Raw genomic sequence first — 71476 nt, 5'->3', positions numbered from 1 at the left:
TAAGTAATAATATTTAGTAAAAAAGAAAAGCCTGAATAACAAGGATTTGGTGTGAGTGTGTGCTGCGGCGTTTGCGCTGTTGGAAGGCAAGCTCAAGCTGCTCTTCGGTGCGCGTGCAGGAGAGCCGTAGCCGTCGGTAAACTGGAGAGCCACACGATGCCCCGGGACGACATGAACTCCCTCATACAAAGAATCGCGCGGCAAGCACTCGTCACATTCCGCAATCCGTCGGCCATCGGCGCCAACAGCAAAGCGTTTCAGGAGAACCACAACATACTCACCGGCCTGGTGACCCAAGTGCGCGCGTCCGACCTGAGGATCACGCCGCGGAAGGCGAACGGCTCCCCGGTGTCCGCACCGCACAACCCGCCCGTCACCTACATGCATATCTGTGAGACGGACGCCTTCAGCATGGGCGTGTTCCTGCTCAAGAGCGGCACGTGCATCCCGCTGCACGACCACCCTGGCATGAACGGCATCCTCAAGGTGCTCTACGGCAAGGTGCGCATCAGCTGCTTCGACCAGGTGGAGAAGCCCGGCGACGTGGGCTGCGAGGGCCCGTTCAGCCCGCCGCTGCTGCCGTTCCAGAAGGAGGCGCTGCGGCGCTCCATGGTGCGCTCTGCCGGGGAGTACACGGAGCAGAGCGCTCCGTGCGTGCTCACCCCGCACAAGGACAACCTGCACCAGATTGAAGCAGTGGATGGACCCACCGCCTTCCTGGACATCCTGGCGCCGCCGTACGACCCGGACGATGGCCGGGACTGCCACTATTACCGGGTCCTGCAGCCGCTGTCGGAACCCGGGGCCACGAGGCCCGAGAGCCCCGAGCAGAAGGAACTGCTGTGGCTGCTGGAGATCCCGCAACCCAGCGAGTTCTGGTGCGGGAGCGAACCGTACCCAGGCCCGCAGGTCTCCCTTTGAGCCGCTTTAGGCTGTGTGGGGAACCTGAGCGTCTGCCTGCTGGACTCAATGAGGGATTCTCAGGATAAGTCTTCTCTGGTGACTCATGAGGATACATCATTGCTTCGCTTCTCTTCTCTTGTCAGGCTGTCATCTGTGTTGCTTTCCAATCTTCTAAGGCTGAATTCTGCTTTATGATTTAAAGTGCTTCTGCCTGTCTCATAATACTAGTAATAATCTACTTTTCCCCACAGTCCTATTGAATGTGTAGTGATTTCTGAACTTGTTTGTAAGGCATGTGTTTGTTCTAATGATGCATCTGTGCAGCACAATTTTTTTTCTTCAAAATGCATTTCATCATATCTGGTTTTCTGTAATTTGCCTGTTGAACTTAAAGCACTGTGTGTTACAGTATTCACACTGGCACATTAGATAATTTGGAATGTCCCAAGTAATACAACAATACCAGGTTTTTTGTCCTCTTAGCAAGCAGTCTCAAACTATTTTTGTCCACTGCATCATAATTAATTTTCTGTCCTGTTCAGCTAGTGAATCTGTTATTGAAGTAACCACACACTTCTGTTTTTAATGGCATTTTTTGTATGATAAAGTCATAAAAGGGACAGTAGTCCAAGTAGTTTTGTTGAGTGGGTTTTAAGTTTAGACATTGTTTTATACAGTAAATTTGTGTATAGCTGGAACTTTGATCGCAAAACTGATCGGGATATTAAGCTCAGCAGCTTTTTAAAGTAACCTTTCCTGCAGCATTTGCATGAAAGCATTTTTACTCTGCATTGCATGAAAATTGTAAAAGTCAGCTGTTAATAGAATACAGGTGTGAAATATTTACCAGTACACACACACACACACACACACATTTTGTAAAGATCCGAAAGACTTTTAATTGAGAAGTCGTGCCTTAGGGTGGAAAAAAATACAGGAAAAATTATGAAATGCGCTATATGAATTGGTCTCTGTGAAGCCTGTGAGTGGTTCGAAGGTACCTCTGTTGACATGCATTAGTGTATTTGATGGTTAGCAGCAGAATGTATGCTGGACTAGTGCCAAATAACTAGGCACCCCTTCACTGACTTCCTGTGTGATCACACAGAAACATAACAAAGGTGAACTGTTCTGCTTCACACTGCTGGGGAAAAGGGTGCAAGAGTGGAAGTGGAGCTGTAGGGAAAAACAACACACCCCATACCAGAGGTACTTAGCATAGAAAATTTTATATAAATATTGTGAACGACAGATTGCAGGTGTGGCACATGGTTTTCCCTAGCCTTCCAGAGGCTGTTTGGATCCATCTGTGTGTAAAGGGGCTGATGCTGTGTTAACGGTCTTGAGCTTTGCAAGAAAAAAATCTGGACAGAATGTTCCTGTCCCATTTCGTTTTGTTTGTTGCATGTACCATTGTCTTGATTTTATAATCCTATGGCACATTTCAGAACTGTGATTGAAAAATGAAGCGTTTTGAAAGAATAGGGTACCTATAATGAATCAGTTTATTTAAAAAAATATATTTATATTTACTTGCTTTGTACTTTTTACCAGTTAAATTGGTAGCTTGCGACTTTTCCAGTTCTGTCTTTTCTGTGTCAATTTTCTTTTAGATGGGCCTTATGTACAGTAACCATAAAGTTGCACTTCTCTTTTGGAATTTATTGAAAATGCTTTTGTAATTCTGCATAACTGACCTCCAGAGTGTCACCCACATAACAGAATGGTTGGTTTGTTAGTAAGGCTGTGGGTTAATTTGAGTACACATAGATTTTTCAGAAGACTGCGTTATGAACACATGCTTCGTGTGATTTGATTGCTGTTTCCAGTCTTGTTAAATAAGGACTATATTTAATCTATTGATACATTATATTCTTCATGTCAAAAATCTCTCACACAAAAGTTTTTCTATAACAGGTATGGGTCTGACGTCACTGGTCTTTGGCAGCACATAAGATGTTCAAACTGATACTGAGCTGCTCTAGGAGATGCTATCTTTGTTTTTTGGTTCTTTCTAAAAATGTCACAAGTATTAATCCCAATACAAAGAATTTAAGGAAATATGAAGTATCTAATTGAAGTACAACTACTTGGAAATTTTGATCTGTGTTACAACTGACATTGTGATGTAATCATTTGGTTCTAAGTACTGAATAATAAATCACAACAATGAACTTGTGCAAAGACTATGTATTTTTTCTGTTTACACCAAATATACCAATGAGACTAAAGCTTAAGTTATTTTACATTTTGGTGGTTGCAGTCTAAGGATCAGTTTTTTTGATTATACTGTATTTATTTGTTCCTTAAATTAGCATATTGGAGGTTTGAGAAACCTGTTCTGCTATACCCATTGAACTAGTTTCTCTCTCGTTATTTGGATATGAAACTTGAAAGCTTTTTTAAAAAAAATATTAGGCTCTTTGCATCATTAAATATATATTCACCATCTATTCCTACTATTTGTGCAGATGGAGCATTTTATGCAATTTATTTACTTAACTTGATAAGTGAGAGTAGTGAAGTGAGAGATTTCATTGGCTATAAGGTTTCTTGTGGTCTAGCTGTAAAAGTCATTAATGCATTTCACTCTCTTGAAACATTCAACATACACAGAACACGATGTTATACCCCATCATATATTACAACAGCTATACACAAGGATCCAATCCAACCGACTTCACTGTGCAGCCACAGAGAAAAATCATGGCATTGCCATTATACAATTTCTTGACTCCCCCAACCACCACATCAACCACAGGGTACCAACATGGGTATTTCATTCAGGTTGTCAAGTGGGCACCTCCCTGTAAGAGACGAGGCAGGAGACAGGAGATGCAGTCGCCCGTAGCTGTGGGCTTTTATTTGCCTAGACAGCGGAGAAGGACGGAGATGGGAAAGGGGGAGCAGGGAACAGGTAGGGAAAGGTTTCGTGCTGGCTGGGAGAGTCGGGTCAAGCGGGATGTGGACTTCATGTCAGGGATCAGGTCGGCGGTCATCTCAGTCTGGTTCTCCTCCTCGGTCTCTTCCCTCTACTGCTGGGCACCGGGGAAGAAATAGGGGATGAAATCAGCCCCAGCTGTGGCTGCTTTAACCCCGTCTCCGCCCCCTCCCCGGGCGGCCTCGACATGCTACACTCCCTTTGCTCGTGTTTTGTTGAATTAGGCCCACAACACCTCAGGAAGGCCCAACACTGCAGTCTGGTATCCCAGATCCCCCATGTTAGATGCCGTGTACCTTCAACAAATGTAGCAATTCCACAAGCCCAACCACTCCAATTAAACACACCATCAAATGTTGTGAAACACTCCAACTCCACAAACCATCCCAGATTACACATTTACATTTATTCATTTATCTGATGCTTTTCTCCAAAGTGACTTACGATGTTAATCTGTTTACAGTTATTTACCCATTTATACAACAAGGTAATTCTATTGGAGCAATTTAGGGTAAGTACCATGTGCAAGGGTACTACAGCCAGGAGTCAGATTCAAATCCGTGACCTTTGGGTCCGAAGACAGTGGCTCTAACCACTACACTACCAGCTGTCCAACCTCCACACCTGAAGCTGTTCTGTTTGCTGTGATCACTCTATGATACTATAATATTACATTGGGAATTAAATACTTCAAACTTTAGCAAGCCGCTCACTAAATGTTATTCTGTATGCAAAGACCACATCAGCCACAAAGGGATTTCAATCCTCAATTTTCTGATCATAAGTCAGACACCTTCTTAGCCAATAGGCCACATGGTCTGTCAGTACAGAATACCTCCATACTTGCCAACAAAAGTTGTAAATGCACCATTCCACAAGCTTAAACTAACTCACTTAACAAGGCCACACCTTTTTACATATCAACAGCTGTCTCCCTTTACTAGCCACCTGCCACTGATTTTGACAACCACTACACACCTCCCTCCGACCTGTAACCCAAACTACCCCACTACACACCACCATCTAACCTGTAACCCAACTATCCCACTACACACCTCCCTCCAACCTGCAACCCCATCTACCCTGCTCTCTTCTCAACCATAACCACTGACTCACTTTCTCACCAGCCTCAGACAGGTCCTTCACCACCACCCTTAATTAACGGCCTCTAACACCAAGTTCCCCCAGCAACGATGTAACTCATTTGGCCATAAACCCCCTGACACCTACCTCTACTGGCCTCACATGAGCCCGCCACCCACGGTCTTTTGCCTCTGCCACCAGATCCGTAAATTTTAACATGTAATAGGTGATAGTATAAAGTGGGTAATTCCAAATTTTTAAATTTTGAAATTCACAAAAGCTGGTCATTTTACTTTGTTACTCTTGATTACTATAATCACAAATGTGAGGCACCATACTGAAATAAAGTGTGGGTAAAAAACTAATGCCCTAAGAAGCAATGTTTTCACCAAGGTCTTGACTGCTGAGCAAAAATAGGAACTGAAACGTGCAACAGAACTAGTACGCAGAGGGTCGGGAGAGGGGGCTGACAAAGTAGCTCCAAAAAACCATCTTTATGTAGACACCATTAAGCTTTATACTGTATTTAAAGATGGAATCTGAAGGCTAGAGGGCCAGTTAGTACTAAGGTAGGTATGGTAACTTACTTCAAATGCTTCAGTGAAATATCCAACTGCATAAATATTAAACCTCAAAAGGTCTTTGAATAAAAATGTTGAGTAAGTACAAAGCATAAAATAAAACTAGAATTTAGCAGCAAATTTAAAAATCAGTGATAACTATAATGGCGTTCTGCAATTTACTTAAAAACCAGTGACATTGTCAAGTTGTTTCCCGCCCCATTTGACAGATATCAGTGCCTTCACCTTCACTATTATTAGTTGTTGAAGATACATTTGGCCCAAGGGATTCTGATTTTGGAATTCCCGCTGAAATATTACTAAGTTATGTGTGGGCGCTTGAGCAAAAACCCATATGACTAAACAAAACACTTGGAAAAACCCCAATAATGCTTTTTTTAACTTATTCAGAACTAACTTTTATTTAGCTTACATCTATGACCAGGATGACACAATATTAGATGAGCAGGTTTACCAGTAAGTACATTTCTACTTTACCTGTTCAGGGTAAGAACTTTGATCAAGGTGCAGCAGGAGCTGTGATTGGAATCAGAAACAATTGGATTATTAACCACTGCCTTAACTACTGGGTCACCTACAGGTTCATAAATTCTCACCCAGACAAAGTTGTGTGTGTGAAAAATGTTGGTCTTTCATCATGAAGCTTTAATTCCACATATACAGAACAACAAGTACACAAATATTTTCACAATATGTTTAATACAAAGCATTCAGCTGTCAGGTCACATTAAGTCAACCATTGCCAGATAAAATCAATTTTTCACAGTATGGCACACACTATTCCACTACTTGTTCAACATCAGTGAACAATGGAAGTGCATCCATCTCTTTATTCATCTCTCACACTGATGAAGGGCATTCTAAATTATCAACTGGGATGTTATGTAAATCAGGGTATGCAAAATATTATGACTATATATGACAGCTGGTAGTGTAGCAGTTAGAATTGCTATCTTTAGATCCAAAAGGTTGCAGGTTTAATCCCCACCCCCAGCTATAGTACCCTTGATCAGGGTATTTACTATGAAAGTTTCTCCAGTAAAATTGGCCAGCTGTATAAATGGGTAAATAATTGTAACTCTGGTATTAAGTCCCTGGAGAAAAGTGTCAAGAAAAGAATACATGTATTTGCAGAAAAACAAGATGAAAGATTCTGTCATTTTCTTTGACTTCACAATAAACAGTAGGGGTTTGATTACTCATTCATTTTTTTCTTTTATCAGGAACCGCTTTACAGGGTAACAGTGGTCCAGAGCCTATCTGATACATCACAGACACACACACACACACACACACACACACACACACACACACACACAGAGTCAAACTCATGTCTTTGGACGCACGCAAACACAGTGAGAACATGTGAGCTCCACACAGACTGAGTCTGACTTGAACCCACAGCCCAGAGAGCCTGAACCCGCTGTGTTGCTCCATGGTGTTCAGTTAACAAGTAGTACTTGAAGTACTAATCATTAACAAATCCATACTAGTCCAGACATTTGTTGGTTTAAGAGTCTTGCAGAAGGGCACACCCACACCTCACTGACCTGGAGGAAACCTTGACTGATGCCCTCATGGTTTCAGACCCTGTGGACCCCCCACGTCCAACAAGGGTTCAGTGGAGAACCGGTCCCTCCGTCTGAGATGCACCCTCGTGTGTCTCCTCCGCTCGTCGCTCCTGGCGAACCTCCGGCCGCACTGCTCGCACTCGAAGGGCTTCTCACCTGTGTGCGTGCGCACATGCGTGGCCAGGTGGTCACTGCGGCCAAAGCCCCGCATGCAGATGCGGCACTGGAAGGGCTTGTGGCCCGTGTGGGTTCGGATGTGCCTCGTGAGCTCATCGGAGCGGGAGAAGCGTCTGTCGCAGCTTTCCGCTGGGCACGAGAATGGGCGCTCGTGAACGGGGGTCTTGCTGGGTCTGCTGGGGTACTTCCTCGGACGCAGTATAGGTCTCAGAGGTAGAATCTGTGGACTGCAAACAGTAGAAAGTCTGCGCCCTCCAGCACTCGGCCCTCCCAGTGTGAAGTTCTTTATGGTGTTAAGAGGAGTGAGAGGTGGTGGGACTCGAGCCGACTCCTGTTGGCATTGAGTTTGCTTTGAACCTGAAAGTGTCTGGAATTCCCTTTGGCAAGGGCTTCGAAGGTGAGCAGCACAGTCTGATTTAATAGGAAACTCAAGGGTGTCAGAACTTGGCTTTGATGATGAAGAAGATGGAGCGGGATGGGAAAGAGGACATGTGGCAGATGACAGAAACACAGCCGGTTCCTGGTGGACTTCAGAGTAAGGTGGACGAGCACATGGAAGGTAGACCTGATCCACCTCTGTGGGATTCTGGGTGCTGCTGAAAACGTTGGGTGACAATGAAGATGCTGTGGAAGTGGATACCTTCCCCATAGCCAGGAACCCCACGTTGAATATGTTAATGAGTCCTTCCGGATTCCAGTTCGGTTCTGCACACTGAGAATCGAATGAGAATTTCCCCATGTAGGTGAAGGGCTCGTGGCGAGACGCCGTGGGCTGCGCTAAGGTGTGCGAATAAGAGCCCTGATCATCTGTGGCAGGATTCACAAAATCGTCTGTAAAATGGGACAAAACGCTGAGATTAAAACAACGTTTAAAACATCGATTTGGGATCTTAAGTGGCATATTTTGGAGCAAAACAGGGATAGCAGCAGGGCGCGTAGTGTTTGGAGAGATGTTGCTTTGTAATTTTGCAGGTTGCTGGTTCAGATGCCACTTGCAACTCTAACCCGTGAGCGAGGTTCCTGCTATAATAATGGGTAAATCATATAAGAAGTAAATAACTTTTCAAGTCTCATTGGGAAAAGGTGTTCCACAAAGAAATATTAAAATGAAACTGATTTATTTTGAAGCGAACATTTATCGTGGTAAAATCTTCGCTGTAAAATGCTACTTTGACCATCATCATATGAAATGGGCAGTCCGTACTCACAAAACGTTTTAGTTTTTGTCTCTAAGTAAAACGCGAGATTCACAGTTCTGACATCCGAGAAAAGTGTAGCCAAGTTTCTTGAAACTTACCGATCGAAGCCCCTAAATCGGAATTAGTAGTCGGGGCGCAAAGTGAAGCTGGAGATTTAGTGTCAATCCGATGCATGAAGGCGTTGTCGGCTGGAGTGTTCAAGGAATCACCGACGGGGACTTGGACCCGCGTCTTCTCCCCACGTCTGGCTGACATCACTGAGCCCTGGACAGTTCTTGTAATAAACACACTTTTTATTAATGTTATACAATATAAACCGCCTCCTTTATCATCATGTTGTTCTCAACGGACCATAGAAGCTGTCAATACTATAGCGTCATAAAATGTACGTCTCATTGGCTGTAGTGTAAGAACACCTGTTCAGTAAGATACTGAAGGTAAAGAGTGACTGTATTTATGAGGGGGGGTGTTTCAATGGGCCGTGACGTCATTGACCACATAAGGACTGAATGTTTACCATGTTGGACCGGGGTTGGAAACGCTGGGAAATGACGGACCCGCATGGACATGGTCGGACACATGCATTCTTTATTTACTAATCTTTAATGTCAACGTGGATGTCTTTGTATAACCAAGATATAGATGGAGTAAGTTTTGTTGTGTTCTCACATAACATGTTATTTTTCGGACGCTCCGGCAGTTCCGGCTTGTCTTCCAAAAATGGGTTTTATCCGGTGCAGGAACGAGCAGCCCCATTCTGCGTAAACCGCGCCTGTTGCGGAGCTCTAGCCTAGGAAATCATCGAAAACAGTGCCAAAAAAAGATCTCAAGCCGAATAACGGAATTTTCGACAGCTCTGTCTGAACAACAACGGGACTTGAGTAGGTTTGTGAAAGTACGTCAGCTATGTGCTATTTTAGTGTAGGTGGGAATTTTCCGTAGTGTGACTGTGACCTAAGTCTTAGAAGACACACGCTGTGACTATTCTAATTTATACACATTTATACACATTATTATTAACCTTGTATATGACGTCTTTGCCGGTGCTTCACAATCACAATGCGCGGCATAACCAGTGATTTTTAAAGTGATTTACCTATTAGGTTACTCAAAGAATCAAAAAAGGTTGCATCAGGAGTAAGATCATTGATTGAGACCGGTCACCTCTGTTAACAGCCAGGCAGGTTAGCCTTCCCCCGCCTTATCCACTGCTACTCGCGTCTTACGCTTTGCAATAAATGTTACCATGGACATACATTCAAAATGTTTGCTTTTGCTTTTCTTTTTCAGTATTAATACATGTCTCTGCTTGTCTCAGCAGCAAGTACGTGCTGTGTTTCCATTCTTCTCCAACAGTAACCTGTAACTTACTGAGTGATAAACTGGATTTTTTTAAAAGAAAAAAAAAACGTATCGATTAGTATTGGCGTCGGAAACAACTTCTGCTAAGAAGTGAATTAATATATGCCTTTTTACAGATGAATGCATTCAGTGTACAATTTCCCATGTGGGGGTAGGAAAAGCTTTTCGCTATTACTAAGATGAGAGGGAGTGGTGCGTGCTTTCTGGGCTGTCGTGAGGTACTTTTCTGAGTTCTACAATTTCCATTGCTGTGTATATATTTTTTTTTACAAATTCTGTCCCATCTGAAAAACAATAAAGCGGATTGATTCCCTTGAGGAAGGACTGCAATTTTCTGGTTTTTTTTTTTTTTTTTGTGTGTTACCTGTTGCAAGTACGGTAGTCACTCCTTTGGCGCGAGCCTCGTCACACCTATTAGCCCTTCTTCTTAATGAATACAAAAATGGAACTGAAATGGACGGATGGATGGATATTTATGTCAATATGTCAAAAATGTATGAAAGGCTGCGCTAGTCTTGGTAATTATTAGTCTTTTACAAAACTAGGATTTTCATTTTGTTGAGGATTGGTGGATGTTCAGTTTGTGACCTCACATTCAATTTTCAGATGAAACCAAAGTACCTTCCAATCCGACACATCCCTGGTCCAAAGTTCCAGTGTAGTGTATAAATATATTGTACATATAAATGTATTGGAATCTTACACTCATAGACTCTGAGTTGCTGAACTACAGATGATGATGGACATTCAAAACCAGTCTTGTCAACTGGTAAACTTTGACCTTTTCTTTAATTGTTAGCTACCATTTAAAATAACTCTACCATGGAAGGTCCCAAGCCCAGCTGAGAAAGGAGGAGGGTTGGGCATGGGGCTAGCTACCCCTTACCATAAAGACCTTACCAGCTACAGAAATGCCAACAAGGAAACTTTATAACATCTCAGCTCTTAGGGATGCCTGGAGAACCCTTGTTGGCAGCCTATGTCCCAGGAGGGGTGGAAGGCAGAAGAAGAAGGAGACCATTTAAAATAAAACGGCAAAGCAAATTTAAAAAATGTGCAAAACTTGATAAGTTTCTCCACTAATATATGAGCATCTGAGGTATGTGTTGTTCACTGGGACATTTTCAGACATGTGGGAGTTCAACCATGTCACTGGTTCATAGTGCACTCTGGACAGGAGTGTGTGGGATCCATTCCAGTTCCACTTTTGTATTCCATTACATTACGTCTTAACCAGAACAGTGGAACAATTCTGAATAATAGGCAACATATAGCAATGCTACTTAAAATTACACATTCAAAAGTAAGTCTTAGGAAAGGCCAGAAAAACACAGTGGAGAGAAAACAAAATTTCTTAAGGATCTTACAGGAGAAAACACCTTTTGACAGTCCAAAGGGAACTGGATAACTGCAAAATCTGACTTTCTCAGAGTTTTCAGGTGGGTAGTCAGGTTAAAAAATGATTTTGAGAAGAACAGACACTGAAAACAGTGAGAGAATTCCTGTAAGTACTGGCTACACATAGTAGAAGACAGCAGCAAACATCCAAAGAAATAATGTAAAGGGAAAACATTTTTATTAAGATAGGCTTCAAGTAATACAGATACTGTATTTTGATCAGTTCTAGGATGTATATAGGTTGGGCAGTTCTTGAGAAAGCAGACAGCATCTTTGTGAAAAATCAAGCCTCTTCTTGCACTTCTTCAAATCAAGGGAAGGCAGGATGATTCTGAACTGAATAAAAGTGAAAATCTGGAAACACTTAATCTTTAACCATTCATCATCCATCCATTTTCAGCAACATATAACCAATGTGAGGCTAACAGCCTTCACTCAAAATATGCCATGAAATTGTATATGAAAAAGAGCTGTTCCAACGACCTGATGCACTGTATTTGTATTGTCAAACTGATCATTCCAAATCCACCAAATCACACTTTTGCCATCATGATGAAATTGTTCATTCATAGTTCACATGTCTTAAATTTAAATCCAACAGTTGTGAAGCAACAGTCCTGGTCAACATGCCTTCATACCCCCCATTATCATCGTATCGATATTCATATGTGACAACATGTTAATACTGTTTTTCCATAGTGTCTCTAAAGACAACTTTTACGCAAAACCTTCAGTTTCTGAGCTCAGTACTGGAACATGCACCAGTTATGACGTCCGGGGGAAAAAAACGAAACATGCTGAATCCTGCCCTGAGAACAGGATGCCTGTCTTTGTGCCATGCGTGGGTGAGAGGTGCTGTGTCACGCAGTGTAGTGAGACTTAGTCACCAGAAGCATCCATATCAAGTCTCCAAGAGGCTATGGATATAGATGAGCAAAAGCCCATGGCTGTCTTCTATCTGTACATGTTCTGCGCAATAGCCTAATGACTCTTCACTTTCATGGCATTTGAATTTTCCATTTGTAGTATTTCTTCAATGTTAACTTTCCCAAAAATCATGGCTTGAAGAAAATCAATATACAAAAAAAGAAAACCCAAACCAAAGATATTCACAACATGTGTATTCAGATCAAATACAGCACATTTTTGTTGTGATGATTAAGCAAAGGTTCATTTTATGGTGTAGTAATTGAACTAGTTTAAGGACATGGTAAAATCAGTGTTGCTTTGTATGTCTTAACAATGTAAAATGTAAAATTAAAGATAACAGAAAATTCCATAAGCTTCAGAGTTTACTACTCTGACTTTTTCATGGGTCCTGTCTATTATCCTGGACAGTGGAGCAGTCCGGAGGACAGTTTCATATGATTAATTTTCCTTAACAGCACACTTTTTGGATGTGTAAGGAAATCAGCGCTAATGTGATAAGAACATAGAAACACCAAAGAGAAGGTGCTGCGACTAGGCTAATACACCCAGTTCTGGAACTACGCTGCAGAAACACCTCCTGCTGCCCCACCATACTGCTCCTGACAGAAGTGAATCTGAGTCATGCTCTTCTTTTTCTACAAATATCTTCCTTGATTTCTTCCCTGCTATAAATCTTTGCTGCAACACTGTATTAGCTTAACGGATGCTTCAATGTGAATATGAAATAAATAATCAGTACTGAGGCAAATTTTGTAAAAGTACTGAAAATGTACCATATTCAAGATGTCACAAAGAAGTTGTTGATACAAATAATATGCAGATGTTACCAGTCATCAATGAATGTAATAGGATGCACACAGTAAGGGCATAAATGTCTCTTGACACAATCACACCAATCTTTAACACAAATGGTATAACCTTCAAGAGTGCAGATTATGTTAAGGATTTGGGTGTCTTATTGGATGGAAAACTATCATTTGTGTCTCATGTAAATGCTTTGACTAAGTCATTCTTCCTTCAGTTGAGAAACAGCTAAATTAAGGTGATTGCTATGTAGGCAGGATGCTGAGAAATTAGTTCACGCTCTTGTTTCAAGTAGGCTGGACTACTGTAATGCTTTATTATTGGGTTATCCATACCAGACTGCATCCTAGTTACATTTAGAGTTGATTATAAATTCCTACTTCTGATGTATATAGCAATACATGGCATTGCTCCAGTTTATCTTTCTGAGATTACTGATTCTTGTACCCCAGGACGATATCTTTGTTCACTGGATGTGGGTTACCTTAAACTACCTGTGATCAATAAAACCTCAGTAGGAGGTTATGCCTTTAGTTATAGAGCACCTAAACTGTGGAATAGTCTACCAGTTACTGTCAGAAATGCCCCTACTTTCAGAAGCACCCCATGCTGACTGAAGATGATGACCAACCGCCATGATTGACGAGGTGTACCTTGCTGAGCTGGGAAATCAAGTTACGATACAGCAACAATGTTATTATTACCTGTAAGCTGACTTAGAAGTCCTCTTTACATTTAAATTTATTCATTTAGCAGGTGCTTTTTTCCAAAACGACATACATCTCAGAGAATACAATTTGTGCATTACATTAGGAGAAAGAGAGACAGAGTTGCAGATGTCACTCTTAAGTAAAGTTAGTTTGTTTCTTTCCACTATATGCACCCATGTTCACCACACAAGTAGATGCATAAAACTCAGAATAGACAATTCCTGACCACCTTTCCTGCATTTTTTTTTTTTTTTGTAAGGTACACAAACATTTACGTACAACATAGGAGTAGCAGCTGTGTAAAGGCTTATCTGGGCATGATCATAAAGTTATGGTGAATGAACATTTTCAACTTACATGAGCTTGACAGATCATGGGCAAAGTGAGTTCAGAAGAGGTGAATTTTCAGACCCTTCTTAAATGTGGACAGATTCAGCAGTTCTGAGTGAGGGGGGGAGGTCATTTTACCACAATGGAGTCAGAACTATGAACCTCCGTGCTGTAATTTTTGCACACGGGACCACCAAGCAGGCGGAAGTAGATGAGCAAAGGAGCCTGGTTGGGGGGTAGCAGTTGATCAAGTCTTATAAATAGCTAGGAGCAGTTCTACTGATGTATTTGTAGGCAATAGCTAGAGTCTTTAATCTCTGTTTATTTAATCTAGAATTCCCAGGAGGGTTGGGCAGCCAGTGGCACTGTCATGTTTTCAACCGGGAAGTGAGTCGTCAGACCCAAGTGCAGAGCCGAGGCGTCCTTGATCGGGAGTAATCCAAAAGTCGTGGTCGCGGTGGGTCACCGAGGAGCGATCATCATTAATAGGAGAATCCAAAACTGTAAGTCAAAGCACGAACCGAAAGGTTGGGGACATGAGGAAGGAACTAGGGTTCAGGAGAAAGGGCAAGGAGTGGGAACAAGGACAGGAAGGTCAGGAGAAGAACACAAGTCGTAGAGAGACGCTAGCGAGTAGTAAGGCTGAACGTGGTTCCGTGTGTGACTTCGCTTTGCGCCTCCCTTTTGTGCTCTGGTCCCCTGATCCGCGGCAGGTGTTTCTCATTGCACCGAGGTGGAGGGCATGACAGTAACCCCCCTCCACGAGCAGCCCTCGCCACTCTGCGATGACCCAGCGGACACCCCCGGGTCCTGGGCCTGGGACGATCAGGATGGTCACTGTGGAAAGCTGCGATTCAGTCAGGGTCTAGAATGTTACGTGCTGCCACCCAACATTGTTCCTCTGGGCCATAACCTTCCCAGTCCATCAGGTACTGTACGATGCCACCCCTCTGATGGGACTCTAGGAGCGCCCGCACCACGTCGGTGGGGGTGCCTCCCTCCTGCAACGGGAGTGGAGGTGGTGAGTCCATTGGTGGTTGATGCACTGACGTGGCGCAGGGCTTGATGAATGACGTGTGGAAGGTCGGGTGCATCTTCGGGTGCAGTGGCAGCTGGAGGTGGTAGGAGACCGGAGTGATGCGGCAGAGGACCTTAAATGGCCCGATGTACCGGGGGCTGAGTTTTTTGGATAAGTAAGCCTCCCGGAGTCCCCTGGTGGACAGCCAGACTCTCTGCCCGGGCAAGAATGTGAGCTTTTGTGGTCGGCCTGCCGTTTTACCTGGGCCTGGCCGTGGAAGAGGTGCCGCCAAACCGTCTGCCAGACCTCAGCACTGGCCTGATACCATGTGTCAATGGCCGGTACGTCGCTGGAGCCGGGTTGTCATGGAAACAATGGGGGCTGGTACCCTAACATGCACTGAAATGGGGAACAGCCAGTGAACACATGAGGCATGGCGTTATGTGCATATTTGGCCCACGGTAAATATCTCACCCACTGCCGTGGCTGCTCCGTGCAGTAGCTGAGCAAGAATCTGCTGATATCCTGTTGGAGCCGTTCCACTTGCCCATTCGCCTGCGGATGGTACCCCAACATCAGGCTCACGGATACGCCCAGCTTCTGCCAGAATACTTTCCCTAGCCAGGAGGTGAACTGTGGCCCTCGGTCAGACACTATGTCTTCAGGTAACCCAAAGAGGCGAAACACATGAAGGAATAAGAGCGCCGCAGTTTCTAGTGCTGTCGGGAGCTTGGGGAGGGGTACCAGATGACAAGCCTTGGAAAACCTATCCACAGCAGTCATTACAGTGGTCTTACCATCTGAGGCAGGAAGGTCCACTAGGAAGTCCAAAGTGATGTGGGATGAGGGACGATTGGGCACCCGCAGGGGTTCCAGGAGCCCGGCCGGCTTCTGGGTCGACGGCTAAGCTTGGGTGCATACCCGGCACACCCGGACATAGTCCAGGGTGTCTTTGGGCAGAGATCACCACCAAAAGTGCTTCTGGAGGAAGGCTTGGCTCTTGCTATAACCAGGGTGCCACGCTGTGGGATGGTCATGAGCCCACTACAAGATAGTCATTTGCATACTTGGGGATACATACTGTTTCCTGCAGGCTTACCTGGGGATTCTGGTTCTGTAGCGTGGGCCTGAGCGAGCTCTCGGCAGAACTCCCACTGAACCGGAGCCACGAAGTAGGTCTGAGGAAGGATGAAGTCCGGGTCCTGTTCGATCGGCTCCTGTTCGTGCATGCTTGAGAGGGCATCGGCCGTGGTATTTTTACTGCCGGGTCGATACATGACGGTGAAATTGAAATGGGTAAAAAAAAAAAAAAAAAGAGAGCCCACCTAGCTTCTCAAGGGTTGAGGCGTCTCGCCGTCTGCAGGGATTCAAGGTTTTTGTGGTTGGTGAGAACGGCAAAAGGATGTCACGCACCCTTGAGCCAGTGCTTCCACTCCTTGAGGGCCAGTTTTATGGCCAGGAGTTCTCTATTCCCAATGTCGTAATTTCTCTCAGCCGTGGACATTTTTTTCAAAACAAAGGCGCAAGGGTGCAACTTAGGTGGATCCCCCTGGCGTTGCGACAGTATGGCCCCGACCCCAGTTTCTGAGGCACCTACTTCCACCACGAACGGCAGTTCCAGATCTAGATGGCGCAGGATCGGAGCTGTCATGAACCGGGTCTTGAGGGTCTCGAAGGCATGTTACGCCTCCTCTGTCCAGGGGAGCCTGGTTTTCTTGGTAGAGATTAGCAAAGTCAAAGGGGCGGCCAGAGTACTAAAGGCGCAAATGAACCAGCGGTAAAAATTGGCAAATCCTAGGAAGCACTGTAGGGCCTTTACAGTGGTAGGCCGCGGCCATTGGAGAATGGCCCTTACCTTCTCTGGGTCCATCGTCACTCCCTCTTTGCTGAGGACGAACCCTAGGAATAATACCTGCGTCTGGTGGAATTGGCACCCTTGACAAAGAGATGATGTTGCAACAGTTGCTGTAGAACCTGTCGGTCTAGGGCCACATGCTGTTCTCGGGATGGGGAATAGATAAGAATGTCATCAAGATACACCAACACTCAGTGATTGACGAGGTCCCCAAGGACGTGGTTCACAAATGCCTGGAAGACACTGGGAACATTAGCAAGACCGAAAGACATAACTAGGTATTCGTAGTGGCCCAGGGTGGTGCTAAAAGCCGTCTTCTACTCATCCCCTTCGCGGATTCTTATCAAGTTGTAGGCACTGCGTAGGTCCAACTTGGTGAACCACTGTGCTCGGTGCACATGTTCCAGGGCGGCTGTGATGAGGGTATTTCACAGTTATGTGGTTCAAACCACGGTAATTTATACAGGGGCGGAGGCCCCTGTCTTTCTTCTCGATAAAAAAGAACCCAGTGGCTGCAGGTGAGGTGGATGGGCGAATGATCCCAGCCGCGAGGGCTTCCGAGATGTACTGTTGCATGGCCTGTTGTTCGGGTATGGAAAGTGGGTATACCCACCCCTGGGGAGGTGTCGTTCCTGGGAGGAGGTCTATGGCACAATTCCAGGGCCGATGTGGAGGGAGCACCGCTGCCTGCTCCTTACTGAAAACTTCAGCCAGGTTTTGATATTCGGGGGGTATGGGTACCTGCAGGGGAGAGTTGGAACACTCGACCGAAGTGGCCCTGCATGGCAGCCTCAAACAGATCCTCTCGCACTGCGGGCCCCAAGACACCAGTTCTCCCATACTCCACTGGAAGACCAGGTCATGCAGGGCCAGCCAGGGAAACCTGAGGATCACCGGGGTCTCAGGAGCCACGATAAGGTAAAACTGCAACCTCTCCTTGTGGCAGGCCCCTACCCCCAGGTGGAGGGGTTCAGTCTGGGAGTCAACAAATCCTCGGCCCAGGGGCTGTTCGTCCAGTGCACGCACCCTTATCCGGGTCTTGCACGGGTGTGCGAACCCTGTGTCCATGAAACACCCGGCCGCCCCAGAGTCCACCAATGCTTGGGTCTCCACCGAGTGCTTCCCCCAGGATATAACCACAGGAACAGCAAGATGATTACATTGGAGCGTACCACTAACCTGGGACCCCGGGTTTCCACAGTAGAGACACAAGCGTCTTCGGAGTCTTCGCTGCTGTTCTTCTGCCTCAGCTGCATGGGTCCAGGTTCTTTCCACGACGGGGAACATGTTGCCGGAACAGGTCTCGGGCGGGGCTCACAGGTCCCGAGTGAGATTGTCAAGTGTGATAGCGGTCTGTGTTCGAGGCAGAACCATCTGTCATGCTTCCAACCGGGAAGTGAGTCGTCAGACCCAAGTGCAGAGCCGAGGCGTCCTTGATCGGGGGTAATCCAAAAGTCGTGGTCAGGAATACAGGCATGGATCACCGAGGAGCGGTCGTCGTTAACAGGAGAATCCAAAACCAAAAGTCAAAGCACGAGCCGAAAGGTCGGGAACATGAGGAAAGAACTAGGGTTCAGGAGAAAGGGCGAGGAGTGGGAACAAGGATAGGAAGGTCAGGAGAAGAACACAAATCATAGAAAGCCACAAGCGAGTAGTAAGGCCGAACGTGGTTCCGTGTGTGACTTCGCTCTACGCCTCCCTTTTATGCTCTGGTCCATTGATCTGCGGCAGGTGTTCCTCGTTGCGCCGAGGCGGAGGGCACGAGAGGCACTAGGACACCCAGAGGATTTTTTTTTTCTTGACTTTGAGTTTGGAGATTTTTTGGTCGCTTTTTTCCGTGGCCAGTAGGCATACTTTTAGCTGTAATAAATGCCTTGATAATGTATTACGCTAGTCTGTAATCAACAGTTATTTTTCTTTCTTTGTCATTTGCCTTTGTTCAGCGCTCTGTGTCATAGTGTGAGAAGAGTGCTCTATAAAAATAAATTGAATTGAAAAAAGTCTTAGTAATATTCATGACTTTTATAACACAGATACTTTAGAAGAATGTTCTAAGGAGTAGTTTTTGGGTCAGTAGATTGTACAGAGCAGCCAGCTTCCAGTTAACTCATTTTTTTTTTCATTTTGCTGATGTTTTTCTCTAAAGGAACTTGAGCTACTTACAATTATTTACTCATTTGTACAGCTGGGTAATTCTGCTGGAGCAATTTGGGGTAAGTACATAGTTCAGAAGTAGTATAGGTGGAGGTGGGATTGGAATCAACACCCTTTGAGTCCAAAAACCACAGCTCTAATCACTACATGACCACTTGAGGCATTCAGGTTCTCACTTCTTGCTGTAGTACTCTAGACCACGTTATTTACTTTAAATTGCGCCATTAATAATTACCCAGATACATAAATGAGGGGAATAATTGTGAGTAGTTTAAAATTCTAAGTTGCTTTGCAGAAAGGTGTTGTTAAATTAATAAATATAAATGATCAAAAGCATGCTGGTCTGCCTTTGGCTGCAGTGATTGCTTTGGTCATGAAAGACGTTCCACTAGTTTCTAATTTTTTTCTACAAGCTGCAGTCCATCATTTTTGTTCCAGCATTGTATAGTCACCTTATACAATTTGATTGTCTTCAGACAAAGACAAAGATCATTATTTAACATTATTAGTTGAAATGGCTAAAGTGGAAGTACAAAGAATGGTTAGGCAATGACAGGCCAGTGAGACAGCCGACCTGCTTATGATGATAAGACAAAAGAGTCAGTGGTAAAGGGCAAACCTTTTAAATATCGTCTCAGGTTTTGAAGACCCAGAGTAACAGGTCCAACCCAGTGCAGGCAATGTCATCTGAAATCCTGTCAGTGGAGATGTTGGCTGAAGATAATGTTACAGTTTTTTTCATGTAGACAAATCTGCTTTATTAGGTCTGATATATTCCTTCCTTACTGGTGTTTGAAAAATCTCTGTATTTTTGAGTGTTGGTGGATCTGTACAGTACTTAAAATGTTGGGAGTTTTTGTTCCTTTCCCCGGTGGCCAGTAGGTATACTTATAGCTCTATAATAAGTTCTTCATTATGGTAGCCATTAGTTGACTGTCTTCTTTGTTTGTATCAATTTTTCTTGCTGTATGTCTGTGTTAAAGCACTCTGTGTCACTGCATGAGAAGAGCACTCTATAAAAAATAAAAATAATAATAATAATAAAATAAATATTAGGGTGTCATTGACTTAATAGTTGTGTCATTTCATTTTACTATTATCAGTTGAGTTTTTTTGATATATCTAGAACATCACATCTCTGCCATGGACAGGCAGTTAATGAAAATACATTGATGGATGGATTAAATATAATTACTCATACAATGTTTTTAACTGAGAATGTAAGAGTTACTCCTTAATGTAGTGACACAATGTGATTTACATCAATGAGAAAGGGGCATCTTGTGCCTGATCGCAAATAATGGCAAATTACATCTTTGTTCTGCTGTATTTATGGTGTATACTGTTACAGAAAGTGAAAATGTTGCTGTTCTATTGCTTTGCCTACACTTTTATCCAAAGTAAGTCATACAGTAACCATTTATACAGCTGGATTTGATGCTAGAGAAATTAGAGTAAGAACTGTGCTCAAGTGTACTTCAAAAGTAGCAAGGAGTAAGGCTTGGAATGGCAACAGTCCCATTTTCTTAACCACTACACGGCCACTTGTCCCATCTGCTCTGAAGGTGATGCCTCGATCCCTCATGGTTACAAGATAGAATCTAACATCGTTTGAGCTGTACCTGCGGACTGAGCTCTACCAATGGACAGCTGGTAGTGTAGTGGTTGGAGCTCCTGCGCTTTACCCAAAAGTCACATTTTCAAATCTCACCTCTGCCTGTAGTACCCTTGAGCAAGGTACTTACGCAGTAAATTAACCACCTGTACAAATGGGTAAATAATTGTAGGTAGATTAACATTGTAAATTGCTTTGGAGAAAAGCATGAGATACACAAATTAGAGTAAATTCCTACCACAGTGCATACATCTGTGTGGTGATGGTACCTTGAACAACTTTCCCACTATACGTTGTGGTTTGGTGAATTTCTTCATTAGTCTGTGTCTTCTAACACTTAACAAGGCCTAGATTTGTTGTCCCTAGTTTATTGTACATCACTGAAAGTGAAATTAAAAGGCTATTGGCAGAGAGTGAGAGTGCAGTCAGCCATAAGAGCAGCAGGCTGTATAATGGTTAAGAGCACACTTTTAGAATGTAACTCTTCTGAGCCTCTATGAGGGCCAGGTTGCTGTGCCCTTGAGCAAAGTACTTGATGTGATCTTCAACAGAAAAATGTTTAGCTTTATTAAAGGATGGAATTGTAAGTTGCTAAGCAACAAAATCATCTACTTGTCAAGATCATACAAGGTCTGTAAACTTAGAGCAAAGAATAGTAATCCCCATACATTTGAAAGTCCTTGAATATGTAATACACTAATGTAAGGAATTTAAAGTTCCTAAACCAGTGATCTGCACTGTGATCACATGCTGACAAACATGGACAAAGGAACAAGTGTAAAATACATTACATTTAAATTACACTTTGGAAGATGTTTCTTGGATGGCATAATGAGTAGCGCTGCTGCTTCACAGTGCCAGGGTGGTGTGAGTGAATGTGGACTTGACCCCCACTCAGTTTGTCTGGAGTGTTCCATGTATCTGTGTGGGTTTCCTCTGGGTGCTCTGGTTTCCTCCCACACTCCAGAGACATGCAGCTTGCATGCACTGGTAACCCTAGAGTAAAGTAGAGTAAATGGGTGAGTCACTGTGTGTGGCTACCCTGCGATGGACTGGCATCCTGTCCTGAATGTACCTCCCCCCAGCCTTGTGCCCAGTGCTTCCAGAATAGGCTCCAGATCACTGCACCCTTGCTAAGGACAAGCAGTTATTGAAACTTGGTGGATTGGATCGAAGTATTTCTATATTAAAGATGAGTAGTGCTTGTGCTTTAATACTGTAAATGCAGAGCACAACCACTAGAAACTGGCAATTCAGCAGTTAATATATAAGAGAATCTTTGCACTCTGTGTTCAAATGACAGTGACAGAGACTGACAGCTGTGTGATTAGTGTTGGTACTGGAATCCAGCCCTGATGACTGGGTAAACCATCATTTTAAAAAGGTGTGTTGAAAGGTATTCAAACTGAAAGACAGCTTGATAGTAAGAGGATGGTTTATCTGCTAGTCAAGGTGAATTTGTCACTGGTAAAAATGACTCACTGTTCATTCCTGATGTTCCTCAGTTTCAGTTACATCAGGCTTAAATTATATGAAATACAGACAAATATGCATAGTGCCTAAATCCATTAGAGATCACTCCCATTCAAACAAATCTACTTGTAAAAGGGTAAAAATAAGAATAAATTCTACTTCTGTATTTTATGAAAGCTTTAATGTTACTTTTTTAAAATACATTTTGGCATGCCATTGTGATTGTATTTACAGCAGTTGTTTTAAAAATGATTACAGAAATCCTAATATGTATAGAGCTACTTAAATGACATATTTATACAGATGAATATTTTATTGATACTGTATTCCAGTTCATGTGCTTTGGTCAGAAATGTTAGTGTAGCTGTCTTTCTGTACAAGGTCAGTGTCAGTTTCTAAGTTTCTGTCTTTAACCACTTTACTGTATGTTTTTTTAGAGGCATTAGAGCAGATTTAAATGGCACTTAGAAGAATCTCCAGTTAATTATAGCCACAGCATGTTGCTGATGCTGCTACCGTAGCATTGTAGCTCTTGCCATACAAATTCATTTGAATTCTCTGCAAGAAAAGTGAAAACTCTGCAGAAACACATTTTCCAAAAAAATTATTTTACCACTGAAAAGAGCTTAACTTTCATTACTTCACAAAAATCATTCCGTGATTGGCAAGATCTTTTACTCATTGTGAAAAGCTGTTCATCAGTAATTCATGGTTTATGAGAAACAATTGGAGGCTTAAAATCAATATTGTAAAAATTGTATTTAATTAAATGAGGACATTATTGTAAAGAAAAGGTTATGAATTAAAGGCGGCCCTAAGCAGAAAGAAAGTGACCAAGTAAAACGGAAATTGCCTCAAGACATAATTTCTAATCTCTTCAGATTAACTGAGACAATGGATTCAGAAGAAAAAAATTTAGTCTGATATTTCTTTTCATCAAGGCATAAAACTTGATGTAGAACATTAGAAGTTTAATTTTGCCAGGGAGTAACAGCCTCTCAGGTATTGAGACCAAAAATATCTGCAAGACTACTCAGTGAAATTAGAAACAGGTCTGTTTCAATATTAGGGAATATGTGCTTCTCTAGTTACACATATATTGCACAAAATATTATATATTACTGCTATATGTTATGGGAAGGATAAATAGAAAAGATAAGCATTGTAAATGTCTCACCTTGAAATCCCATGTATACAGAGCCTTCCAGAAATGAAATCAGTTACCAGGTATTAACAAGTGATCAAGAGTTTCCTGAGTAGCACTTTCCAAGGTCCTTACTTAAGCAGTCTGACTGGTTCTGTTTTGCCTCCTTTTTTGCAGTTTTGTTTACATCAATTTCTGGTTTTGTCACCCTGTATTCATATCATTTCCAGGCCTTCTTCCACTCACATGTTATAAGTTATTAGTCAGGGGTTATTTTATGAAATAGCATTCTGTTGAAGTGACCATTTCATTCAACAGCAGACTTTGTAATTTACTCTGTTTCTATGGGAAAAAAAGGATGGAAAATGTTTGTTTATAGCTGAACTTCAGGATGTCTCATCCACCCACTAAAGTGCATCTGAGCAGCAGGTCTATGTTCAATGCCCTCTCTCGCCCCTATATTGTATGACTATAGTATGAAACATACTTGAGGTCAGATTTTGTGTCTCAATTAACCATATGTTAAAAAAAGTATTTTCACAAGTAGTGCTAAACACTGCTAAATTCTGACTGCTTGTTTTGAATATTAAGTCATATTCAAAAACTTCCGCAATTTTAACACCATTTGTAAAACTGAACCTATGCAGCTGTTTTATATATGTTAAAAAGCAGATCTTAATTCATTACATCTCAGTTGTTAGTTCATAACCAATTTCATATTTTAATGAAAAAAATACTGCAAATCTATATTTTGAATAATTAATTCCACTGATTTCACAGCTGGCTTTGCAATGTTCAAGGAGATCTTAAACTGTACTGCTGAACCGCTGTTGTTTCTACAAACGGGAAATGAAGGGAAGACAGAGTAGTGACAATGTCTGTCAGTCAGTACAGTAACTGTTATACTGTGTGGCAGCTGTGCCTAAGATTTTCCACTTGTCATGTGGAACACTATGAATGTTTACAGGCACAGAAACCAAGGAGACAAGCGGACTCAAAGTTGCATCCCAGCTCAACTCAGAACTGATTTTGGTGTATTACATACTCCTCAATCTTTGTTTTCATTTGCAAGTGTATGAGCTGCCCTATTTGCCTTTTCTGCACCTAAAAAATAACAATGTCTAAACTTTATTTTTCAGTCTTGATATTTTGTGTACACTTTTTAACACAGGCTAAACAAAAATGTGCATTTACAATTGGGCTACAATACATTTATTTCTAGTTGCATAAGTTTAAGTGATTATAAGATTTTTGTGTGGTTCCTTTTGCATTTAATTGAATTTTCTTTGTTCATCAGTCCAGTTTCAATAACTGTTTGTCCTGAGCAGGGCTGCTGAAGCCTGGAGCCTATAATGTCCTTTATGTTTCAGTTTTTTCTTTGAAGAACTTAAAGTATTAAAGGTTGTTGGCTTTTTTGACAGTCGAATTTATGGTTTTGTTTAATGATTTTTGATGTTGCAAAAATCAAGATTCTATTTAAAGTGCATGATACAGCATTCAAGATGTAACTTATCTTTTGTGATTTGATTTTCTATATGAAATTATTTCTGTTCTTGCTTAAAGCAATAATTGTCATTGTAGGAAAACTGCACCACAATTCTGAATACATGAACAAAACTAGGTGTTAATGAACATGACAGTGTGCTGTTCATGTATAATTTTCTGTGTGTGTACTTTAGAAATACAAAGACTAATTTGGGGTACTGATACATATTTAAATTGCATGCTTACATTCTCAAGGATGTGCCAAAAGTCCTTAGGTACCAAAATAACTAAGAAGCAAATGAAAAGGGAAAAGGCTAGAGTGTTTTAGCATGTGCGTGATGACACACTCAAAGAGAAAACACTGTATTGCTGCAGGAGGACTGGTTAGGCTCCTCACATTTGTAAGCAAAAAACCTCTTCAGCTGCTGCGAGCAAGGAGAGGTCTTAAAAGGACAGAGGTCTTCAGAGTCTACACTGTGAAGGGTTCATCATGACTCTCACTGCTTCAGTCCACCCTGAGCTGCCCTGCCTTCATGCAGTGCCCCCTATGGGCCTCTGCATGCAACTGCAGAGAGTTCCTAGCACTCGAGCAGTGAAACATTGGTGTTACTTTGAGTGTGTTCTGTGTTTAGTGGAAAGTCTGATCTACATTTTCAGTCAGGTCATATATTTCAGCAGAACTAACAGGTATGGGTCCTAGGATTTGAACCAGCATTCTACTGATCACAAGGCTTTGATTTGGCTGCTTACAATGGCAGTCCATAGAGTGTCAGAATTAATCCAAATTCAAATTCAAACTTTGGTTATGGCCTGCAAAACCATCAACAAATCTGGTCCCTGATATTTACAAGACCTGATCACTTGTTATGCTCAACCAGACTGTTAGACTCCTCCACCTCGGGTCTTTGGTGGTCCCACATCAAGTCAAGTCAAGTGGGTTTTTATTGTCATTTCTCTTTATAGCTTGTTTACAGTGGAATGAGATATTGTTTCTCTAGGACTATGGTGGAACACAGAAGAGTACGCAAGACTATATAAAGTGAAAATACATAACAGTGTGAGACGAGTGCAGGACAATAAGTATACAAAACAGAACAGTATACACAGGACAATAAACTCACAGGACATGGGCTGTAAACTGTAAACTGTTACAGATGGTCCAAATTCTAAAACCCTAAAGGTTCTTGAATCTGGCTCCAATATGGTCGAATGATGTTCATCTCTCACTCAGAACTGCTGAAATCCTCTCAGCATTCAAGAAGGGTCTCAAAGCACATCACTTCAAGACCCACTTCTGCTCTGATCAGCCATCTGCTCCTTAAAGTTGCACTACATTATTTGTTAAAATTAAAAAAGGTTAAAGAAAAGTGAACTGGAAAAAAAGACCTTTTTCTTTATTTACGTACTGCAGTATTCTTTAGGGATAGAAAAGTTTGTTTTGTCCCAATTGGAACGTGAACATAATAAAGAAAAAACCACAATAGCTTGGATCTTTGCTGTCTTTAAATTTCAGATCATCAGATCAGGACAAAAGAAATGCTTAAAATATGAGATAATTAATTGGACGCTGGCTTTAACACACCTGCATGAATAACACACTGCATGTAAAAACACAACGTAAAAATAACTTTTACTTTTGCTTTAACTTGGCACAAATAAGGGTGCAGGTAAGAGAGAGTTTAAGCGGAAATATCATACACACAAAAAGAAGACATTGCACGTTACAATGTATACATTTCCATGCAATTGCACAATTTCATTCAATAGTTGATACTGTTAAAAGTTTAAAATATTGAGCAAATCCAGTACAAAGTTTGACTAATCTACATTATCATGTCTATAAGCACAGAAAGGATTACATAACAAATGACAATGTAATGAAAACTCACACCTTCTAATATCATTGTATTCAAGCTAAGGTAAATAAATGCTACATAAAATTGTAAACCCTGTAACACAGGCCAGTAATGAAGACTGGAATTATTGTCTTGCGGATTTGGTTCCATCCCTTGTACCTCATTGTATTAAACTGTTTGTGCAACAACACCTCTCCATGGCTCCATCCCCACAATGCAGTAGCACTTGATTTTCAACCTTGCTGTGCCACATCTTTTACCTCACTGCTATCATAGGTCGAATCAAGTTCATGACCTTGGCTCTGTCATGTAATGAATTAAATGGCTCAGAAACTCTCCTTAGCTCGGTGCAGCCGTCAAATTCTGCATTGCTACGAACTATACAATAAGCTTTTTATCCTTTTTCTTATTGGGTCCCAGTATAACATACCACCTTCATCAGTAATGCCTCAGACCATAAGTACAACATTAAAATTATTATATTATACATAAAGTTTAAGAAGGTAGCCTTATATAAGGGTTTTTAGGTATAGTATTAGCTGTAAAGATGGACCCTTCCTGGATCGGGGCCTTGGCGTGGCGGAAGGGCTTGCATGATCTAGGGATCTCCAGAGCTATGTCGTCGGGAGGATTATGCTCCTGGTAGGGTCTCCCAAGGCGAACAGGTCTGGAATGAAGATCCAGACTAACACGATCCAAAACCTCCATGAAAAAGGGAAACAGAAAAACGTTTACCCTGCCCGGAATAGGGTCACCGGGACCTACCCCTGGAGCCAGGCCTGGGTGTAGTGTTCCTAGGCGAGCGCCTGGTGGCCGGGCACCCCACGTAGCCCGGCCGGGCTCAGCCCAAAAAGGCAATGTTGGGGGGCCATGTGGGCAAGGTCCAGCATGGGGGTCCGGTGCTATGTATACCGGGCGGCGGGAGGGGGCGGGGTGGCGCATGGCATCACGGCTCCTCGCGACGAAAACTGGCTCTTGGTAGGTGGAATGTCACCTCACTTGGGGGGAAGGAACTGGAACTGGTGTGAGAGGTTGAGAAATACCAACTAGATATAGTTGGGCTCACCTCCACTCACAGTGTTGGCTCTGGAACCAAACTCCTCGATAAAGGGTGGTCCCTCTCCTACTCAGGAGTTGCACAAGGAGAGAGGTGCCGGGTGGGTGTGGGGATACTCACAAGTCCCCAGCTGGCTGCCATACAGTTGGAGTTTGCCCTGGTGGACGAGAGGGTCGCCTCAATGCGACTTAGGGTCGCAGAGAGGAAAACTTTGTTGTGTGTGCTTATGCACCAAACAGCAGTTCAGAGTATTCGGCCTTCTTGGAGAAGGTTCTGAACAGGGTTCTGAACAGGGCCCCACCTACAGACTCCATAGTCCTGCTGGGGGACATTCAACGCTCACGTTGGCAATGACTGGGAAATCTGGCGGGGGGGTGATTGGGAAGAACGGCCTGCCCGATCTGAACCCGAATGGTGAAATATTATTGGACTTCTGTGCTAGTCATGGTTTGTCCATAACAAACACCATGTTCGAACACAAAGATGCTCATAAGTGTACTTGGTACCAGAGCTCCTTGGGCCAAAGGTCAATGATCAACTTTGTAGTCGTTTCTTCGGATTTGAGGCCACAAGTTTTGGACACTCGGGTGAAGAGAGGTGCTGAGCTGTCAACTGATCACCATCTGGTGGTGAGTTGGATCAGATGGCGGGGAAAACTGATGGACAGACCCGGTAGGCCCAGACATTTAATGAGGGTATGCTGGGAAGGACTGTCAGAGGACCTTGTCCGGAATGATTTTAACTCACACCTCCGGCAGAGCTTCTCCCATGTCCCGGAAGAGGTAGGGGACATGGAGTCTGAATGGACCCTGTTCAAAACCTCCATTGTGAAAGCAGCGAGGCACAGCTGTGGCCAAAAGCTTGTTGGTGCCAGCCAGGGCGGCAACCCGAGAACCTGCTGGTGGACACTGGTGGTGAGGGAAGCCGTCAAGCTGAAGAAGGATGCCTTTAGGGCCTGGTTGGCTCTGGGGACTCCTGACTCAGCAGACAGGTACCGGCAGGCAAAAAAGGCAGCAGCGGCTGCGGTTGCAGAAACAAAAGCCCGGGTATGGAAGGAGTTTGGAGAGGCCATGGAAAACGACTATCGGTCAGCTTCAAAGAGGTTCTGGAGAACCATCTGGCAGTTCAGAAGGTGTCTGAGGAGTTTCGCTCAGGCTGTGTTTAGCAGGAGTGGAGAAACTCTGACCTCTGATGAGGACATTGTCAGGAGGTGGAAGAAGCACTTTGAAGAACTCTTAAACCCGAGTGATATGCCTCCCGTACAGGAGTCAGGGCCAGAGGCTTTCCAGCTGTCAGAGTCCATTTCCCTGGTGGAAGTCACTGAGGTAGTTGGTAAGCTCCACAGTGGCAAAGCACCGGGGGGTGGATGAGATTCGCCCAGAAATGCTTAAGGCCCTGGATGTTGCAGGGCTGTCATGGTTGACACGTCTCTGCAATGTTGCATGGACCTCGGGGACAGTGCCCTTGGATTGGCAAACTGGGGTGGTGGTTCCTATTTTTAAGAAAGGGGACCGGAGAGTGTGTGCCAACTATCGGGGCATCACACTTCTCAGCCTCCCTGGGAAAGTCTATGTCGGGGTGCTGGAGAGGAGGCTCCGGCCGTTGAAACTCAGATTGAAGAGGAACAATGCGGATTCCGCCCTGGCCGTTGAACAGTGGACCAGCTTTTTACCCTCTCACAGATCAATGAAGGGGCATGGGAATTTGCTAATCCAGTCTGCATGTGTTTTGTGGACTTCGAGAAGGCCTATGACCGTGTTTCCTGTGAAATTCTGTGGGAGGTGCTCCGGGTGTATGGGGTACCGGGACCACTACTGCAGGCCATTTGGTCCTTGTACATACGGAGCGAAAGCTGTGTCTGCATACTCTGCATTAAGTCAGGCCTGTTCAGTGTGGGTGTTGGACTCCGCCAAGGTTGTGCCTTGTCTCCACTCCTGTTTGTGGTTTTCATGGACAGGATATCGAGGCGCAGCCGAGGTCAGGAGGGCATTCTGTGTGGGAGTCGGAAGGTGACGTCTCTGCTTTTTGCAGATGATGTTGTCCTTTTGGCACCATCACATGGCTGCCTCCAGCATGCACTGGAACGGTTTGTAGCCAAGTGTGAAGCGATAGGGATGAGGATCAGCACCTCAAAGTCTGAGTCCATGGTTCTCTCACGGAAAAGGATGGTATGCCCCCTCCAGGTAAGGGGAGAGTTTTCGCCCCAGGTGGAGGAGTTCAAGTATCTTGGGGTCTTGTTCACAAGTGAGGGAAGAAGGGAGCGTGAGATCGGCCACAGACTGGGAGCAGCGGCGTACCAGTCTGTAGTGGTGAAGGGGGAGCTGAGCCATAAGGTGAAACTCTCCATTTACCAGTCGATCTACTCCCTACCCTCACCTATGGTCATCAACTCTGGGTGATGACCCAAAGAATAAGATCGCGGATGCAAGCAGTCGAAATGAGTTTTCTCCGCAGGGTGCTGGGACTCACTCTCCGTGACAGGGTGAGGAATTCGGACATCCGGGAGGAGCTCAGAGTAGAGCCGCTACTCCTTCACATTGAGAGGAGCCAACTGAGGTTGTTCGGGCATCTGATAAGGATGCCCCCTGGACACCTCCCTTTGGAGGTATAGCAGGCACGGCCAATGGGGACGAGGCCCCGAGGTCAGCCCAGGACCCACTGGAGGGATTATATCTCACAGTTGGCCTGAGAACGGCTGGGGATCCCCCAGGTTGAGCTGGAGGAAGTTGCGGGGGGACAGGGGCGGCTGGGCCTCTCTGCTCTCCCTGCTGCCACCGCGACCCTTTTAGGAAAAGCGGGACAGAAGATGGATGGATCGATGGATGGATCGATGGATGGATCGATGGATGCATATCTTCTACCTTGCATGACTTCATAAAGGTACAAGTTACTCTACACAATTTTATTAGCTAAATGAATAAAATATGTAAATGTTCTCTCATCTCTTATAATCTTATAATCTATGTTGAGTGGGGAATAGATTATTGTAGTTCCATACTGATCTCAGACCATCTTGTTCTTTATATCACTGAAGCGCTGCAGTAAAGAAACAGAAAAAAAAAGTTTTCTATGTAACTATTACAAAGTCTGTCACTGAGTTTAAAACTCATTACTATCCAATGTAGGTATGACAGTACATCTGAAAAAACTGATAAATTGTTTGCTTTCCAGGGATTTTAATATAATTAGAAACTGCAGATTAATGTAGGCAATAACTCCTCTAGTTTTATATGCTATTATGTCATATGCTATGAAAGCAGGAATTCCATTTGTACAACGATTACACACACTTTAAGAAACACATGCATATGACTTTTGGATGTAACTTTTATAGACATAACAGTAAAAGGTTAATACTGTAAAATCCATTAAAACTGCTGTTCTTTATGAGATGTATAAATCATTCCTTTTACTCATAACACTGATACCTTTATTTTTTCAATAATGTATCAGCTGGTGTTCAAATTTACTTAATAATAATAATACACACACACACACACATTTTCAGAACCGCTTGTCCCTTACGGGGTCACGGGGAACCGGAGCCTACCCGGTAACACAGGGCGTAAGGCCGGAGGAGGAAGGGGACACACCCAGAACGGGACGCCAGTCCGCCACAAGGCACCCCAAGCGGGACTTGAACCCCAGACCCACCGGAGAGCAGGACTGCGGTCCAACCCACTGCGCCACCACACCCCCATAATAATAATAATAATAATAATAATAATAATAATAATAATAATAATAATGATAATAATGAGATTTTTTACTGTTCCTTCAAATAGCCAGATGCAAAGGCCTTAATAAGCCAAGTACATCTGGGATAGAAAACCCCCAGTAATTTTACTTGAGCCAAAAGGACTGGGTTTCAAAGACTGGCCTTACCTGCAGTCTCTCATTCCTAATTCTATTTGTCCTAAACTGTCCCATCCAGCCCCCTTCCCTGTGCTGTACCAATTACCCAGGCACACTGCGATAAGATCACCCGTCTGACATCTCATCCAGAGTCTGTGGCAGCTAGCAAAACCGAGTACTGCGAATTTCTCACTAAATAGGTGGATTACTGCAGCTACAAAATATGTAAACAAACCCACATGGATTGTCAGCAATGCTGCTGGTGGTGTCATAAAAATCCAAGCAGCACATGGTCCTCTGTGTCCTCTGCCGCTCCCTCCTTCTTCTTCCCTCGCTGCTGATGACTTTTCTTTGTTTTTCAGAGACAAAGTCAATGCAATCACAGACAAGTTCTCAGCATCACCCTGCCTGGTTTGTGCTGGACCTCCCTGTGAAGTCATGCTCTCCAAATTCTAGCTGCTCTCCGAATCTGAAATCTCTGACCTCCTGATATCACACAGAGCCACCAGCTGCTTGCTTGAATTGATCCCATCGTCACTCCTACAAAACATCTCCTTGCAACTCTTCACTTTCATCTCTAAGATCATCAAGTCCTTGCTCTCCTTTGACTGTTTCCCAGCTGCCTCCAAAACTGCTCTTATTTCACCTCTGTTAAAGAAACTCTCCCTGGATCCCAACTTGGTTCAAAACTACAGACCAGTCTCCCTCCTCTCCTTCCTGTCTAAAACTCTAGAGCGGGCGGCCTGTGATCAACTATCTGAATTCCTCAACCAGAACCGTCTCCTCGATGGATATCAGTCTGGTTTCAAAGCTGGTCACTCCACGGAGATGACGCTTCTAGTAGTGTCTGATGATCTCCAGTCGGCTAGAGCCGCCTCCCTCTCATCGGTCCACATCCTCCTTGATCTGTCTGCAGCATTCAACACTGTCAACCACCAGATTCTACTCTCCTCTCTTAGTCAGCATGGGATCAAACAAGCGGCACTATGATGTTTTGAGTGCTACCTATCTAATAGATCAAGTGGTCTGGCGGAGCTCCCATTCTTCTCCTCTGCCTCTCTCAACCGGTGTCCCGCAGGGCTTGGTACTGGGTCCTCTTCTCGATCTACACCTCCTCCCTCAGCCTGGTCATAGCCTCCCATGGATTCAAATACCACTACTATTCTGATGATACCTAGCTCTTTCTCTCCTTTCCACCTGGACCATCAGACATTTCTACACGCATTGCTGACTGCCTGTCAGACATCTCTGCTTGGATGTCTGATCATCACCTCCAACTCAACCTTTTCAAAACAGAAATTCTTCACCTCTCAGCTGGCCTGTCTTCCTGTCACGATCTAGCGATCAAACTGGACAACTCACTCATTTTGCCTACCTCCTTGGCTAAGCGTCTGGGAGTGACGATTGACTCAAGTCTTTCTTACTCTCAGCACATCAAAGCGACAACCCAGACCTGCAGATACATCCTACATAATATCCGCAGGATCCGTCCCTACCTCACAAGTGACTCTGCCCAAGTACTTCTCCAGGCCATGGTGACATCCCGTCTGGACTACAGCAACTGATCGTGTGGCTTTCCCGCTACTGCCATCAAACCTCCTGCACTTGATTCAGAATGCTACTGCACGAGTTGTGTTTGACTTGCGAAAGTGTTCCCATGTATCTCCCCTACTCATTTCTCTGCACTGGCTTCCTATAGCTGCCCTGATTAAATTCAAGACCCTGGTTATTGCCTACAAATGCACCAATAGAACTGCTCCTAGCTATTTACAAGATTTGATCAACTGCTACACCCCAACCAGACCACTTTGCACATCTACTTCTGCTCGCTTGATGGTCCCGTGCACGAAAGGTAAAGCCCGGAGGTTCTCAGTTCTGGCTCTGTTGTAGTGGAATAACCTCCCCCTCTCACTCAGAACTGCAGAAACTCTGACTACATTCAAAAAAGGGCCTGTAGATCCATCTATTCAGGATTCACTTCACCCATGATCTCTCAAGCTCATGTATGGTGTAAAGGTTCATGCACCATAACTTTATGATCATACCCAGATAAGCCTTTACACAGCCACTACTCCTGTATTGTACGTAAATGTTTGTGTACCTTTTAAAAAAAATTGTAGGAAGGTGATCAGGATGAATTTCCTGAGTTACGTGCTCCTGCTTATGCGATGAACATAGGTGCATAAAGTAGAAAGAAACAAACTAGGTTTAGTTAAGAATCATATGTCTGTAACTATGTCTCTCTTTCTCCCAATGTAATGCACAAATTGAATTTTCCCTGAGATATACGTCGCTTTTCTGCTAAATGAATAAATGTAAATGTAAAAGTAGGGGGGCGCGGTGGTGCAGTGGGTTGGACCGGGTTCTGCTCTCTGGTGGGTCTGGGGCTCGAATCCCGCTTGGGGTGCCTTGTGACAGACTGGTGTCACATCCCGGGTGTGTCCCCTCCCCCTCCAGCCTTACGCCGTGACCTGCTGGGTTAGGCTGTGGTTCCCCGCGACCCCGTATGGGACAAGTGGTTCAGAAAGTGTGTGTGTGTGTGTGTGTGTGTGTGTGTGTGTGTGTGTGTGTGTGTGTGTGTGTGTGTGTGTGTAAATGTAGAAGTAAGCAGACAGTGCTGAAAATGTCTCATGCTGTTCCATCATGGCACCGGTAGATGTCAGGAGAGAGCAGTAACTCATCTCAGTGCTCTTTCATAAAAAAATGTACTTTTATTTAGCTAACACTTTTCTCCAAAGTGACTTTCAAAGAACACTTGGTAGTAGTATGTAGCCCAAGCCTTTTCACCCAAGGTGACTTAAAATGCTACAAACTGTACATAAGAGCACTCATCTATACACCAGAGAAACATACACACACACACACAGATACACACACACAATCACACCAATTCACTTGGAAGCATATCTTTGGACTGTGGAAAGATCCCACAGCTCCCGGAGGAAACGAGACATGAAAACTCCAGACAGGCAGATCAAACCGACTGTAACAATAGGAACTATTGTTATATGCTGGGTGGGGAATGCGGTGGCGCAGTGGGTTGGACCGGGTCCTGCTCTTCGGTGGGTCTGCGGTTTGAGTCCCGCTTGGGGTGCCTTGCGATGGACTGGTGTCCCGTCCTGGGTGTGTCCCCTCCCCCTCTGGCCTTACGCCCTGTGTTACCGGGTAGGCTCCGGTTCCCCGTGACCCCGTATGGGACAAGCGGTTCTGAAAGTGTGTGTGTGTGTGTGTGTGTGTTATATGCTGTTGCAGCAGGTGCCGGTTTTAAAGTGTACACCGGGAGAAAGCTAGCCCACGCAGCGTGAGTGTGTAAGTGCAGTGAGTGTTTGAAGTTTATTAAACAGTTATTTTAGAACTGGGATTGTCTGTCTTTATTAAGAGAAAGAGACAGAATAAAACACCAACGTCCTCTCGCACCACCCAGGTGTCGCCCCACTGTGCCATTTGAAAATAAAGGACATCCATAGTTGCAGAGTTCCTGAGGATTTTTTTTTATTTGAACATCTTCTGCATGTCAGTTTGAAGTAGTCTGACAAACAACTGAGGGAACAAAGGTGTAAAGATCTGCTATTTTACTACTGACCGAGGGGTAGCGTGTGGGGGCCAACACAGGGTGGTTCAGAACTATAGTGAAACACATGTCTTTGGGAAGAAACATGAACACCTGATGGAAACTTACAAACCAAAAACTCCGCAGACTGAGCTGGATTTGAACCCATGTCCGAACCCACAGTGCTACCTGCTGGTATGTGTAGTGGGAGGTTCTTCTTTTATATTGCCTCGTTCTGGTATAATAAAAAAACCAACATGGCGGCACCCGCATAATAAAGCAGTGTTAAAGAAATGTCTGTGTCGGAGCTTAAATGTGAAGCGTCTTATAACCCCAAGAACACTACATGGTGGCAGCGGTGATAGAAAGGACCAGCGAACATACAGTCCTAGCGGAGGTACCAGCTAGTTGTAGGCTGTGAGTACGGCATTTTTTCCCGTATTGAAATTCACCGCGTGTGGCAGCAAGTGCACCGCCGCCGTAGGCGCATTCAAGCCGAAATCGCTTCATATTACTGTCGCCACTCAGCAATAATCGCCCGTACAAATGGCGTCGAAATATCCAGTTATGCAGTGGGATGCTGCTGATCTCGCGGAAGCGTTTAAGCTGTTCAAGCAGAAGATGCTGCTGGTGTGCGAGGATAATGGCGTCGTGAACGGTCCCGATGAGTTCGTCACTAGAGCCCGAGCACAAGCACAGTTATGTGAACTCTCCGAGGACGAAATGCAGGAGAGAATCGTGGAGCTTGTCATAATGAGCATGCCCATGGATAACTTCCGCAGAGAGCTGTTGGGAAAAGAAAAAGGCTTCACGCTTCAGGACATGCTCATGGAAGGCAGAAAACATGAAGCTGTGCTCATCGGCACCCGCCAGTTACAGACTCTACAGGATAAGAAAATCGATCACATCGGGATGAAAAAGCCATGTGGCCGTTGTGGGCTACACCACAAACCCCGCGCATGCCCGGCGTATAAGGATGTGTGCAAGGGCTGTGGGAAGAAGGGGCATTGGAAGAAGATGTGTCGATCTGAAAAAGGTAGAGAATGTAATGAGAGACGAAACAGGCCTGAGAAGAGAGATGACAGGAGGAAAAAGGGTGCAAAGAAGGTTGATGCTGTGAGGGCAAGCAATGATTGCTCCAAGGCAACCGATGACAGCTCTGAAAGCTCTGAAGATGAATTTGCCGAAAAGTTTCATAGCATAGACATACAGAGCACAGAGGTTCACACCCGAGATGAAGCCTATACAACAATTAAAATCAAATATACTGGCTGCAACAAGTCAAAACTCATGAAAATAAAAATAGATCCGGGTGCACAAGGGAATGCACTCCCACTCCGTACCTTCCGACAGATGTATGGCAATATTGACCCGACAGAGGTCCTGAAACCGATGGGTATGACGAAGCTGACATCTTACAGTGGTCACTTCATACCATGTTTCGGGAAGCTCCCCATGCAATGCAAATATGACACGTCCAGGTGGGTGAGTACAGAATTCCATGTCGTAGATGCTAATGGCCCAGTGTTATTCGGGTTACCAATGTGCACTGCCCTGAATTTGCTCACTTTCAATTGCCGTCTCGAATCCTTAGAAAAGGCTCCAATCAAAGTGAGCGCTACAGAGGATCTAGTAAAATTATACCCAATGCAGTTTGACACGATTGGTAAATTAGAAGGCCCAGCACGAATCATTTTGAAGGAAGATGCAGAGCCACACGTTGATCGCCCAAGAAAATTTAACATCAACCTTAAACCGAAAATTAAGGATGAGCTCTGTTGTATGGAGAAACTAGGGGTCATCAAGAAAGTGAGAGAACACACAGACTGGTGTTCCAGTATGGTATGCAGCCTCAAGAAAGACGGGTCACTCCGTTTGTGCCTGGACCCTAAGAGGCTTAATGAAGCGATCAAGAGATGTCCCCACAAAACCCCTACATTAGAAGAGGTAAATCCTGAATTCCATGGAGCAAAGTGGTTCAGCAAGCTTGATGCTAAAGCTGGGTACTGGAGTGTACAACTCGATGAACAATCACAGGCGCTACATTCCGCACACCCCTAGGGCGTTATTGCTTCACACGCCTACCTTTTGGCCTCAACATAAGCCAAGACATATTCCAGCAGTGCATGGACGAAATCTTGGAAGGCCTGGAAGGATGTGTTGGAATTGCAGACGACATTTGTGTATTTGGCAAGACAGAAGAAGAGCATGACAAACGCCTATTGTCACTCCTTGAAAGGGCGAAGGAGACAGGGCTGGTGTTCAATTCGGACAAGTGCTTCATAAAGCAGAGACGAATTGCATTCTTCGGGAATGTTTACAGCGAAGATGGAATCTCACCAGACCCAGATAAGGTAAAAGATATAAAAAACATGCCTAGCCCACAGGACAAGGAAGATCAACGCTTTCTAGGACTACTGACATACATGGGTTCCTTCATACCAAACTTGAGCCAGAAATCTGCAAGCCTGCATGAGTTACTGAAAAAGAAAACGCCATACGACTGGTCGGAAGACCACCAACAAGCCTACGATATGCTCAAAGATGCAATATCAGAGCATTCCAGTATGGCATACTTTGACACCACGACTTCAGTAACATTTGAAGTTGACGCCTCGCTGAAAGGACTGGGTGCGGCACTCCTACAAAATGGGCGCCCAGTGGCATTCGCGTCAAAGACCCTAACTCCTACTCAAGCTAATTATAGCAACATCGAACGGGAAATGCTTGCACTTGTGCATGGAATAGAGAGGTTCCATACTTACCTATATGGCCGGCATTTCTACATCAACACAGATCATAAGCCCTTGGAGATGATCTGCAAGAAACCAATAATAACAGCCCCACCAAGACTGCAGCACATGCTCCTCCGAATCCAAGGATATGACTTCACTGTCACATATAAGCCAAGGCATCTAATGGTTCTGACCGACATGCTATCACAACTGCCAAACCCAGAGGACAACACCGCTGTGGAGGTGGAACCAACTGTCCACGCAATCACCTTTGACCTCATAAACTTCAGCCTCGTGAAACAAAACGAGTTGAAGGTCGAGACTCGACAGTGCCCCGTCCTCAATGCACTTGCTGAGGTGGTGTACCAGGGATGGCCCGAGAAACTCACAGAGCTACCCAGTGATCTGCGAATATTCTGGCCATATCGAGACACAATCGGCATCAATGATGGCATCCTCTTTAAAGGAAAGCAAGTCATCATTCCAGAAAGAATGAGGCATGACATCCTTACACAGCTTCACAGGAGCCATCTTGGTATCGAGAAGACAAGACTGCTTGCAAGGGATTCTGTCTACTGGCCGAACATGAACAAGGATATAGAGAGGACTGTAAAGGCATGTCGATTCTGTCAAGAGGATCAAGACCAAAACAGAAAAGAGCCAATGATCGAGAACGAGGTGCCACTGAAGGCATGGGAGACTATTGGGATGGACCTCTTTGAGATTAAAGGAAGGCAGTTCACCATCATCACGGATTGTTACTCAAAGTATCCATTCGTAAAGGAACTACAAAGTCCAGAACGGTTTTATTGAGCGCCAAGTCCAAATTGTGAAATCATGCATTAAAAAGTGCATAAAAGTCAGAGAAAGCATATCACAGGCTCTTCTCAACATTCGTGCCACTCCAGTTGACAATAAACTCCCGTCCCCTGCAGAAATGCTGTTTGGCAGAACTATTGCCACCCTTCTGCCATCACGAAAAGGAGACGCGGATGACAATGTCAAACACAGGCTCATGCAGAGAAACGAGACGATGAAGCACCAGTATGATGCCCATGCCAGGAAAGATCCATTTCCACCACTGTACCAAGGTCAAGAAGTGAGGGTCCTGGACGATTCTACGAAAACCTGGACTCCAGGGAAAGTCATAACTCAATTCCCGGAACCAAGGTCATATGTTGTTGAGACTTCCAGGGGCGCGTCCCTAAGGAGAAACAGGAGACACTTGAGAGAAGCGCGCCCACCACCAAGTTCAACCACATCGCAAAGTGACACACCCCAGATCACTGATGATACCACGCAAGAGTGCCCGGTTACCAAAACCGAGGTGGGAAATCACCCTGATGTGATCCGTACACGATCTGGCCGTACCGTTAAGAAACCAGACAGATATCAATAAAGGAAAAGAACACAACACGATGAAGAGAACATCTCAACGCGAGTAAGACGGTCTGCCCCTAGGTAACTTTACTGATAATTTTGCGGCGCGCAGCGCCGTGGGTTTGGATGGGGCGAAGAAGGACAGGGAGGCAGCGTTCATAACGAACGGTTTATTTGAACACCAACACAAAGGGAATAATGCTCTCGGTCCGAGGACCCCTTTTCCTCCAAGACTTGCGCTTACAGCCAGCCTGCTTTAGCGCCCCTAAACTCTCTTTAACACAGTGGCAGCCAGTCAACCCACCATTTCCCCCCGACGTAACCCCAGCGGTTACGGACATTATTTACAGATTTCCCATAATGCAACTATTTACATTAAAGCAGTAACGTGGGTCGTTACAATTTCTTAGAATATTTCTGTTCCATTGTGAAGACGTAAAAGGGCACAAACTCTTGCTGTCTTACGTTATGTATATTAGTTATGTTTACACTTTTCATTTAACACTGTAACTTGGGGGGGGAGTAAGCTTGTATATTCCTTTTGGGAAAGCATCGTTATGTTGAGGGATATTATTGATGGGTCTTGCAGTTGTATATTCCAATTGAAAGATCTTTTCAAAGTTTGTAAGTAACTTTGTCTAATGTGATATTTGTTTTCATTGTATAATGAGGGGGATGTAGTGGGAAGTTCTTCTTTTATATTGCCTCGTTCTGGTATAATAAAAAACCAACATGGCGGCACCTGCATAATAAAGCAGTATTAAAGAAATGTCTGTGTCGGAGCTTAAATATGAAGCGTCTTATAACCCCAAGAACACTACAGTATGCTATTCCACCCACCGTCAAGGATCTGTGCTGCATCAGTTTAGTTTTTTTAATATATTGCAAGTATTTATGTGGCTTGTGTTTTGCTGCTGTAACATAATTATTTCCCTTGTGGCATCAATAAAGTATATCTATCTATCTATCTAGCATAGTGGCTACAACTACTGCCTTTATAACTCAATATATTCGTCAGAACACCCAGCTGATCACTGATGTTCACGCTTTGCTGAATTAGCCTGGTAGTGTGGTGGTCACAGCTGCTACCTTCTTTGGACGCTCACTTTTTGACTTCTAAAAACATGAACGTTTTAAACATATTTAAAAGTCTTTATATTAGTTTAATCGATAGTATTTTTATGAAAATAGTGAAAATCTACATTTTCTACTTAAACTATTGGAATAAAGTTATTTAATATTACACACAACTGAATCTAAACTATTTAAAAACTACATTTCCTTCGGTTGGACAACGAAAAAGTATGTTGTATGTAATGTGAAATTTTGGCTGTCCGTAAACTTAAACAATGTAAACATTTTATAGACAGTTTGGTAAAGATGGGACATCAGAATTTTGATAGATATTTTACTTCCAGTTAAAATTTCTCTGCTGTTTCGCGGATTCAATATGTTTACGGCCAATCAAGATCGAAGGGCGGGGAATTCTTGTTTAGATCAGTTTGGTTTCCAGGGCAATCGGAATTGCATTTGATAGACATAATTTCTGACCAATCAAGACTAGGAGAGCCGAGAACTATTGTTTGATTGGTGTTCTGCTGCCAGGGTAGGCGGGGGATTGTTTTTGTGCCGACAGCTATGGTTTGTGTTGGATTGATGCAGAGAAGGGTCAGCAGTGTTGGAGGCGGTGTTTAGGAGCACGAGATCGTTTAGTTTAGTGTGGCAAAACACCTTGGCACGGTCACAGTGCAGAGAGAGGAACTTCCATTCACCGGGGCCTATTTGAAATCCTTCGAAAAAAATCTGCGGAACTGTCTTGTATGGATTCGAGTAGCTGTTCGTGATGTCTCTCTAGTTGTTCCTCTTTACTCTAGTTTTACTGTCTGTTCTGCGTGGCCCGGGCGGGCTGGCTCTCCTAGTCTACAGCTGATCCCAAGATGGTGTCCTGGATGATCTCCAGAGCCGTCGTGTAAGTGGAGCTACAGCATTTTCACGAGAACTTGCAAGCAAGGACTACCAGCAGCTGTCGAATTTTATTCACAGTGTTTGTTTTCATAATTCATAACCACGCTAGGCTAACGCTAACTAGTCCCAACCGTGCAGGAGGCAAGGAGGTATCATTATCACAGTTAGTTTCCTAGGCTATGGAGCCTTTCGTTCTAGTAGTATCGGTACACACTCCTCTGCTTAAATGCCTGGTCTGATTTTAAAATTCTTACGCTCTACAAGCGTCTCAGTCACTCACTCACTTCTTCTACCACGCACCGCGTTGAACGACTAACATCACCATGTGGGCTCTACCGAAAAACTTTTTGAAATGTTACGGATTCGCCCGTGACACTGACTGACAGCCTGTGTGTGTGGACTGGGAAAAAGGCGGAGGACACAGTTTGGTGACGGGTAAATATAATTGTCAGCTTGTAATAACTGTAACCTTAATATTGAGTGATCTAGGCTACAGTCCTCAAACACAACAAATGATCGCTTGCATTTTTAAATCCATTTAGGTGTTTTTAAAAAAAGTTGTTAACCTGATACTAGAGGGAGCTGGTAGCGTAGTGGTTTGTCTGAGCTGCTGCCTAAATTTGGACTCAAGCAGGTCACAGGTTAAAAACCCACCTAATCCTAACCTGTATAGTACACTTTTTTTTTTTTTTTGACATTGACTGTTAAAATTGTTTAAAGCTTAAAAAACTTATTAAACAAACTAAATAGCTGTTCCAGTTTTGGATATTACATAAAATATCCAAACTTTTTCTTCTTTTCAATATGATGTTGATTCGAAACTGTTATCTGAAAGCCACGCTAAACAAGAGCTCTCATGTAAATAAGTAAAACATGGGTTAATGGATTCAATACTTTGAATTGTGTTTAAAAAAACACAAGTTACCGTGTGCACTAAAATGCAATAAAAGTGTTTTGCTCAGTGTCTCTGCCATTGGCCTTGCACAGCCTGTTGTGCACCCTATAATACAAGTGAATGCAGAATTGGGACCCTTGTTGGGTTTGAGGGAGTTGGTCATCAGGTATGAGGGCATTGCTCTGGCATAGCTCAAGGGCTTTTTTTCTTGTTGCTTTTCTTGGGAAATTGCTATGTTCATTGTCAGAACAAACAAAGGCAGTGATTTACATTTGATTAAGGATGGTATGTTGGCAACAGACTCTGTGTATACATGTGGAAGCAGGAATGAACAGTGCGCTGAAATACAACTTGTACCTAAATTATAGACATAAATGCTCCAGTGACGTGTTTATTCATAAAGACGTGTTGCTGCGGATAACGAGTTAGGTAACCAACCTGGTATTTAGATTAGCGTTTTTGAGGCATAATGTTTTTTGATTTATATTTGAACAACTAGCATGGTTAAACTAACTAAACAGGGCCCCTGTGTGGTTAAGGTCATGTGTTTGAGCTCCAGGTTGGGAGTGTCTGTTGTACCGTTAAGTCCTTGATCTGCATTGTTCCAGTTAAGTTCTTAGCGTTATAAATGGGTCATTTTTCCAAAGTATAACTCGCTTTTCATTTGCGAACATGTGACTCTCACTTCCCATCCATAACAATACCATCAAAAGTAATAATACAGTGTGTGCTTTCAGCAGCATAGTTTCACAAGCTTTACAAAGGTAACTTGGTTTGAAAATGTGAAAAAGGAATTGTGAATTAATTAATGGTTGTAATGTAGCTAGGTGTCTGAAAGTTCAGTGTAAACCCAGCATGTGGAACGTGTTAAATTTTTCAGGTTAAGAACACAGTGTCCTGGTTTAAATGCAGTAGTAAGAACTAAGTTAAAATGCAAGCAGAAAGGTTTAGCCTGGTCATTACTTCGAAGGTATGCAAAAGAGGACTGTGACCTCTGCAGGACTGAACGCCAGGCAGTGAGATGTGATTATGGTGTAACTGTCTCTGTCAGTCAGACCAACTGCTTTCTTTTTCTGGCGTATAATTATTTTATTAACATTAGCTTTTCAGAGCTATTCTCATACAGAATATGGGAGAAGCAGCAATGGAATGCTCTCCAGTGCTGAAAGCAGGTTAATGTTGCCAGACAAGGAGACAAGATAAATCTGTGATGTAAACAGCGCTTTCAGTGCTGTTTTGCACATGCGACTCAGAGTGCAACTCCCATAAACATCAGTTCTTTTCTTTTTGCTGCATGATCAACATAGAGCTTTTACTTCCAGAGGCCTAGCAAAATAGGACATTTTCAAGCCCCACCCACCAAACATGTGGTGGTATTTAAAAACACAATGACCTCTGTATGTTGCATTAAGAGTCATTATTGTAGTATGTACAGTTTAGGGGATACACCTGTCCACTAGAGGAGGCAAAAATTAGTAGCTGGCTGTCCAGATGAAATAGCATGTGACAAGAGTAACTGTTTGAGGGCTTCACGTACCACCCATTGTCATAACATTTGTCCTGATCTCAGCCATTTGAACTTTGCCTCATTTTACAGTTACACAGTCACCCTTTGTAAGGCCTGTGATGAAGACAAGCTACCACTGTGTAGCTGGAACAATGTACAGCATCATCCGTGTTTTTAATGGGTTCCCATTGGTCCCTAACATCTCACCATTCAGAATGTTGTGATTGAATTTGTCTGGATTGTATTAATGTACAGGCATGGTACAACCACACACATTTGTTGTGTATGTGTTTGAGCGTGTCTGACCCGTGTCTTGCGTAATTTACCAGTCTTATTGCAGGAGGTTCCATTGTAATGTATTGTACGATGCAGTACCAGTCAAAAGTACCCGGGAAATAATTGTGTGTAACAAATTTGACAGCAGAGTCAAAGCAGCCCAATTGTCCGTACAGCTGTGGGAATTTACCCGTGAGAGCTGAGACAAGTTGTCAGCTGATTTGTCTTGTTAACAAATCCCTCTTAAATAAGTTTCCGGTAGTTGAACTCACACCTGGCTTGCACTGTATTCCACAGAATCTGCATGAAACAGTATTTATTGAAGGATATGTGGGAATTCATAAGAGTATTGCACTGTAATTTGCAGAGAGAATAATGAATTCCTAACCACCATTTTAATCACAACTGCAAAAGTAGTACATAAATACTGTATGTGTACATAATGCTATGATGTAATCTTTGTCCATTTACTTCTGTTGTGTAGTTAACACCCTTATTTTATTTAATATTTTCATTCTAAACTGTAAAGCAAACAGCTTAAGACATATACAGTAGCAAAAAGTATGTGAACCCTTTGGAATTAGTTGGTTTTCTGCATTAATTGGTCATACAATGTCATCTTGAATTCACAAGTATAGATAAACACAATGTGCTTACGCTAACAACACACAAACAACTACCTTTCATTGCTTTATTGAACACTTCCCATTAAACATTCGTAGTGCTGTGGAAAAAGTGAACACTTGGATTTAGTAGCTAGTTGATCCTCCTTGGGCAGCAATAACCTCAACCAAGCATTTCTGGTAGCTGCAGATTAAACCTGCACAATGTTCGGGAGGAAATTTGGACCACTATTCCTTACAGAACTGCTTTAACTCAGCCATATTCTTAAGATGTCTTCTGTGAAAAGCTCTCTTGAGGTCTTTTCACAGCATCTCTGGGCTTTGACTGGGCCACTCCAAAAGGCAGATTTTCTTTTTTTTTTTTTTTGAAGCCATTCTGTAGTGGATTTACTTCGATGTTTAGCATCATTGTCCTTGCTGCATCGCCCAACTTCTACTGAGCTTAAGCTGGTGCACAGCCACCCTGGTATTATCCTGTAGGATATGTTGAGAAACCTGGGAATGAATTTTTTCCTTAATGATGGCAAGTGGTGCTGGCTCCGAAGCAGCAAAGCAGCCCCAAATCATGATGCTCCCTCTGCTGTACTTAACTGTTGGGATGATGTTTTCATGTTGGTATGTGGTGCCCTTTTTACGTCATACATAGTGCTGCTTGTCCTTCCCAAACTGCTCAGCCTTAGTTTCATCAGTCCATAAAACATTTTCCCAGTAGCGTTGTGGAGTGTCAAGGCAGCCTTTGGCAAACATCAGGCACGCAGCAATGTTTTTTTTTTTTTTGGAAAGCAGCAGCTTTCTTCGTGGTGTCCTGCCGTGGACACTATGCCTGTTCAATGTTTTCCGTATAGTAGACTTATGAATAGAGATGTTAACAAGTTCCAATGGTTTCTTCAAGTCTTTAGCTGTCACTCTAGGGTTCTTTTTTTTTTACCTTATTGAAAATTGTGCGGTATGCCCTTTGAGTCATCTTGACTGGACGGTCACTTCTAGAGAGAGTACTCACAGTACTAGATTGTCTCCATTTATAGACAATTTGTCTAACAGTGGACAGATGAATATCTAAGCTGTTTGAGATAACTTTGTAACCCACATACACACACATTGACTGAAGCCGCTTGTCCCAAGTAGCATCGTGGCAAGCCAGGGCCTAACCTGGCAGCACAAGGCTGGAGGGGGAGGGGACACACCCAGGATGGGACGCCAGTCCATTGCAAGGCACCCCAAGCGGGACTTGAACCCCAGATATTTACATTTACTCACTTAGCAGATGCTTTTCTCCAAAGCAGCTTACAATGGATACTATGTAGTGTTACTAGCCCACACACCTTATTCTCTAAGGTGACTTACACTGTTAGACACACTACTTACACTGGGTCACTCATCCCTACATCAGTGACCAGACCCACCAGAGAGCAGGACCCGGCCAAACCCGCTGCACCACCACACCCCAACTTTGTAACCCTTTCCATCTTTATGCAACAATTCTTGATCGCAGGTCTTCTGAGAGCTTTTTGCAAGGCATGGTTCACATCAACAGATGCTTTTTGTGAATAGCAAACTCAAAATGTTTGAGTACTTTTTATAAGTCAAGTTGCTCTAAACTATACCTCCAATTTCGTTTCATTAAATGGACACCAGGTTTGCGAATTTCCAGTTCTAACTAGGTTTTGTTGAAGTCATTAGCCTAGGGTTTCACATACTTTTTCCAACCTATACTATGAATATTGAATGATGTCTTCAATATTTACAAGAACAATACAATAATTTTTGTGTTGTTGGTTAAAATGGATTGTGTTTGTTGATTACTGTAACTTCGATGAACATCGAACCATATTTTAAGACAAATTTATACATGAATGCAGTAATTTTCAAAGGGTTCACAGTTTTTCTTGCCACTGTAGCTTTATTACTGCTTCATGTTGATGTGTTTCAGAAACCTTGTATTCACTTTGTGTCCAGTTTTTTTAAGGAATGTGTTAATCTGAATTCTTTTTTTTAACTTCCGTTCACAGGCTCGTCTTTGGAACGTTATATCCGGCATACTACTCGTACAAAGCAGTCAAAACCAAGAATGTAAAAGAATATGTAAGTATGTGTACATCAGTGGTTTTCAAGCGCTTTAGCTGTTAACAAGGGCAAAAGAAGCTTTGCTTAAAGTAACATCATATATAATGTATTTTGTACAGTAGTTTATTAAGATGTATGATGTGTGAGGAAATGTCAGTTCACCTGAGTAGCTATAATGACACAACTAACTGCTTTACTAGCTTTTAAAATATTCTTTTTAAATGTTATTACTGGTTGTATTTTATTCTGTTTATTTATATCAGGTTCTAGATTTTTTACTCCTTTTTAATCATGTGGCAAAATTGCAACTTTTAATTGGCTATATTCTACATATTTACCTTAATTCATAAAATGATTTTATGAACATTTAGAGTGATGCTTTGTAAATGCAGGCTTTGTTTTTTATTGCCATCTGAGGATTGCATAGTACAGCATGTTTTTCTGCAGTCCAGTCAGAAGCACGCTGACTCTGTACTTAATGTGCAGTTAGCGTTTATCTCAGAACAGGTGCTTGAGTTTATTCAGCATTCGTATACACTGTTAACGTAGAATGTCCGGAAATTGAACTGTCTGCAGCAGCAGTGGTTAACACTGGATGTTAAGGGTAGAAATGTGTCCTCAGCTTTTAAGTACTTTTTTGAATCAATGATTTGGATAGCATGTCACTGCAACTGGCATTTCAGGAGTAAATTAGTTGCTAAGTGTAACAGAATTGGAAATGACCGATTAACATTTAGCAAAAAGCTTCTCTCCAAATTGAGATACTATATTAACTAGTATTTAGCTGAAATCCTTATCTAAGGAGACATTGACTCCTAGAGAAACACTAAATTATTTTCCATACAGTCATTCACCATCTAAACAGCAGAGGAACTGTAACACATTATTGGTATTAACGTTATTTGTAAACACTGTTTTTTTGTAAGTCCAATGTTAGGGGCAGGGATTTTGTAATGGGGATGTTGTAAACTCCATGCCAGAGTGAGCCAGATTCAAACCCATGTCATAACCTGCAGTCCAAGAACTGTGAGGCACCAGTGCCACCTGCTAAGCCACCTTGCTGACCCATCACATAAGTTCTTAAAAACCTTGTTGAGTCTAGTTCTTCATGACCAGGATCATCCACTGTTATGTAAATGAATGGGTAGCATTTGTAGTCAACAGAATCCAACTTTCCCTCCTCCACTGCCCTAGAACTTCTGTGTGAAACTGCAGGATGAAGCAGCTCCACACTGGAACATTTCCAATGAGGAAATGTTGTCATCTCAAGGGTGGTTGTGACCCGTTATCTTTTTTTTTTTTTTTTATGTTCCACCCTTTTCCTTCTTTGTTTCATGTGGGTCTCCTTATATTGTGTTCACTGGGAACATTTTCATCAACCTCTGTAACTTCCTGTCACTGTTTTGGTGCCTCTAGGTACGCTGGATGATGTATTGGATTGTTTTTGCACTCTACACAGCAGTTGAAAGTGTGACTGACCTCTCACTGTCCTGGTAAGATAGATACAGCATGATTCTACAGGCTTAGCAACTACGCTAAAATTCTTGCAAACTTCATTGTACTTGTTTGTGCTTGCCTGAAAGAGACTAAAATGCAATTAAGCAAACAAATTAGTTTTTTCCCGACTTAAATAGAATGTGGACACAGCTGGGATTTCACTGAATTCTTTTTTAAACATTCAGGAATGGTTTGTTATATCTTCTGATTAATCAATTTTCAACTCTTCTCAAGGTTTCCTCTCTATTATGAAATAAAAATTGCCTTTGTGATTTGGCTGCTGTCTCCATATACAAGAGGTGCTAGTTTGATCTACAGGAAATTTTTGCATCCTCTACTTTCTTCTAAAGAAAGGGTATGATATTCCAGTTTTGATACATAATTTTTCTTTTTTCAGCACAGTGACTTTAGACACCAAAGCTTTATCATTCTCCTTTTATTGTGCAAGATATAGTGCTGAATTTAATCATTTTAGATCTAACAATTATATTAGTTTTAACTTCTTTAAAATTTAAATGGAAAGGTTTTTTGCAAAAATGTTCAGTCTTTGATGAATTAATTCTCTTAGGATTTGCATCAAGCTCTATACAATGAAACTCATGTAAAAACCACAAATAAAATTTGGAGGAATTTCCTTTCTTGTAGATGTTTGTGTTAATGAACCAGTGTTATCTGACTATAAATACTTTTTCTTCTTTATAAGAATTTTAATTGTGCGAATGCAAGTATTAATCTTCTTTTTACTCCCTGTCCAAGGAAATTGATGACTACATTGTTCAGGCCAAAGAGCGCAGTTATGAAACCATGGTGAACTTCGGCAAGCAAAGTCTGACAATAGCTGCAACGGCAGCTGTCTCTGCAGCTGTCAAGGCAAGTGCTGCTTCGACTGCATCTTGGTGCTCCACCTTCAGTCGTGGAGCAAACTCCTTCAGTTCAAGAGATTTCTGTTTAAGAATAAGCCAATGCCAAACCACTGGTTTTAAGGAAAATATTCTGTTTTTGATTCCCTTATTCATTATTACCCCTTGGCTGGCTTATCAAGGCAAATATAAACAGTATTCCTGCATCAGTTTCCATTAAAACAGGATGTTCGCTGTGCTTTCAAAAGCCTTTCTCTTTTTTTCTTGTCTTACTTTGATGTTCCTTAACTGTCTCACTCTTTCTTCCATCCTGTATTGGAAAACAGTCTCATAGGAACAGTGCGTCAGTTCCTTCCACCCAAGGTGAGGTCATGACATTAAGGAAATGCAGCATGAAGAAATGCCATATTCAAGTTACATTTTTTCCTTTTTTGTCACAGGATACGGTTATTTTTTTGCACATTAGTGGTAATGGCTTTCATCCTCATTGATCAAATAAGCTAATTGTGGATGTTTTTTGGCTAACAAATACCTCATTGTCTGGTCCCCTATGTTTTATATATTGAGAAGCTGTACATTCAGAAAAACTTTGTTGTTTGCATTGTGTAACACAAATGAAATACAGTTCTTCGGAGCTGGAGCCAATTATGCTGCCATTGATGATACTTCTGCAGTAATTTACATTTATTCATTTAGCTGACTCTTCTCTCCAAACTGACTTACAGTAATTCTCTGATGCTTTAGTTGTAACATACAGATATAGTTTTCCCCAGTTGGAGAAGTTTTTAAATGTCAGAAAATTGACGACTGCCAAATTTCCAGGACATGCAACTGCTTGTCATTGAGTTAATACAGACTGAACAGCTTTGGACATGTCAAATACATCATCAGAACAATTTTGAATGTTTTCTTCCAGATCTCCCACCTTTGTATATAAGCATTTCATATTATACAGAATATGGGTTTTGACCTGTGTTACCATTAGTTAACTTCTGTAAATTTTTTCTTAAAAGCATTGATGTTTAAATGTGACCATCAGAAGGTTAGCACAGCTTTACTCATTTAGTTGCATGGTTTTTGTACCGCATACCATGTAAATAAATGGAGTAAGATACATAACTTCTGTTGTATACTGATTTTGCATGTTGTTTTCTTTAAATACTTTGTTGCTTGTTCTCCATACTTTTATTGTTGGGAGGGCTTACTCTATGAACTTTTTTTAATACCTTTTTACTCCTCCTCAAGTTTTTTTTTTTTTTTTTTTAGTATATATATATGTGTGTGTGTGTGTGTGTGTGTGTGTATATATAATATGTATGTGTGTGTATGTATATTATATATATACACACACATAGATAAATACATACACCGTATATGGGTGATGTGTGTGCTCCTGTTTCCGCAGGGCCAAGGAGCCATCACTGAACGGTTGAGGAGTTTCAGTGTGCACGACCTGACTCAGATTCCAGGCGACGATACCAGCAGTCAGCTGTACCCTGGCTTCTCTGTTTCCAACAGAAAAGATAAGAATCTGGGCATCGAGGGATCTGGTGAGCTTACTCCCCTTTAAAAGAAAATAAAAATGTCATCTGGAAATAGTTTTATGTAAAAGGGTTTTAATGTACTTCATTTTTCAGTGTCCTTGCTTGTAGCATTTTAGTGGTATAAAGATACATTATGTGATAACAAACTGTTTTGGATGGAAGCACAGTAATCTTAGAATTTCCACAGCTAATTTGTTACTGCATAGACAGTGTGCATATTATGTCAGTGAAATCAAAGAAATAAAATTTCTTTCTTATAAAAGGTCTGTTTATTTTTAGCAAGCTAGCTTTGATTGTGCACTTGCATAGTAAAATAATTTTAGTGTAAAACAAAGACTGCTATTCTTGGAAATGCAGTATCCCTCACCTCATAACAGTAATGTGCTCCTGAAAAGCACTTTGTAAGGTAAATTTTCATGAACTGAAAAGGTAATTACCATTAGTTTCAATGGTAAACATTTTTGTGTGTGTGTGTGTGTGTGTGTGTGTGTGTGTGTGTGTGTGTGTGTGTGTGTGTGAATCCTAAAATTGACAACCCATTTATACTTAACTGGCCAAATCCAATTAAAATGGGCTCAATTACTTCAAAAGTTAAGTTTTTATAATAAAACATAAGGCAGTTTACCTTCATTAATTACTCTATAATACACTGTTTACATACATGCTAACAATCCATACATTTCATTCATTTAGCAGGCAATCTTGTCCAAAGCATCTTACAATGTTAAGCTGCATACAATGATTTATGCAGCAGTGTAATTTTTACTGGAGCAGTTAAGGTTAAGTACCTTACTCAACTACTACAGCAGGAGGTGGAATTTGAATTGGACTCCTTAGACTCCAAAGATGGTGACTCTCACCACTATGTGAACGGCTGTCCTACATACATGTTATGCTCAATGTTTATATATTATTTTAACATTTAATGCAAAAGACATAACAGTAAAAACAAAAAATCAATGCAAATGAATTTGCACTCGCCAAACAAGTTGATATAATTATAATAGTCCAAACAGGGCCTGTAATTACCAAGATTATAGCAAGCAAAACTAGTGAACGAGGAGTACTGGAGTTTTAGAATGTAGTGGCACATGAGCCAAACTGCAAAGAAGACTGCATGGTGACTTGAGTCTCATGTTGCTTAGCAGGCAAGTGTTGTGTACAATCCAAAATCATTCCTTGTAAATGAGTATAAATATCTTGTGAGCAAGAGTAAGTGGCCAGATCTTATCACTTTCTTGTGCTCGAAAGTGACTAATAAATAGCGTCACTTTCGAGCACAAGAAAGTGATAAGATCTGGCAGTTCTCCATGATGTACATTGAAGCACTGCATGAAAACAGTGTATAACACTTTGCAAGTTGTAAAGAACAGTTTAAAAAAAAAAAAAAAAAAAGGGGGAGAGCTTCTAATTGCATTAGATATAAAGTGTAAGGCTGATGAAGTTATGAAGAAAAAGTTGTGTAACTGCTAGTTTTGCACTTTAAAGTTACTAAAGATGTTAAAATTATAAATGATATTCATTATCGGAAAATGTCCAGTGCAGTCAGGGTACATGCTGGAGGAGACATCAGTCCATCGTGGGGTCCGTTCTTTCAGACATACAGACACATCATGGGCAATTTAGAGTGACCTGTTTACATCGTACAGATGCCTTTGGACTGGGGGAGGAAACCTTTGCAAACACGGGTAGAACATAGAATCGCTATACAGAGTTAGTCAGATTCAAACCTACATTCAAATCCAAAGCCCAGGTGCTACTGAAGTGCTACCTGCTGTGTCAGCATGCAGCCCCAGTTGACTAAATAAATAAGAATTCCTTTTTAACCACTCATTTAACATTTATTTTTGCTAAAATGCTGTGGAAAACTACAGGCTAAATCAGTCCTGGGGCAATTACTGCAGATAGAGTACTTTCCTTGGACTAGTAGTTGGGATGGGAAACTTGCTGCCACTTGTCCTGGTCAGGCTCTGTGCCACAACTTTGCCTCCCACTTCTAACCCAGTCTTGGGTGTACTCTCAAGCCTTTTTCCCCCCTTCAGCAAATCACTGCTGTCTCATCCAAGTGTCACATATTCACACTTCCCACAGGGTTCCCAGCTTACTTCATGCGTCATGGGCTTGACCATTACATTTAGCTATCTTTAGCCCTGTGGTTTGTGGTCTCTGTCACTACACTTGGAGAGCTGATAATTTGAGAGAGGAAGGTGACAGGGCAACTGGACTGTGTCGTTTTCTGTGTTTGTTTTCTAGACTGAGGTCCAATGGCTTTTTCATTTGTTCTGTTTTACCAGGCTGTACTGTTCCATTTACAGTTTTGAATTTGGCAGGTGCTTCTCTTCAAAACAACATACAATTCAAACAAATGTGCGTTTTACATCAGGCAAAAAAAGCAGTTTTTTTTGATGGCACTGTTTCCTTAGCACTTTTACTCAAGTAGCCCTGTTAGAGTAGTGACAGAAAAATACATAAACATGTGAAGGTGATTTCCCCCCCCCCCCAACATTTAACTTGTTCCAGAGTTTAATTTTCAGTGATGGGAATACAGTAGGGCCTAATACCTTCTCTCTACTTTTGTTTGAGGTTATTTAATTTGAATGAATGTAATCTCTTTAGTTTGATCTGCAGGTTTTTACATTTTAATATATGAATTCAGGGGGGTGCGGTGGTGTAGTGGGTTGAACCACAGTCCTGTTCTCCGGTGGGTCTGGGGTTCGAGTCCCGCTTGGGGTCCCTTGCGACGGACTGGCGTCCCGTCCTGGGTGTGTCCCCTCCCCCTCTGGCCTTACGCCCTGTGTTGCCGGGTAGGCTCCGGTTCCCTGTGACCCCGTATGGGACAGGCGGTTCTGAAAATGTGTGTGTGTGTGTGTGTGTGTGTGTGTGTGTATGAATTCAATACAGCTTCAGTTCCAGCTTTAGATCTGTTAACACTCAAATGCATCATTTAATAAAATTGGTTCCGAACCAGACATCTCAAGTGAACAAAACTAGGAACAGTGCAGCACACTGCAGACATGTGCAATGCAAGCATCCTGCCTGGATTAAATATAAATTTCTCATCTAATTCATGACAGGTGCCCCTTGTCACCAGAATGAGGGAATCAATCACAGTAACAGTAGATTCCCATTTTAATGCTAAAAACACAAGTGGAGGACTGAGTAAGTTGTCAACAGAGATTCAACATTGATTTGATGGTACTTAACCAGCAACCACCACCACCTTTCTTTCACCATGAAAAATTGCATTTTGAATTTAGATGAATTTTTTGCTTGCATAATATTGGTTGGGATTGCTTGACATGGGTCTCTACAGCACATGCTAAGAAAGTAGTTAGGCTAAACTAGGTTTAAAGGAGACCAAACTTTGGTAACCTCTAACATAAGACATGCAAGAGGTGATAACATCAGTTTGTGTTTATTACATTCACTACTATTTTTTTAGCTGATGTCTTTGTCCAAGATGACTTATAAAACTTCATATATCATCTAGACTGGTCTATCTATTTATAGAGTGGGGATTTTTCTGGAGTAGTTCATTGTAATGATTTTTTCTCAAGGGTGCTAGAGTAGGGATTTGATTTAAAACGTATTCAAGGTGATGGCTATAACCACCGTGTCACCTGAAGCTCCTTGTTGCGGCTCTTTTACCTGTAGCAAGTCCTTAATGTGTACAGTTGCACTTTTTGCCAGACTTTTTATAACCCAGACTTATAAAATCTCTCTGTGGCTGATTTCCAGAATATTACTCATATGAACGAGACAACAGACCCGAAGATGATGGTGAAGCCTTCTTCTCCGAGGAAGAGACTATATCCCAGCATGGTTTGAGGAGATCTCAGAGTGTCAAAAGTTCAAGGCCAAAATTGCGCAAAGAGGTGAGCTGGATGAAATTTTGAAAAGGAATGAGCATTTTTTTTCTGCACGTTCTATTAGAGAACACTGGTTTTCAGAATCTTTTGGATAGTTGTCATCATAAGTCTGGATAATTTTTTTTTAATTACTTGTTAAAATGAACTACTGAATCTCAAAATTTAAATAATAAAATTGCTTTAAAGACAGATAAATTGATATATGTTATTATATTTGGATATTTGTCCTTTTAAAAATGTGTGATCAAGTCCAATATGTTGTTACATTATTTTTATACCTAACAAGATCATTTCCGACATAACGTCTTAGAGTTTGCATAAAAAGGAATTTGCAGGAAAGGAGTTTGCTAAATGATACACATTTCTATTACACAGCCTCGGTATGGATCTCTGAAACTTAAAACAAAGCGAAGACCTGCACTGAACTCCGCCAACTATGAAATGTGACAGGTGAAATGAGGACCTCACTACTGATATTAAAATGTACTTAAAAATAGTACGTTTACAAATATTCTTATTTCGTAATGGTTGCGGTGTCTAGTTTTATTAAAAAATGAGTTTTAAAAATAACACACTTTTTAATTGTCTGTGTTATGGTGTATCAAAGTGCTGCATTTGCTGTTCAGACTGGTTTTTCGGTTCTGCACATCCAGTCTGTTCCTGAAATCCAAATAAGACTGCTTGCTTGACTTTTTCCGTTATTACTATTATTATTTTACAATTTCCTACATTTCTCTATCGATTTTTTTGTTTGATTCTCGCAATGTGTTTTTGTGTAGATTTATAAATATTATGTTGTATTTCCTACTTTAATTAAGAATGTATAACATCACTCCAAAGCACAATAACCCAAAATAGCCTTCATTGTTAATGAGGAAAAATACCAACAATAATATTCAAGTTGTTGAAAAAGTTGTGCTGGCTCAAATTTTAGTTGGTTTCCTTGGATGTAACTGGCTTAACCCATGTTTCATGTAAACATGTATATTTTGCACATTTTTGTTTAATTCTCTCATTGTGTAAGCCTGTAGTGCGTTATTTTATCTATTCATTGATCTGTTTAGAAAAAGCAGACATCCAAAGGTTTGTGTAATTAAAAAGAAAAAAGATTTAAGTTGCATTATCTTTTAAATGTTTTAGTTTTGTGTGTGACTGAGACTTCTACAAAACTACGTTTGTACAAATAAAGCTGCCTGTATTACATATACAAATGTTTAAAATGACTTCCTTCTGTTTAAGATTACAGGAGATTAAAGCAATGTGCTATAGCCTTTTCAATTTTTATTCTGGTTATGACAGGAATTTTATCACAACTAACAATTTTTTCACAGAAAAGTCCACTATTAGTGTAGTGTTATAAAAAAAAAAAAAAAAAAGCGTTCAAGGTAGAGTTCTTCGTAATTGCAAAAAGAATATGTAATGTGGTATTTAGTACACTTTAAGGGGGGGAAAAAACATGTTTAGAAGCGCTGTAGCAGGATAGGAAACACTCCTCCACATGGTCACCATGGATACAGTATCACAAAATATTTTCTTAGCTTTATTTGCTACTGCAGTTTGCAAACTTTTCTGTGCACTATTAAGTGTAAAGTGTACTTCAGTGTAATATATGTTGTAGCTAAATATTTTGTGTTTTCTATGTCAAAGTCTTAGGAAACTTTGCTGTAAAAGACTTTATAAATGAGTGGTACGATAATTCAGGTATACTGCACAAATATCAGATTACAGATGAGTCCTTCAGTTGAAAGGAAGCTGGACAGTAAATGTCTGGTGACTTGGCATCCTGTTGCTCTAGGGATGGAGAGGGGTTTCCTGCTGTTAGAGTGCAGACACCAGAACCTGCTCACTGTGGAGTCTGAAAAAAGATAGAAAATCCAGTGTCAGCACATGAATACCTGCCAGCACATTTAATCGTTGTCTGGTTTTCTGTTGCCTACATTATATTTTTGTAGGTTTTGATGTTAATAAAGGTGAATATGTTCACATTTACATGTATTCATTTAGCAGATGCTTTTCTCCAAAGCGACATATATCATAAAAAATACAATTTGTGCATTACGTTAGGAGAAAGAGGCATCGCTGCAGATGTGTGACTCAAGTACAGGTAGTTTCTTTCACCATAATGTACAAACACGGTAACAGCTTTCCGGGCACTGGAGAGAACAAAACCATTAACAACGTTAATGTTAATAGTCCGCAAAGAAGTTATGCTCTGCCACTTATTTTTTACACCTATTGTTGTATGATGTCCTGATACACATACGTTGACGATTTAACATGTTACTAACCCTCCCTTACAAGTGTCCCCTGTTGTTTATTTGCTGGATGCTGGGATAACAGGCACTATGTGGGGGCCTGGATATGGGCAGCAGAGGGCCAGCAGTGTGTGCTGTCACAGTGACAGATTTATGGAGTCCTCTCCAAAGCTATGTTTGTTTAACCCTGTTCCATAATGGCTCTGTTCAGAGGCCTGCCCCACAGAGGGTCACACACCTAGTAGACAGCTCATAAAGTCTCAGGACAAAGCCAAACTTTTAAGGAAATCAGAAGACATGAAACATGTATCACTATTTCATTAATTCTCTCCAATAGGCACCATCTTTGACAAATGTGTAGGCTAACAGTCTCAGAGCTGTAAGATATGAAACAGCATGTCTTGTGTTGTGTAATTAGTATCATGGTGCTGCATCATAGTTTATTTAGCAATTACTATCCTTTTATTCTGAGTTGACAGAATAGAACTGGTGGTTCCCGTAAACAGAAAATGTCACTGTTAACTAAAATTGACCACAAAACACCACAAACTTCACTTACTCAAAGACAAGGCTCTTCCACACACACACAAGCTTCTAACGAACCTCTGAACTTCTTTCAACTTCTGAATGGGATACAGGAGCCAAAATAAGTCAACCCTAAGTCAACCATTCAGTAATAACAAACTTATCTGTGCAATCTTTATTGTTCAGACTTCAACAGGTAAATTAGACCATTGTTCTACTTCTCTATTTACTTATTCGTTAAGTATCTAACATCAATACCTGAATACCCAAAGAGCAGATTTTAATCAAATCTGTGGTAAGGGAATGTTTCTTAATCCATTACAGGTTCTCAAAATTTGTATCCATATCAGTCAAAACAATGATAAAGTTGGTGTCAACCATTGAAATGAAACTACTTCACTGAAGGTTTAATGAAGGCAAGCACAGCAATAGGAAATCCTAAATCATTTTTAATTTACATTTATTCATTAAGTAGATGCTTTTCTCCAAAGCATCGTATATCTCAAAATAAAATTTGTGCATTGTCTCGGAAGAAAGAAACACAGCTGCAAATGTGTGATTCTTAAGTACAATTCAATTCAATTTATTTTTATAGCGGTCTCTTCTCACGCAGTGACAGAGCGCTTTAACACAGTCATAAGGCAAGAAAAACAAATACATCAGATAAGAAAAACAGAAGACAGTTGACTACTGACTATCCTAATATAGTACTTTTATAGAGCTATAAGTATGCCACGGATACTGGCCACGGAGGAAAGGAACAATCTCCCACCTGAAAGTTGAGGGAGAAAAAACCTCTGGGGGTCCAAGGGCCAGTGGCTGCCCACTCCTCCTGGGCATTCTAGATTAAGTAATTCTAAGCCAGCTAACAAGTAATAATGATATTGTTGCTATAAGGCATCTTGAATCCCCAGCTCAGCATGGTACTGTACGTCTCGTCCATCATGTCAGTTGGTCATCATCTTCCCTTAGTTTCCTTCACCATATGCACCGACGTTCATCACACAAGTAGCTGCATAAAACTTTATCAGAATATCAACAATTCCTAATTACCTTCCTAGCAGTTTTTTTTTTTTTTTTGGAGATACATATAAACATTTACGTTACATTGCAGGTGTGGCTCTGTAAAGGATTGATCCGAGCACGATCATGAACATTTATACCTTACATGAGCTTAAGAGGTCATGGGTGAAGTGAGTCTGGAAGAGATGAGTTTTAAGACCCTTGTAAATGTGGACAAAGATTCAACAGTCCCGAGTAACAGGGGTGGTCATTCCACCACAACAGAGCCAGAATCAAGAACCTCTGTGCTTTACCTTTCACGAGTGGGACCACCAAGCGGGCAGATGTGGAAGAGTGTAGCAGTCTGGTTGGCGTGTAGCAAATGAGCAAGTCTAGATAGCTGGGAGCAGTTCTAGTGATGCATTTGTAGGCCATAACCAGGGTCTTAAATTTGATCTGGGCAGCTATGGGAAGCCAATGCAGAGAACCAAGTGGGGAGATACATACCAACACTTTGGCAAGTCAAACACAAATCCGGCAGCAGCACTCTGTATCAGCAGTTCTGTATGAATAAAAAACAAACATTTAATATTTTATTATTATTAATAAAGAACAATAACAGAACAACCAAACATAGCCAGATGGAAGTAAAAAAATAATAAGCAAATAAAAAAAAATTCACAAAAGAAATTACAAGACACTCCAATAACCAAGAATGTTACATTAAAACCTTAAAAATATTACAGTAATTTACAGCCTTAATGGCCTGTTTATTTTTTCACGCCTCAATAGTCTTGTACTGATTTTAAATCCAAATTGGACCCTGTGTGTGTATTAATTTGGCTAAGATTATTAATAAATTGAATATGCTGTTTCCCTGTGCTATAATGTAAAAATCCAAACAATATATACTGTACTCATAAACCAAAATTCTTACACACACAGTTTATCAATAAAGAACTTTGAGATTATCTCCATCGCTTATGCATTTTAATACTTTTGTTTCGGCGCTACGTAATCAGTCAGCGTACGTCACATCATTGGTACGAAACAGAAACGTTCATTTGAATCACATTCAGTGTAACAAGTAAACGTCTAATTTTCTAGTAGTTCGTCAGTTTGGAAGTTAGCCACTACAACTTTCATTTCAACAACACTCGACCTGTCGTACTACAACCCCCCCTAATTCAACAATGACTTCTCCTTGCTTGCAGAACGTGCCAGTGCTCCTTTCCCTCAACATCTCTGTGACGTGTCAACATGCGTTTACGGTCAAGAAATCCTTTTCTTTCGCACTCGCCCAATCGCGTTCCGTCGTGTGTACCACGTGAGCACCGCCCACTTCCTTCCGCGCTCTGTGACGCAGGCTGGTGCCTGGTTGACTGTAAGAGGTGGTGATGTCAGTGTTTAGGTGCTTGGTTCTTCGGGAATGGATTTAGAAGCAGCCTTCCAACTGGTGGGCGAGTTCGGGGTGCGCCAGAAGCGGATGGTCGCCGTGCTAATTTTGCTGCAGGTGTCTTGTTTTCACCTATTCAAACTGGCGGGGAGAAACAAGTTATCGCGGAGTAAGGGAGGCCGCGAGTGTGTTGTTCAGCGCGGGACTTAATTTTTCTGGCGAGCGCGCGCGCTCTCACTCTGCCGCTGCACACCACTCCGTGAAATCGCCACGTGTTAGAAGTTCATAATTCAATAAATGAACATCTCGAAAACAGATTTCCTCTCAGATTATGACTAAATCATGGCAGTTTACTGTACAGAGTAGCTTCAGCTGCAAAATAAATCTGATAAATATATTTAATAATGCTTGGGGACTTGGACAAACGAGTAACGAACCTAGCCAGTTCTGAATTAATTACAGTGGAATATGTGTTAGTAATAATGTACTTTGTTTTTTTTTTTTTTTTTTTTTTTTTTAAACTCTGCCCCCCCCCCATCTGCCATGTCCCAGGTGTACATGGCCTGCCAGTCGATGCTCATCGTGCTGGTTGGAGCCGAACCTCAGTACCGCGTCGAGAAAGGTGTGAATCCCATCAGCCAAGCAGAGCTCAGGCAACACGTCACTTTCACCGAAGAGATCAGTTCCATTGTGACTGAGGTGACAGATCTGATTTATACCTGCTGAAATATGGCTACATGCTGTGTGTTTCACCTGTGTTTGTTTGACACTCAAGGCAGTTTACTCATCTATTGAATTCCCTTTGTACATCTCAGTATTCTTACAGAAATACAGAAAGTTCTACTATTGCAATAGTTTTGTTCTTGTGAAAGTAGTGAAAGAATGTGCAAGCTTGTTCCTGCAAAACTGACATCTTTTATTTTTAATCATTTTTTCTCATGGTGCTCAGTGTTGATTTGCATGCGCAGTGCAGTGTTATTTTGTTTCTTTCAAAGCACTTCAGATCATCCAGCCTCTTTTCTAGCATTATAGCCTTTTTACTGTCTCCACACTGCACTAAAATAATTTTGGCACTCATTTTATGGCCTACCATGTTTAACTATAATATAGTAGCTTAAAGTTAAGCATTAAATGCAGCAAATGCATAGTTTGTAAGAAAACATTTTTCCCAAGCAGCACTTGCATAAGTTGGTGTAATGTTGTATATTGCCTTTCTCTGTTTATTCAATGCATCATATCCATATCATGTAATTGAAACATTTAAATGGTGTGACTGGTAGCATAGTGGTTAGAGCTTTTGTCTTTGGACCTAAGGTTTGAATCCCACCTTGAGCTTTACTGCCCTTCAGCAAGTTACTTACCCTAAATGGCTTCAGTAAAATTACCCAGCTGAATAAATGGGTAAATAATAAGTAGCTTAGCAATGTAAATCACTTTGCATGCTGCATTAAGTAGACTGATTTGAAACAGTGTACTTGTTCTTTTAGTTCTATGGATTATACCCCTCTATACCCAGGCCTTTCCTGGGAGCTGAACTAGTAACCTTTTGGCACTGAACCCAGTTTTGAGCTCCCTGTGCTATCTTGAATCAGTGTATTGATTTGTATTTGGACCTAAGAAAGTAGGTAAATGGCTATGTTCATTGAGTAACTTGCTATTTTTTTTGTTTTGCAGTGGTTTTTAATTAAGCATCAAGCATACAAGGTGAGCCTGGCTGGCTCTTTGTTTTTTGCGGGAGTGTTAATCGGTAATGTCCTTTTTGGGCCCCTTTCAGACAAGATTGGAAGAAAACCAGTGTTTCTTGTAGGTAAGCAGCTAATACATTTCAGCAGAACACATGCACATTAGATGTTGCCTCATTTTCTGGTTTAAAGTGTAAATATAAGTGCATTGTGCAGTGAAACAACGGTCCAGTAAAGTGAATTTATGAAGTCTGCGATGTTTCTTGACAGTGTCATTACAGCACAAGTTACACTTGTTTACTGTACATGGTTTTAACTTATCTGCTGTTTAATAAATCTATTATAATAAACACCTGCAGCCACAAAGTATGCACCACAGAGAAGTCTATTTTTTGTTTTTATAATGTTATGTTGATATGTTTCTGTCTGTCAGCTTTGTTTTTCGAGGTGCTCTTTGGCTATGCCACGGCATTTGCCCCCAGTTATGAAGTGTTTGCATTGTCACGCCTATTGGTGGGCATCATGAATGGAGGAATGGCTTTGGTGTGCTTTGTGCTTTCTCAGGAGTATGTGGGCAAGTCCTACTGGGCATTGACAGGTAAGGTGTCATTTCTGACTTGTCATTAGTGATTTTACTCTATAGGTTTTTGCTGCTGACCCTGGAAGATTGCAAAATCTCCTGATTTTCCAGTTGTTTTTACAGCCAACACTCCTGGTACAGGAGAAGTCTTAATTACTGTAAATAATTTCAAATAATTTTTTGTAGTGCCATAGATTGCATGTTGCCTCAGTTCTTACAAAAATGACAGTCTACCCATACAGGATGTCATGCAACAGCTAGAATTGGAATAATAACACGGTGAGAATCACATGCAGGGGAAAACGTGTGGTACAGTTCAGGAAAAAAGTTCAGTGGGTCCAAGGCTTAACTGGCTGGCTGCCATACCTGGGCATACTACATTATACAGCACGGAGCATAGCAGTGACGGACATGAACTTTTAACCTGAATGTTGCTGATTCAGTCCACATTTCTAAAAAATGCTTTTTCTGAAAAGTAGTTAACCTGACTTGTATTGGGAAGGAAAACACCCAGTTGCATAGGTAATTACATAGGTTAAGCTCTATAAGCAGCTTGGGATAAAAGTTTTAGCTGCCTAACAGGTTTATAATAATCGTAATAATACCTAATTAACAAAAGTGTTAGTATATTGTGGGGTGACAAGATCTGGTGTGGCATGTGTTGATCTATGTGACTGCTATTCATTAAGCTGATGCTTTTTTCCAAATCAACTTGGGTTTGTATACTGGGCAGTTTGCAGTCACTGGCCCATTTATAGAGCTGGGATATTTTTACTGGAACCATTCATGGTAAATACCTTTGTCGGGGGGGAGACAGCAGGAGTAGGATTTAAACCCAGATATTTTGATTGCAAGGTGATGACTCTAGCCACTGCTCTACCTTCTACCCCATATTGAAGGTTAGGATTGTTTGTGTATAAAGTAGAGACAAAATTCAACTTTGCGTAAGTTAATAAAATCTTGAAATCAGAGGTGCCCATCACCAGTCCTTGAGGGTTCTTTCATGCAGGATTTAGATTTCATTTTGATTTGCACCAGAATTGCATATGTGAGTCCCCACTCCCCCTCCTAAATGCCCAACAGGCTGCATTAGTATCAGAGCAACCTGTGGCCCTTGAGGACTGCAGCTGCTCTCTGCACCAAAGCATTCAGTAATCTGCATGCCTTTTGCACTATCCTGATAATGGAGTTTTCTTTCTGATTACAGTCCTGTTTGTCAACTGGGGCCAGGAGGGCTTCCAACAGCTTAATTAGATTAAAACACCATTAGAACCTTGTTTACTGCTTTTTCCTCATTAAAATAAGTACCGCAAGGATTTTTAATTTACTAGTAAGTTTGTGTGAAATTCAGAGCTTGCTGAAAACCAGCTCTGTTAAGCACTGTGGAAAAGAGTGGTGTTAGTTCAGTAATGTATGATGTTTTTAGTGTGTTATTCTGGGCAGGACTGAGTTTAAATGGCTTTAAAGAGCATTTTCCATGTTGTCTTTCTCCAGGGACCTTTACCAATATGACTTTTGCGGTGGGAATTGCCCTCTTTGCAGCTCTTGGATACTGTGTGAGACCATGGCGGACTTTAGCAATCACTGCTAATTCTTCTGGAGTTCTGTTTTTCCTCCTTTGTGTGTAAGTTCTATGTCTTCAAAATACATCCACACACACACACACACACACACACATTTTCAGAACCGCTTGTCCCATACAGGGTCACGGGGAACCGGAGCCTACCCGGTAACACAGGGCATAAGGCCAGAGGGGGAAGGGACACACCCAGGACGGGACGCCAGTCCGTCGCAAGGCACCCCAAGCGGGACTCGAACCCCAGACCCACTGGAGAGCAGGACCGTGGTCCAACCCACTGCACCACCGCACCCCCTCGTTCAAAATACATCCTTTGTCACAAATTCAGCTCAGTAGACACTTTTGTTTTAAACAAATGTGACTACAGTTGACAGATAACGTTGAGTACCCTGATACAGTTTTCAACTTTGGTGCATCAATTGTTGTACTTTAACTGTCAGTCTTCTGGCTGTGACTTACTAGCGTTGCTGATTTTACTATTTTCCATTCTACATTTTTTTTTGTTTTGTTCAGCTATTTACGTTGGTTTATGTTGACCCATTTGTAATAGTGTGATGTGATGGATTAGTGGTATGACTTTGTCTTGTATTTTATTAACTGTCAGAGTCATTTTGTCTTCAGTAGTTAATACTTTGAATAAATTGCCTTAATATTCAAAAGTGTCTCAAATAGCTTTAATATTCAGAATTTCTTAAAGAACTACTATTAAGTAACTGTGGTAGATGCAAATGAGGTTGGAACAAAAACCTATATACACTTGACCATCTTGGAGTTTTTGGGCCCCTGGTTTTGCTTTTGCCCTTGTTGTAAATATGTTGGTAATTTTGCCCATTGGTTGAATTGCAGTCTGATCCACAGGGCAACCAACAGTTTATGTGTGGGACTCTTTGGTTAAATCTGTTTTCCTCTGTTTACTTTACTCGTTTCCTACTGGGGCAGGACCTTCCCTGAATCACCACGGTGGCTGTACTCACGGGGTCGCATGGAGCAGGCTGAACAGGTGCTGCAGGACCTAGCATTGGCAAACGGGAAAGACCAGGTGGTTGTGAAACTCAGGCGATCTGCATGCCCAGCAGGGTTGTCCCACCGTGGCCCTAATGCACTTGCTCTGGTGACCAACTCTGTGCTGCGCTGGAGGACGGTAGTTCTGATGTATGTATGGTAGGTAGAGCTATGCTTCACTTGTCATTGCAATGAGTTTAACTATTTTGAAGTTACCATTCAGTAAACATACGGCCACCCTGGATTTTTTTTTTTTTTCCCCCTGTCTGACCACGTTACATCCTCTTGGTCATGAGGGGTGCTTCAGCTTCATCTTCTCCTGAAAAAACTAAAAAGTCAATGTAGTCATTTTGAACAGTAAATTAATTGAGGTTGTTAACTACTTGAATACCCATTAATTATGTAAGTATATCATTTGCCTAAATAGTAATACATATTTACTTTTTATGTATGAGTTGCAAATTAAAAACTTTTTTTTTTTTTTTTTTATCTTTTGTGCTGTTTTTAAGGTATGCATGCAGTTTGGTGTATTACGGGCTGACAATGAATGGCAGTGACGAGACTGGGAATCGTTACTTCCGCGTAGCAATGTTTGGATTGGTTGAGCTGCCAGCATACCCTCTCTGTATGTACTTCATTAACAAACAGTGGTACGTTCTCTATTTGGTCTTTGTGATTTGTGACGAGCAATATAATTTTTGTCTAATATGAAGATGTCCGCTGTAGAGCATACAGTTAAGGTTCTGCATCCAGAACAATTTTTTAATTAATCATTATTTATTTTTTTACATAAGGTGCAGCAATTTAATAAATTTCCCATACCAATGGTTTTGTGCCCATATATGTGATATTCAGGTGATGACCATTGACTTCATCGTCAAACACAAAATTAAGTCAGTACAATGAAAGGTAAAAATGCTTGGCACATGTTTTTTAGGGCCTTGCTGATTTTTCACTGATTCTTGCTTGTCCAAAATACAGCATCTTCCAGGTTGCAATGGTGTTTTTCATTTGAAGCATGGGGAATGCCTCACTTGCATTGCACATCTTCTTCATTACAAAGACATGCCCTTACTCTTTGTACATGAGGGAGGTGTCTCTTCTTGTATTTCCAGATGCTTGAATACTATGTGTTGTAGATAAAGCTGCAGGAAAAAAATTTGCTGTTCAGTTTTGAACAATGGGATGTGACTAGGTCATGCCTCACCAATCTGTATGCTGACTTTTGTTCAAAATGACACTATATTTGATAAGCTATGACTGAGCTGTTCATTGAACAGACAGATGGACAAGTGTTACCAGTTAACAGCTGGCTGTTAGATATAAACATGTGGCTATTGAAGCAATTTTTATGTGTGTGATGCAGTTATTTTGGTGGCACACATTGCTACGGTAGACTTGAATCGGATACATAAATGATCAATGCCGATGGTGATGGAAATTTATATAGGTTGTAGGAGATCGGGATAGAAGTGGTTCTGAAAGAAATGGTTTTGAAACCCTTCTTGAATGCTGAAAGGGACCCAGTAGTTTTGATGGAGAGAAAAAGCTTGCCACGTCAGAGATAAAACTGAGAACCTGCAGACCCCTTAATTTGGGGCACTTTTATGTGAAACTGTTGGGTAGCCAGAAGAGGGGGAAGTGCAGTGCTTTTGCTTGGCAGCCACAGGAAGGCAACAGAGAAATGATTCATGGAAATGCTTTGGCAAGTCAGATGCAACTCGTGCCATGGCATTCATGACCTGTTGCAGAGGCTGAAGACCAAACAGGAGGGTGGTGCAGTAGTTCAAGTGATATATTGTCATTGCCTAGACCACACACACACACACACACACACACACACACACGCTGTCTGAAACCGCTTGTCTTGAGCGGGGTCACAGCCAACTGGAGCCTAACCTGGCAGCACGGGGCACAACACAAGGCTGGAGGAGGAGGAGACGTACTCAGCATGGGGCACCAGTCCACTACAAAGCACCCCAAGCGGGACTTGAACCCTAGACCCGTCACGTAGCGGGACCCGGCCAAGCTCGCTTCTCCACCACGCCCCCTTGCCTAGGCCAGCAGCTACATAATGTGTGAATTATTAGTAGATTCCTCAAATGTTATACTTCAAGTATTTGCAGGATTTGCTTATGGCTTCAGTGTGCTCTGAGAAGCAGAGACTTGAGGTCGATTGTTACTCCTAGGCTTTTGACTGATAAGATGGATGAGATGAGCGAGTTGTCCAGTTTGAAAGAAATTTCTGAGCAATTGGATGGACCTGAAAGGAGATGAAGAATTTTAGTATTCTAAGACTAAACTGTGCGTAACTTGTCATCCAGGAGAGACTTAATGCACTAAGAGGCTAAATTTGTGTTGTTTAAAAACTGAAAGAGCCACCTTTTTACATGCCAGTGATAGGAGAACATGCAAGAGTCAATGACTAAACCAAGGGAAGCAGTATAGATTGAGAAGAGTAAGGAGCTGAGAAGTAAGCACTGTGTAAAACCTGCAGAGACTGAAGATCAGACAGGGAGCCATGCTAAGCTACCTGGTAAGATCTACCAGAGAGGAAAGAATCAGACTATTTCTGAGAGTGTTTGATTTCAAGTTGCTCTTCACAGAAAATTAGAAATGTTGCAGAGAGGTCAAGAAGAATGAGAATGAAGGCATGAGATACAGCTCTAGTAGCTTTAGCTGGAAAGCTTCAGTTTAATATTTCAAACCTTATTAAGCTGACCATTGAAACCTTGGAGATGTTTTGAAATTATATTAAACAGATTTTATTTTAATTGTGGAATAACTAGCCTAAAAGTTAAACTGTTTGCTCTTTAAAATGGTTAATTATTGTATTTCAACAAAATTCTTTGTCATTGTAGGCCTGTAATAGACTGATAAATGTAAACTATGTAAAATACAAATTTACTCTGCTCTTTAACTTTGACTAAGCATCACCTTTCCTCTACGTAAGCATTTTGTGCAGTCTGTGTCAGAAAAGGAGTGGTGAAAAGTGTTGTTTTGCATAATTGGTAATTAAAGAAATTTGGAAAATATTCAGAGCTTCAGCTCCCAAGGTTTAGTGAGTCTGCGGTTGTTAACTTGATGTAGAAAGCAGTGTTGAATTCTCAGCTGGGGTGTTCAGTGTAATGTGTTTTGAATAATATGAAGCATTTATTCAAAGTCCCAGTCAAGACTTTGTTACAAAGAACTTTGCCGCAGTAGAAAGCTGGTAACAAATTGCATGTTATCTGAGTTATTGTATATCGCATGTTTTTTGAGTGATATTGGCTGCAAAGTGCATTCTGTGGTCAGTATTTTTCTGAACATCTGAGTGTGTTAACAAGTACGGAGATGTTCAGCATGTTCAACAAAATCCATCCATCCATGTCTGAAATTAATATATTAATATGCTCATTTGAAGGGCTGGGAGGCAGAAATCCATGGCGAGCTTCCTGGCATTTGCCGGAGTTTCCTGTTTGTTCACGACATGGATGCCAGTCCATGAAGGTATACTTGTTTCTGAAACGAGCAGATGAGCAACTCGTTGCATGTAGTGTATCTAGTATTGTAAGTCCCCTTGAGTGAATAAGGTGTGGGCTACATACTATTATCTGGTGTTAATTGGAAGTCACTGTAGAGAAAAGCATCTGCTAAATGTATAAATGAAACATGTTGCTTATGCACCTCCCACTGCTCCCCCTGGTAAATATATTTTTTTAATGTTTGTCTTATTTTGTTTTTCTTTCAGGGTCATGGTTCAGTGCCACCTCTTTAGCTTTGATTGGAAAGCTGATGGTCAGTGCTGCTTTCAACATTGTGTATGTTTACACATCAGAACTATACCCAACAGTTATCAGGTAATCACAGTTATTTGTCATCTGAGTGTTTTCTCGACTAACAGCATGACTCTTCGAACTGGCACCTTTAGAATCTCCAACATTCAAACACCATATGTGAGCTGTAAACACTGGAAGTCAGTTGAATTATGGCAGTCTCATACAGCTGTTCTTTTTGGGTGCTTTACTGCCTTCTCTGTGCTTCGTAGATAAAGATGTTTGTTCTACTACTAAGAGAAATTTTAAAATGTATATGTGAAGGAAATGGGCAATTTTTTAAAAAAAAAAACTATTCCTACAATTAAAAAATATGTAACTTCAAAGCTGGTGTAGTTCGATATGAATTGAACAGAAGAATGAGGTTCTTTTGATGGCTTCCTGCCCTGGTTGCTTAATGGGGAAAAAGTACAAAAGTTATAAAGTACTTTCAGGTCTTGTTTGTTCATGCTGTTCCCGTGCAAATTCGCTCAATTTATCTACTGCTTTCAAACACATATATTCATTTTTTAGTAGTTACATTTATTTATTTAGCTGATGCTTTTTCCAATTAATTAAGTTAAATAATTTACAATTATTTAGTCATCTGTGCAGCTGGGTAAATTCTTTTTACTGCAGAATTTTTAGGGTAAGTACCTTGCTCAAGGGTATTACAAGAGTAGGTGAGATTCGAAATTGAGAGCCTCAGATCCGAAGGCAACAGCTCTAACCTTTGTGCTCTCAGCTGTTCGTGTATAATTATTCCATTGTGACAGTGGACTGTGTCACTGATTTTGGCTTCAGCTCAGTCCCACTCAGATGTTCACATTTCATAGTAGGATAGCTATTGAATGAATAGAGTATTCTCTACATAGATACATACACACATGCATGTACACTTTGATACACATTGGTTTTTATATTCATTAATTAATTTTCCAGTACTTTACACAACATAGATAATGTAATTTAAAACCTTTGTTTATTCATGGGTAAAGAGCGGCCAAATCAAAATACTACTAACAGGATCCTGTTAGTTCCCACATTCTGGAAAAATACTCAAGTGTCTTCTGGTTTCGTCATGGGTGACAGACAAAAAGTGCCACACAGCAGGGAGAGAACGCTTTGTTGCTACAGTGAACTGTGGTCATCAAAATGAACTGAAAAAATGTTTATTTCTGTGTTTTTTTTTTTTTTTTATGTGTGCATTCTGTTCAGATATTTTTAATGCATATTTTTGCTCTCATACTATTGCACTGTTTTTGCAACCTGTAATTCTGAAATAACTTTTGAATGTTTTGTCTCTGTGTAATGTAGGAATGCTGGCCTTGGGGTTTGTTCCATGTCCTGTCGATTTGGAGGCATTTTAGCACCTTTTGTGCCCTCTCTGGTATGTGAAAAAATTAAGTACAGTGAAACATACATGATTTATGGAGTGATTCTTCTTTTGTTACTGCCATCATCTGCACTCAGGTGCTGAACACAAGAGCATGGCTATAAAAGCTGGTTTTGTTTGTATAATTTAAGTAGTTAAGCTGTAAGACTAGATACTTTTATTTTTGTCAGACAATTGGCAGATAATTTTCTCCAAAAATGAGTGTAACTCAGGATGTACGGAATTATAGGACACTGTTTCAAAATAAGGACCAAACCCCTAGAACAGTAAAACACGTGCAGGTGTTTCACATGTAGTAAATTCAAAATTTTATTCTACAGTGAGTTTTTCCTTTGCTCTGTGTGATGCGATGACTCATACTGAAAGGTCCCGTCTTCTGGCTATTCCTGGCAGAGGGGTGTCCACCAGTCCATGCCCTTCATGGCGTTCGCTCTCACGGGACTCTCTGCCGGTGCCCTGGGCCTTCTGCTCCCAGAAACACTGAACAAGCCCATTGCTGAGACCCTGGAGGAGCTGCATAGCCCAACCTACCAGCGTGTCTTTGAGAAACAGGTACTAAAGAATGTACTACCTCCTTATTCAGCTGGGACATCTGATGTTTTGCCAAAACTAGTATTGGTCATGTGTGACCGTAAGATTAGTATGGTAAATTACTGTAATGAACTGAGCACACACACACACACACATTTTCTGAACCGCTTGTCCCATACGGGGTCGCGGGGAACCGGAGCCTACCTGGCAACACAGGGTGCAAGGCCGGAGGGGGAAGGGACGCACCCAGGACGGGACGCCAGTCCGCCACAAGGCACCCCAAGCAGGACTCGAACCCCAGACCCACCCGAGAGCAGGACTGTGGTCCAACCCACTGCGCCATCGCACCCCTGCATGAACTGAGCATTCACGGTTTTTTTTTTTTTTTTTTTTACAGGTTCTATTGTTTGAGGAGACCACAACTTCACTTGAAGTGCCAGAATGAAAAATTCAGATAAAAATCATCCTTGTTGTGGCATTTGAAAAAACTAGTGCTAAGCATTGTGCTGGAATCGCTGTACAAGATGGGACACCGTTGGAACACGGATATGGAAATGGAAACCATCTTTCATGTCAGAGATCACTAAGTCTCTATTGAGCACACAAGTTCTGTACTGACAGACCTTTGGACTGTACTTAAGTCTGCTGTGCAGATTGCCAGTTTAACTGAATCTCACACAGTGCCTTCTGAAAACATTACAACCTTTATGTTGTGTATATCATAAACCTAGGTGACTGTGGATGGTAAAATGTTGTAAAGGTTCCCCAGGCTGTCACTTCTACCAAAGCTGATTGTTCTTCATTACATCCATGTTGTTGCCTGACCTCTTCTTCAGTACATTCTGATTCTTAAATATAAATACAAGTATATGTGTGTGTGTGTGTGTATATTTTTTGATTTGCTGGTCAAATCCTGTGCTGCTGAATAGGAAATGTTCTAAAAATACTCATTGTTATATTTGTTGTTTGCCTTATTTATTGATGTGACATACCTTTATGTAACATGACAAATTAAATAGTAGTGTTGAATATTTGTATTCCAGGTAATTCAAAGTACAGTAGCTTATACTAAAAGCTGAAAGTAAAGAGAATGTAGTCAAATTACTTTGAAATGGACTAAGTGAATAACCATTTTAATGGAGTACATGTGGACATTCAAAATGCTGTTTTAATAAATAATACAAGTGCAAAAACATTTTAAAATACTTTGCATTTTATGGATAGATGCCTTTCTGCGGTGTTTTTTCATCTCTGGATTCCAATGAGTTTTACATAAATGTTTTTGAGCGGGAGGGTTGTTAAGGTAAGGTGCTTAGCCACTTATAGTGATGAGTAAGTAAAGATACATGGGTTTATGTCAGTCCTCTGAAAATGTTATGTGATAGGTGCAGTCAGGATTTTATAGTCCATCTGAATGATAGCATATTTTTCTGTAAGGGCTGGTTAATCCACTGTCCTGCAGACGTAT

At 41.8% G+C, this 71476-nt stretch overlaps 4 protein-coding genes across 6 annotated transcripts in view; 3 read left to right on the top strand and 1 right to left on the bottom strand.

Annotated features, from left to right (window-relative positions):
* The window catches only part of LOC108932788 (2-aminoethanethiol dioxygenase-like), a 1413-nt gene extending 135 nt beyond the window's left edge, over nt 1-1278 (top strand). Inside the window, exon 1 of the mRNA XM_018749366.2 lies at nt 1-1278. This exon is cut by the window's left edge and continues 135 nt beyond it. Coding sequence (XP_018604882.1) covers nt 157-921 — 765 coding nt within the window. The 5' untranslated portion in view covers nt 1-156 and the 3' untranslated portion in view covers nt 922-1278.
* A 2628-nt stretch (nt 1279-3906) lies between these two features.
* LOC108932786 (early growth response protein 2b-like) lies at nt 3907-8868 on the bottom strand. 3 transcript variants are annotated; one of them, XR_001966018.2, is made up of 4 exons: nt 8554-8868; nt 7059-8087; nt 5986-6024; nt 3907-3938 (listed from the first exon to the last, which is right to left on the bottom strand). XR_001966018.2 is itself a non-coding variant. In XM_018749364.2 (3 exons), exons 1-2 carry the CDS (start codon nt 8708-8710, stop codon nt 7084-7086), a joined length of 1161 nt encoding a protein of 386 aa, XP_018604880.1. In that variant the 5' UTR covers nt 8711-8868; the 3' UTR covers nt 5661-6024; nt 7059-7083. The 3 variants fall into 3 exon arrangements, 2 of the variants coding, with proteins under 2 accessions (XP_018604880.1, XP_018604879.1); XM_018749364.2 differs by lacking the exon at nt 3907-3938 and having other exon boundaries at nt 5661-6024; XM_018749363.2 differs by lacking the exons at nt 3907-3938; nt 5986-6024 and having other exon boundaries at nt 6856-8087.
* Nucleotides 8869-40830: 31962 nt separating this feature from the next.
* Nucleotides 40831-55204, top strand: LOC108932907 (receptor expression-enhancing protein 3-like). Its single transcript, XM_018749622.2, has 8 exons — nt 40831-41135; nt 46442-46514; nt 47913-47989; nt 48228-48348; nt 48750-48863; nt 50259-50403; nt 54136-54272; nt 54642-55204. Exons 1-8 carry the CDS (start codon nt 41104-41106, stop codon nt 54711-54713), a joined length of 771 nt encoding a protein of 256 aa, XP_018605138.1. The 5' UTR covers nt 40831-41103; the 3' UTR covers nt 54714-55204.
* Nucleotides 55205-59384: 4180 nt separating this feature from the next.
* Nucleotides 59385-70948, top strand: slc22a15 (solute carrier family 22 member 15). Its single transcript, XM_018749230.2, has 12 exons — nt 59385-59561; nt 59997-60143; nt 61119-61251; nt 61560-61724; nt 63201-63330; nt 64225-64446; nt 64797-64937; nt 67691-67776; nt 68018-68126; nt 69399-69471; nt 69871-70029; nt 70406-70948. Exons 1-12 carry the CDS (start codon nt 59478-59480, stop codon nt 70451-70453), a joined length of 1497 nt encoding a protein of 498 aa, XP_018604746.1. The 5' UTR covers nt 59385-59477; the 3' UTR covers nt 70454-70948.
* The last annotated feature ends 528 nt before the right edge of the window (nt 70949-71476 follow it).

Source organism: Scleropages formosus, chromosome 4 (genome assembly GCF_900964775.1).
Source record: "Scleropages formosus chromosome 4, fSclFor1.1, whole genome shotgun sequence".
NCBI classification, from domain to species: Eukaryota; Metazoa; Chordata; class Actinopteri; order Osteoglossiformes; family Osteoglossidae; genus Scleropages; species Scleropages formosus.
The sequence above is the reverse complement of the archived record's forward strand: the minus strand, read 5'-3'. Positions and strand labels throughout refer to the sequence as shown.

What these genes read in the sequence shown, in the direction of transcription:
- LOC108932907 (XM_018749622.2), top strand. Translation starts at nt 41,104, where the DNA reads ATGGTGTCCTGGATGATCTCCAGAGCCGTCGT. An exon ending in ACTGACCTCTCACTGTCCTG is followed by an intron (nt 47,990 to 48,227) that starts GTAAGATAGATA and finishes ACTCTTCTCAAG; the next exon opens with GTTTCCTCTCTATTATGAAA. An exon ending in GGCCAAAATTGCGCAAAGAG is followed by an intron (nt 54,273 to 54,641) that starts GTGAGCTGGATG and finishes TCTATTACACAG; the next exon opens with CCTCGGTATGGATCTCTGAA.
- slc22a15 (XM_018749230.2), top strand. Translation starts at nt 59,478, where the DNA reads ATGGATTTAGAAGCAGCCTTCCAACTGGTGGGCGAGTTCGGGGTGCGC. An exon ending in AAAACCAGTGTTTCTTGTAG is followed by an intron (nt 61,252 to 61,559) that starts GTAAGCAGCTAA and finishes TCTGTCTGTCAG; the next exon opens with CTTTGTTTTTCGAGGTGCTC. An exon ending in AGCGTGTCTTTGAGAAACAG is followed by an intron (nt 70,030 to 70,405) that starts GTACTAAAGAAT and finishes TTTTTTTTACAG; the next exon opens with GTTCTATTGTTTGAGGAGAC.
- LOC108932786 (XM_018749364.2), bottom strand. Translation starts at nt 8,710, where the DNA reads ATGTCAGCCAGACGTGGGGAGAAGACGCGGGTCCAAGTCCCCGTCGGT. An exon ending in CGATTTAGGGGCTTCGATCG is followed by an intron (nt 8,088 to 8,553) that starts GTAAGTTTCAAG and finishes CCCATTTTACAG; the next exon opens with ACGATTTTGTGAATCCTGCC.